Source organism: Barbus barbus (genome assembly GCF_936440315.1).
Source record: "Barbus barbus genome assembly, chromosome: 33".
NCBI lineage: Eukaryota > Metazoa > Chordata > Actinopteri > Cypriniformes > Cyprinidae > Barbus > Barbus barbus.
The window spans coordinates 1,294,130-1,366,218 of NC_136761.1; the positions used below are offsets into that span (position 1 = coordinate 1,294,130).

At 40.9% G+C, this 72,089-nt stretch overlaps 2 protein-coding genes and 1 pseudogene across 7 annotated transcripts; 2 read left to right on the top strand and 1 right to left on the bottom strand.

Moving 5' to 3' along the window:
* Positions 1-361: 361 nt before the first annotated feature.
* Positions 362-16,399, bottom strand: LOC306852900 (protein NLRC3-like; annotated as a pseudogene). Its single transcript has 6 exons — positions 16,279-16,399; positions 4,950-5,052; positions 4,149-4,259; positions 3,732-3,842; positions 1,837-3,630; positions 362-539 (listed from the first exon to the last, which is right to left on the bottom strand). The product of its transcript is annotated as a protein NLRC3-like (transcript).
* A 10,607-nt stretch (positions 16,400-27,006) lies between these two features.
* On the top strand, positions 27,007-44,940 carry LOC306853233 (meprin A subunit beta-like). Its single transcript, XM_079390490.1, has 14 exons — positions 27,007-27,161; positions 27,260-27,327; positions 28,130-28,160; positions 31,041-31,072; positions 31,161-31,233; positions 31,341-31,458; positions 33,974-34,152; positions 34,275-34,493; positions 41,582-41,737; positions 41,893-42,117; positions 42,199-42,642; positions 42,764-42,925; positions 43,101-43,209; positions 44,499-44,940. Exons 2-14 carry the CDS (start codon positions 27,265-27,267, stop codon positions 44,587-44,589), a joined length of 1,902 nt encoding a protein of 633 aa, XP_079246616.1. The 5' UTR covers positions 27,007-27,161; positions 27,260-27,264; the 3' UTR covers positions 44,590-44,940.
* Positions 44,941-55,179: 10,239 nt separating this feature from the next.
* On the top strand, positions 55,180-67,105 carry LOC306853567 (uncharacterized protein). Of its 5 annotated transcripts, none has more exons than XM_079391071.1 (7): positions 55,180-55,524; positions 56,484-57,286; positions 57,988-58,118; positions 58,386-58,531; positions 58,620-58,774; positions 66,160-66,245; positions 66,329-67,013. In XM_079391071.1, the coding sequence occupies exons 1-7, from the start codon at positions 55,399-55,401 to the stop codon at positions 66,409-66,411; spliced, it is 1,530 nt and encodes a 509-aa protein (XP_079247197.1). In that variant the 5' UTR covers positions 55,180-55,398; the 3' UTR covers positions 66,412-67,013. The 5 variants fall into 5 exon arrangements, with proteins under 5 accessions (XP_079247197.1, XP_079247196.1, XP_079247199.1 ...); XM_079391070.1 differs by having other exon boundaries at positions 55,183-55,524; positions 58,386-58,537; positions 66,329-67,105; XM_079391073.1 differs by having other exon boundaries at positions 55,207-55,524; positions 58,386-58,522.
* The last annotated feature ends 4,984 nt before the right edge of the window (positions 67,106-72,089 follow it).

Below are 72,089 nucleotides of genomic sequence, written 5' to 3' on the forward strand. Positions count from 1 at the left end.
GGTTTCCGTATTGTGGAAGTGTGAAGCTCTGTTTTGGGGATTACGTCTATTTATATCAGGCAACCCGGTTGTGTTCCTCTGCAGCAAGATTAAAACTAGTTGTAGCTGATATATTATAGTTACTCTATTCATTATTTTTTAGAAACATTGCACTTTTCCACTCCATTCTAAACAGTGTTCTTGTTCTTGTAATTTGTTCTCAAATTAAACGTGGTCCACTGTTGCGCATGTGCCGCAATATTGATATTGAAACAGCTGTATCGTCAAATCCCTGTGACGACATCGTCGTATCACAGCCCTAGAACTGCCCCTGATTTAGTACTACTGATGACAATAATGTGTGGCTATGAGAGAGATGATCTTACCACAGTTTCTCCAGTTTACAGTGATCCTCCAGTCCAGCAGACAGCAGCATGACTCCAGAATCTCCAAATAGTTTATTCTCAGACAGATCCAGTTCTCTCAGGTGTGAGGGGTTTAATTTCAGAGCTGAAGCCAAAGCAGCACAACCTTCTGCTTGGATTCCACAATCCCACAACCTGTAGAGAACATTTACACACTGTCACTTTCTCAGATCACATCAGATCAACAGGCACAAATCACAATTTAGTGTTTCCCATTCATTAAATAGACTGTGGCGGTCAGCCACAGTTTCATAATGAAGAGAAAATATATTTAAACGTGTCATTATAACATAAAAAGTCTTTAAAGTTGAGTTTTGTGGCATTGCTTTGGCATAAAATGTGTCAAACTAACTAAAACCGAAAGCTTAAGCAATATGGCTTAGGCCCTGTGTCCACCAGTGTTTTTAACCAGCTGAAAATGCCAGGTGCTCTGCTGAAAATGCCCAGCTGTGAGTGCTTCAGAATGCTTCTGCAGTACAGTGTTGTTGTTTTTTTCTTCAGTTGAGGCACTGTGGTTGCTATGATACGGAATATCCGCTGAAGTAGTGGCAAGCACATCACAAATTAAATGTTTCTCCAAGCATTATTTTTCAGAACAATATTATGGTAGTCCGGCAATTCCATCTAGTAAAGACATAAATCCTCGGAGACAAGCAATATTAAGTTCTCCATTGTTGTAGGAATGGGGAGTCGACTCCAGAAGAGTAGTTTCCTTGACTCTGAATAGAAGAATCTAGAGAATCTGAATCTAGACTCGGAGTCAGAGACTGGAATCGACTCTTGTTGTCGACTCCGAAATTGCTGATGTCTTCCCTGATTCTCAAATCCCTATTTAGTGCATGACAGTTGAGTGCAGTATATCAACAAAGAGTGAACAAAATTAAGCAAGGATCTGTTTGCAGTGCAGTCTGTGTGCAGAACGGAGCCTTTGCGGTGCAGCAGCAGCATGGGCTCATTGTGCTTTCACATAAGATGCACTTGTAGTGCGTTATGATCCGCGCCTGTTTAGCACCATTATTTTGATTTCAAATCTGAACATTGTTAGAGAACAATGACACACTGTCCCTCTCTCAGATCAGATCAGTTTAGCAGTGAATCCATTATTAAAAAGAAAGCACAAACTTAAAGCTCAATTTAATTTGTTTGATGAATCATTGGACTGAGATCTAAAATATTACTTTGTTGCACAATGTCAGTGATTTAAAAAATACAAATATTTAAATTCCTTTATTACATTTTTAATTATTGACAAACCTGAATAATTTATTCATATGCCACATCTCTGACTTTTAATCTTATGGAGTCACTGATTTGATGTAAATATTGACCACTAAACTCTGGGCAACAGCTGCAGCACTGAAGATTTATAAGCTTTTAACTTTGATTTTATTCATATTTTAACAATGAAGTGATTGTTCTCACTGATACTTACTGAACTGATCTGGATTCTTTAATCACAGGCAGCAGCTTCTGAAAAATTTCCAAGTTTGTTGTTTTCATTGTTTTCACCAACAAATGTATTAATATCAAACCCGTCCAGCCTCTTCTCTGATGTCAACAACACAAAAACTACAGCTGACCACTGAGATGAAGAGAGTTTGGTTTCCTTTATTCTTCCAGATTTCAGATACTGTTGTATTTCCTCCACTAGTGAACGATCACCCAGTTCATTCAGACAGATTGATGGATTTCTCTGGACAGTCAATGGTCCTGATCTTCTTCTTGATGTACTCAACTGTTTTCTTATTGCTGTCAGAGCTGATTGTTGTCTGTTTCATTATTCGTTGTAGGAGAATCTGATGAGACTCCACTGACAAACCCAGAAGGAACCGCAGGAAAAGATCCAGATGTCCATTTTTACTCCGTAGAGCCTCTTTCACAGCTCTCTGATGCAGCTCAGATAAAGAAACATGTTCTGATGAATTTAGTTGAAACGAGTCCTTCACTTTAGACCGCAAACTTTGTTTGGTGATTGGCTCCAGCACATTTCTATTGTTGGTTGTAAAGTAAAGGTGCACATATAGAGCTGCTAGATGTTCCTGAATGCTCAGATGAACAAAGCAGAAGACTTTCCCCTGATACAAGCCAAACTCCTCTCTGAAGATCTGAGTGCACAATCCTGAGTACACTGACGCTTCTCTCACATCAATGCCACACTCTCTCAGGTCTTCCTCATAGAAGATCAGGTTTTCTTTCACAAGCTGCTGGAAAGCCACTTTCCCCAGTTTGAGGATCATGTCTTCATCTGTCACCTTCTTCTCGTAGTCCTTCTCACGTTTGATGTCGGTCTGAAGGATCAGGAAGTGTGTGTACATTTGAGTGAGAGTCTTGGGAATCTCTCCACTCTCTGCTCGACTCAACATCTTCTCCAGAACAGCGGCTGAGATCCAGCAGAACACTGGGATGTGGCACATGATGTAGAGGCTCCTTGATGACTTCAGGTGTGAGATGATTGTATTGGCCAGACTCTGATCACTGATTCTCTTCCTGAAGTATTCCTCCTTCTGTGGCTCATTGAAGCCTCGTACCTCTGTCACTCGATGGACACACTCAGAGGGGACGAGATCAGCTGCTGCTGGTCTGGAGGTGATCCAGATGAGAGCAGAGGGAAGCAGATTCCCCACAATCAGGTTCATCAGCAGCACATCCACTGATTTATTTTTGTTTGCATCCCGTAGAGTCTCATTATTTTTAAATTTTAAGGGAAGACAACACTCGTCCAGACCATCAAAGATGAACAACATCTTATATTCATCACTGGATAATTCCATTTCTTTAGTTTCAGGGAAAAGGATATGAAGAAGATCTGAAAGACTGAGTGTCTTGTCCTTCATCAGATTGATTTCTCTGAAAGGAAGTGGAAATATGAGCTGGACGTCCTGATTCTCTTTCCCTTCAGCCCAGTCCAGGATAAACTTCTGCACAGAGACTGTTTTTCCAATGCCAGCGACTCCCTTTGTCAGCACAGTTCTGATGGCTTTGTCTTGTCCAGGTAAAGGTCTAAAGATGTCACTGCATTTGATGGCTGTGTCCTCTGTTGCTGCTCTCCTGGATTGTGTCTCAATCTGTCTCACCTCATGCTCATTACTGATCTCTCCACTCTCACTCTCTGTGATGTAGAGCTCTGTGTAGATCTCATTCAGGAGTGTTGGGTTTCCCTGCGTCGCTGTTCCCTCATACAGACTTCTTCATCAGATTTGATCTAATCCTGTCAAAGACTTCATGGCTGGAAAATTAAAATATTGTATTATTAAATAAGCTAATAAGCACAAAGTCTTTTCTGTATTCTGTATCTTAATCAAATAATCTTTTACAGAAATATTAGACCTAAGATCAGTCTTTGTATCTTCACTCTTATAATCTAATAATGGCTGATTCATAGATGCGTCACTCCTCATAGACACATAGCTAGACTCTGATCTCTTCTGGTGAACTGAACTATAACAGAGAGATTAAAGTGAATCATCTGAATTAACATATTTAACAAAGTCCATTTTCATGTGTTAAGCAATCGCTATAGCACCTGGTGATAATTTAATTAACACTAACTTATTACAAAAATGTTTAACTGAACTGAGTGCTTTCACAAACGTGATTCTTTGTGTAACTATATATGTAAAAAATTCAGATTAAAAAAAATGCCTATAAAAAACAAACAAAAAGAATTATCACACTGTAGAAAATACTATGAACACCATTCTGTTACTAAAATGCCATAATCATATTATTACAGAAATATTATACCTGAGATCAGTTTGTGTATCTCCACTCTTGAAATGCATTCGATCCATAGACTCGTCACTCCTCATAGACACACAGCTGGACTCTGGTTCTGATCTCTTCTGCTGAACTGAACTATAACATAACAGATTTAATCCTTTATGATGATAATCATAAATTAAGTTCTTTTCTTCTTCAAAAGCACTTCATGAGGAGGCCTTATGGTCTTTTTGTTTAAATAAAATTTTCATTTTAGCTTCAAAACATACAGATACAAAAAGCACGATGGAGACTATGAAGGTAATATGATGCCATAAAGATTTGCATGCGCAGGGTAAGAGTTGTGGAAGTGTACATAAGACTGTAAGCGTAAATTAAATGTACATGTGCAAGAGAAGCTTTGTAAAGATATAAATCGCAATTCAAGCGCAAGACAAAAAATATTTGCAGCATTTTACTGTTACTCGTAAGTGTAATTCATCTCTTGTGAAACTGCAGCTAATGCAAAATAAATATGATCTGCATTCTTCTGACTTCCATTTTTCCACGCTCATACTTGTGGCACGTTTTTTTTTTTTTTTTTTGCCAAAATACAGTCAAAAGCACTGCAAGCCTGTGAACTGTGATGTGCATGCGGAAACAACAGTTTAAGGAACTGCAAAATGGATTGACTGCGTGGAACCAATCTGTATGTGTAAAAAAAACAGAAACAAGACTGTGTTAAATGTCTAAATGACTTGTTGTGTATGTGGGGCAAAAAGTTCCCGAAATAATCCAATATGTACAGCTCCATCTTTCTTTTATCTGCGCTTACAGTTTTGGCACGATTCTCTCACTTGCTTAGCTTTGCAAGCGTGAGGGGAGGGTGGGTCCACCTTCTTTTTGTAGCCAATCAAATGAGGATCTTGCTGACTCTCCATACTCTTATCTGATTGGTTAAATAAACACATCATACGCCAAGACATTTATCTTCATTTAGTTTAGGAACTTTCTTGCTGCCGGAATGATACATTTTGTGTTCCTTTAGGCTAGACCCTTATGGGTTCTAGGCTAGATGGGTTATGGGTTCATACTGAATTGCGAGCTGGTGTTAACATTATTTGGTTTGGTTTGGCTTTACATTGAAATGACATAATCTGCTTACACCACTGATGTTAAACTTTATAATCAAAATGATGTTATGTGACAATGCTCAACACTATGGTATCAGTGTTATACTTTGTAAAACCTTTTTTTACTATGCCAATAAAGCTACTTAAATCTGAATTTGTCCATTTTCAGACCATGTCTCTGTTTATGGTATTTAACACTCAAATGTATATTTTGAAATTTCAGTATTGATTCTGATTAGAATCAGTGAAGAATGAGTGACAAAAAGCTTTCTTTGTGTCCAGATTTGACTAATGCAAAAACTTTGATAAATATGAATTTAATGTCTAAATATATATCCAAATTCAAGTAACTAATTATGTGGGAATCCAAATTACCAGCCACACAATCATGTTTATATGTTTATTATAAAGAGCTAAATAGCCATCTAGTGGTTACACGATGGTATTACAGATGATAAATGGTGAATACGTTGAATTAATAATGAATTAATAAATATTTTAGTAATATTTTATAAAGTCCCCTTAAATTACAACATGTAAAATATATATATATATATATTACTGTTGGTTCAAATATTATTGAACCAAATTTTTGTTAAGAAAATGGAACCATCAGTAGACAGGTGAAATTATGCATGTATTAGGCTCATGCAGACACTAGTCCTTCTTTAATTATCATCAGAATTACAATATAATATCACAATGAACTAATATATGAAATAGCCTGTTGAGGAGGAGAAGATACTCACAGCAGGGCTGTATGTTAACTTTTTTTGCACATAGAACTGGTGCTACAGAGGTAGTTAGTTTTGTAGCACAGGCCAAACAGTTGTAGCACAGGTTAAGGGTAGGTGATATGGCAAAAAATATCATAGCACCATTTTATTCAGGAATATCACAATTCATGACTTTATCATGATTCTTTGTAATGTTGGTTTTACTATTGTGAAAGTTGCCTGAGCAGTACAGCCAATCTAATTTGCTTATTGTTAAAAAAAGCCTTTCAAGGGAACAAAATATAAAATAAAAAAAGAATGGCAGACATTTAGGCCAAAGTGGGAGAAGGTAAAAATCTTTGTCATTATTTAATCTTTATTATAAAAAAATAAGAACAAAAGATAAACATTACAAATCCACATAATATCCAAATAAAACAATATTTTTCAGGTACAGTAATTAGCAGTGACATTAAATATTAAAATAAAAAAACTGAAACACTATATACACTATATACATCAATTATACATTTAAGCACCTGTATTAAAGTTAATCAGTCATCAGCAGTGAGTGATTTTATTGCTTTTTTTGTTTTGTTTTTTTATTAATATTAAAGGAATAGTTCAAAAATGAAAATTCTGTCATCTGTCTGTCAATTCTGTCATAGCGTTTTATTTTTATACCATCATTTACTCACTCTCAAGTTATAAAAGATAAAAGTAGCCAAATACATCTTTCAAACATGTAAAGACTCTACGTTTATTTGTGTGCACTCAGAATAACCATGAAACGTTACGCTTCTGTAAAATAATTAATGCAAATAGGATGTGCTTTCTGCTGTCTAGGTCTCTGTGAACTTGAGTGAGAAACTTCGAAACTATGAAAAATACATCTATAGAGAGTGAAATGTCTACTTTCAAACGAAAACAAATTCAAATATAAAACGTGTGTTAGCATGGATGATTTACATGAAGTTTAAAGTGTGTGCAATGCACACTTTGCATTGTTTAAACTGGCTTTCAGTTCAATATAATAACAAAAAACTACATTTCGGATTTTTATTCAACTAAGGTGGGCACGCTGTGATCTGTACTGTATTTTTACTGTAACTGTCAGATTCTGGCCAAAAAAAACAACAACAACACAACACAACACGGGAGTGGGAGGGAATTGGAGTTATTCTTCTGGGATTGGAACGGGATGGGATTTTCCCCCAGTTTTTTCATGGGATTTGAATGGGATGGGATTTTTTTTTTTTTTTTTGTGGGAGTGGGACGGGAGAGGTTTGAAAATCCACTCCCGTGCGACCCTCTAATGCAAATATCGAGCGAAAAACGCCAGGCGACAACTGTGAAAAGAAGAAGATGAAACGCAAACAGGGTGAAAACATCGTTTTAAGAGGCGTGCTCTGCCCTAAATTTGACATGCCCCAAAGCGGTGGCATTGTAGCCTTGTCAGATTTGACGCTGTAGTGGAAAAGCACCGTTAACCTTAGGTCTAGTAATATATTTGAAAGTGTGCACGTGCTTCATGTGTATGCGCTCAGAAGAATGTCAGAACAGCACGTGAATTAAATGTTTAACCGGCAAGGCTTTAAAGCACATGTAAATAATGCACTTTTGTGATTGCGCATAAGTGCTGTGTCCTGTAAGTGTAACTCTACTGCTGAGACAACATTTGAGGTGAATGTATGTCATGTTGTACAGAATATTGGGTAACACTTTACAATGCGGTGGCATTAATATGCATTAATTCATGCTTAACAAATGCACAGATAACCATGAGTTAATGTATAACTCATGAAGAACTAAATTATTTATTAACAATTATTGCATCAGCAACAAATTAAGTAAATGGTTTCATATGTGGTGTGCATATAGTATGGGATGTCCTCTATAAGAACTGACCATTCATTTCTTGTACTTATTAGAAATGGTGTCTTTATACCCCTCTAAAGTGTAATAATGTTCCATTTTTTGAAAACGCTGCAGTAAAATGGTTTCATATGACGTGTGCATATAGTATGGCATGTCCCGTATAAGAACTGACCATTAATTTCTTCTGCTTATCAGAAATTATTTTAGATAAAGTATTCATCTGAGGGCTGGTAAAAGGGCTGGTAAAATCACTCTGGACCCCTCACATCTAGCACACAACCTCTTTGAACTGTTACCATCTGGTCGACGCTACAGAGCTCTGAGCACCAGAACGACCAGACACAGGAACAGTTTCTTCCCTCAGGCTATCCATCTCATGAACACTTGACATTAAATGTAGAACACACAACACTATTATACATTATTTATTCGCCATGCATTCTTATTTTTTTATTTCAAATTTGCACATATCCGACCTGTACATACATAATTGTCTGTATTATATATTGTGTTTTTGCTATTTTGTACATTGCCTAATTGTATATTATTATTTTATTATCTGTGCCCTGTCCTGTTGCTGTCTTTCTGTTGCACTGTGGAGCTTCTGTCATTATAACAAATTCCTTGCATGTGTAAACATACCTGGCCAACAAAGCTCATTCTGATTCTGATTATACCTCTCTAAATCGAATAAAAAAGCTGCAGTAAAATGGTTTCATATGAGGTGTGCATATAGTATGGGACGTCCCATTTAAGAACTGACCATTAATTTCTTATACTTATTAGAAATAGGGTCTTTATAGTCCTAAAATTGTATAATGTACCATATCTCAAAAATGCAGCAGTAAAATTATTTCATATGAAATGTACAAATTGTATGGGATGTCCTATATAAGAACTGACCATTCATGTCTTGTACTTATTAGAAATGGGGTCTTTATACCCCTCTAAAATGAATAATGTCCCATATCTTGAAAACGCTGCAGTATAATGGTTTCACATGGGGTGTGCATATAGTATAGGACTTCCCATATAAGAACTGACCATTCATTTCTTGTACTTATTAGAAATTAGGTCTTTATAGCTCTCTAAAGTGTATTAATCTCCCATATCTCACAAATGATGCAGTAAAATGGTTTCATATGAGGTCTGCATATAGTATGGGATGTCCTCTATAAGAACTGACCATTCATTTCTTCTACTTATTAGAAATTGTGTCTTTATAGCCCTCTAAATCGAATAATATCCCATATCTTGAAAACACTGCAGTAAAATGGTTTCATATGAGGTGTGCATATAGTATGGGACGTCCTCTATAAGAACTGACCATTCATTTCTGGTACTTATTAGAAATGGTGTCTTTATAGCCCTCTAAATCGAATAATGTCCCATATCTTGAAAACGCTGCAGTAGAATGGTTTCATATGAGGTGTGCATATAGTATGCAACGTCCTCTATAAGAACTGACCATTCATTTCTTCTACTTATTAGAAATGGTGTCTTTATAGCCCTCTAAATCGAAATAATGTCCCTGTAAGGGACCGAGCAGTCCAAGGCAAGAAACGCAGGATTTCCAAAAAAAATAATTTATTAAATACAAAGTCACAAATTAAATCGCTTAGAAACTAAAGTAAAGTAAAGTAAAGTAAAAAAAGAAATAGAAATCAAGGAAATAAAGACAGGTCTGCGCCCATAAAAATGGTCAACTAAACAAAACCAAACTTAATGATCAAAAGGTAACCAAACAAACAGACAAAGAAAAACGTGACTTCTCAAGCGACACACGGAGGGAACTTTTATACACAAAGGACTAGTCCATTACACACACACGATATTACTAACATCACTAAACACCATCAAATAGTTAACTTAAACTAGATCATAAACAGCAACTTAACATACACAAATTATTATAGCAAACGAAAATGGGTAAATAAACAATGAGTCCTACACCCCCTCCCCCCCAGCTCGTTTACAGGATGGATTGATCCAGGGGAACAAAATGACGGCAACTGCCGCCAGCCGGTCCTTTATGAGCACAAACCACCACCAGAAGACAGCACAGCGCCCAGACAGCGCCCAACCTCCGCTCTCCACACATAGGTAACTTAAACTCAAATAAAATAAATGTTAACACAGTATACCGTCGATAACTAGAAAGTGTGCACGCAAACTAGTCACCTCTGATCGGAAATGAATACAAATTGAAAATTAAACCGTAAACATAAACCAAATCTGTGTCTGTTGTTATTATGAAATGTAAATTAGCTGATCTGTAACCAAAGTTAAATCACATACTAATAAGCAAATTTAATTAACAAGTACACAACCAAAAAAGGAACAAGTATTATACATATATACATGTGCATGGGTGCATGTCGAATACCAGTTTACTGTGTGGCCACTTCATCGGCCATCACCCCCCATCAGGCCCCCCCCCCTTCAGGAACCTCGCTGACACGACGGGAAAGGAAGTCGGCAGCAGCATTGGCCTTCCCTGGAACATACCGGACCACAAATCGAAAGGGCTGCATAGCTAAGTACCATTGAGTGATTCGGCTATTGGGGTCCTTCATCCTCTCCAACCACTGTAGGGCCTTATGGTCCATTTCCACAATAAACTCTCTCCCCAACAAATAATACTTTAGGGAATCTAGAGCACACTTCACAGCCAAGCATTCCTTTTCGATTGTGGAGTAGTGTACCTCCCTAGGGAAGAGCTTTCGGCTGATGCATGCCACAAGTCGTCGTTCACAGGGTGACCCCTGCAACAACACTCCTCCAATCCCTCGTTCAGAAGCATCTGTTTGCACAATAAACGGCCGATTAAAGTCAGGATTATGCAAAATCGGGTCGTAGAATCGCCATCGTTCTAAAGCCTCTAAATATGTTTGTGGTCAGAGAGTGTGGTTGTCCACTTGTAACCCACCCCTTCAGTCTCCGTCGCAAAAGTTAGCACCCAAATTTATTGACCCTTTTTCCATAGTCAAGGTCCTTAGTCCGATGGCGGTGCAGCTTAAACTACCTCACTATTTACAACGGGTTCACCCGGTTTTCCACGTCTCGTGTATTAAACTCGTTATTGCCCCCCCCCCTTTTCTTGTCAAGGGCCCTCCGTTGTATAGAGTCAAGAAATTGTTGATTGGTTTTCAGTACCTAGTCGATTGGGAGGGGTACGGCCCGGAGGAGAGAAGCTGGGTCCCAGCTCGGGACATTTTGGACCGCTCGCTCATCGAGGACTTCCTTCGCTCTTGCCAGTCTTCTCCCTCGGGAGCACCAGGGGCGCTCCTCATGGGAGGGGTACTGTCATGAGCCGGGTTTGATTCCAGTTTTCTTTTCCTTTCTATTTCTTGCTCTGCCTCCTAGACCCAGCTGTTCGCGTTCACACTCAGCGCTCGCGCTGATTGGGACGGCACCTGTTTCCTTTTGACGCTGATTTGTTCCTCTATTTCTCTCTGTGTGTTTCTAGATGACTTTGTCAGATTATTGTGCTACGCAGCCATTCTGCCTGCTCTCTTTCTATTGACTACCGTTACTTTGTTGTGTTCGATCAAGTATGGTCCTGTCCTGTTTGGTCAAGTCAAGTCCTGTCAAGTGTCTGACCTGTTCTCTGCCCAGTCTCCCAGTTGCCTGCGGCCAGTGGTTTGTTTCCAACCTCAGTGGAAGTTGCCACTCGCCGCTCCGACCGGGATCGCGCTTTCTCTCGTTCAAGTCAAGTCTGCTTCTATGTTCCAGTTTATGCTCCTGTATGATTTTCCAGTTCTGCATATGCCTGATGCAGACAGACTGCCTGAGTTCGTTTTGTGGACAATAAATTCTCTGTTTGACTTGCCTTTGCCTCTGTGCCCCTTTGTGACATGTGACAAGTTCAGCCTGTAATAGAGCCTGTAATAACAAGACAGCTCAGCTTGCGAATGTACTCCTTCATTCATTGTTTTGTCAAATAGCCTAAGGGGCCTTTCATTCAGAACGTGTTTTCTGATCCCACTGGTTCTAAACATGCAGCATTCAAGTAAAATTTCAACTTTAAAAAATATGTCATGAAGCCTTGTTTTTTTCCCACTCCACTACCTGTTTTTGAGGTTCTGTGTGAATGGCCTCTTTGACTGTATGACTCACACAACTACTCTGTAGTTTTAACTTTAGTTGGTCATCATGGTCTTCCAAACTTTTTATTATACTACTGTAATACACCTTTTATGATTTAAATAGGCCTATACATATATATATATACATATATATATATATATATATACGTTGTTTCATGTCAACACGTAAACATTGCTTCTGTCATCTGTACACACAGTATGTTCTGAATGTGACGGTGTGGAAATTTTCACACCGGTATATAATCTTGCGACAAAACCAGTATTACCGGTAACACCGGTATTCTTTTGCTTTTCACGTTTTACAAGAAAATAAAATGGTCTTAGACTAAAATGAATGCTTGAAAGATGAATTCATAATTATTCTTAATGAAAAGCACAAGAATAAAAGAGTACAATGTCAAACTAGTTTATATATTTATTAACAAAAACGAATAAGGCATACACCACATGTGTCAGGGAGTCACAGTCACCACTGTCATCACCGCAGTCACCACAGTGCAGCCCCATCACACACTAGATCACAATCACCTGAGTACTAATCACTCGCACCTGTCCCCGTGCCCCTTCAGTTTTATAATTGAACTTATTTGTTTGCTTTTCATATTATATTAATGCTATAGCGCATTGTGTCATGTTTATCAAAATAAAACCGATAAAAAGTGAATTTACAAACAAAAGATTGTTCTACATTGTTCATTGTTCCAGGGCCAGCATCAAGGGGGGCATCCGTTTCCATCCTCTCCCCTCCTTGAGGAACGTGTCCGAAAGTGAATGTGAAATCGGAAAAAATAACACGCATATGAAAGCCATTGCATGCTATCGTGAGCGTCAGCAACTGCACGCGATCACAGGTTGCATTAACCCAACCCCTCTCCCCCTGCTCAATGAGATTTGTGCCCCCCTGCGGAGTTGTGCCACTGCGGAGTCTCCAGGCGAGGACCAGCAGACTGAAGGACAGCTTCATACATCAGGCTGTCAGGAAGCTGAACTCCCTCCCGTCCTTGCCCCCCCTCCCCTCTTTTACCCCTTGCAACACTGAACTTTGATACTACAACCCCCACCCCCCAGCTCCCCACATCCCCAAGACCCTTCCACCCCCCACCCACTTAAAAACTGTGACCAGCACCTGTCACTTGTGCAGCATTGGACTGATCACTACCTCATCCAGCATTGACTGCAAACTACCTCTTCGGATAGTCTGATAAAAAGACTGTTTTCTTGTCACTTTAACAGACTGATAAGCTCTTCTTGCACTACACATATATCTGCACAGTTTTGTTTTGTTTTATTTAACTGGTTTGCACTCTATCTGTCATGTGCCTTATGCCACTTTATCTATCTCCTTCTTTATTTTTCTACAATGTCCTCATTTGTATATCTGTATAGTTGTATGTACATATGTTTAAACTGTATTTATCTGTATTTGAACATCTACTGTCAGTGTTTAATGTTAACTGTAAGCACCAAGGGTCTGAGAGTAACGTAATTTCAATTCTCTGTATGTATGCCGTACATGTGGAAGAATTGACAATAAAGCAGACTTGACTTGACCTCAGTGGTATTAAACTGTCCCTCTAAAAGAGATGAGTAAAAATTATTCACTATTTGTCATATACACCAGGAAAGACAAATTAAAATGTGAGAAGTATGCCAGTCATTCATTAATGTTAATTAAAGGAATTTCAATAAACAAATATATTTTTTAGCCACTTTTTAGCCCAAGTCCGCCCCTGCTCTGCTCGCCTAATTTGATCTCAAGCGAGTGTCTACTATGGCTACTCACAAATCAGGTAACCAACTGTACCTCATCACACACACACTATTGCTCCACTGACAACACTTTAGTTACTCCATTGCACACCTCAGACCACTTCCTCATCACTTCTAACCTCACATTATCTCCTGGCTGGATGAAGAACCATCACCTTCAACTCAACCTTGCGAAGACAGAACTGCTTGTAATCTCAGTCAACCCCCGCACTTCATTACAGCTTCTCTATACAGATGGGTTTGTCAACCATAACTCCTTGCAGGACAGCCGTGAATCTTGGAGTTGTGATCAATGATCAGTTAAGCTTTACAGACCATATAGCTACAACGGCCCTGTCCTGCAGATTTGCAACATTAGGAAGATTAGACCCTTCCTGTCAGAGCAAGCTGCACAACTCCTTGTTCAAGCTCTTGCTCTCTCCAGACTGGACTATTGTAATGCTCTCTTGGCAGGCCTTCCCGTATGAACTATCAAGCCTCTGCAACTGATCCAGAGTGCAGCAGCGAGAGTGGTCTTGCCTATTCTATTATATTCTATTTAAAAAATTAAAAAACACCTAGCTATGTGTACTGTGCTAGACTAACTTCGACTTGTCACAGCGCTTGTATGCTGTTGCTCTCTCATTGGTCTGATTGCTTCTATTGTTCTCTTGTAAGTTGCTTTGGATAAAAATGTCTGCTAAACGATTAAATGTAAATGTAAATTTAAGAGTAGACATCTCAAGCTTTCTATAGATCTATTTCTCTTGTCTCTGTGTAAAGTATTCACTGAGTTTCAGTTCATTTTAGTGATTTTACTGTTTCAAAAAGCAGTTCACGGAGACAGTGAAGACTGAGAACGCACCCTGTTTGTTTTCTTTATTTTGCAAAAGTACAAAGTTTTGTTGTTATTATGAGTGTATAGAAATAAAAGTAGACCCCTTACAGATTCAAATGTATTGCTCTTATCTGTACGATCAAAAATGACAGAGTAATTTAAGCTCTTTTTGGAGTTATCAGGAAAACCTGGCACAAAACGCGCCGCCGCAGGCTTCGACCCCAGAGCGTTAATCGTAGAGGAGCAACCATATCTAAAGTGCTATAAAAGAGAGAGTCCATAGTTTCTGTTTCATCATCATGTTTTTTCTGGGCTATTGGATATACTGAGGAATTTAGATAAGTCAGGAAGCTTACTTACAAAGCAGTCTTTTGTGGAAGTGACTGTTCTACCATATTTGTAACAAGGAGTTAAATTTACAGTTTTAGCTATATGGAGTATACACAAAACTAGATAATGATCTGAGATATCATTGCTCTGATACAGAATTTCAACACCATTAACATCAATTTCATGTGACAGTATTAATTAATCAGACCTTGGGGTCAAGCTGACCCCAATAGAAGTTTCCTTTATTTTTTAAAGTGTTCTCTTCATTTCAGCGGCATGAGACTCTGTGACTTTTCCTAAATAATCTATCTAAACATGCATAAAAAATCTGGGCTTGATTTGGTTGTTCTAAAGGTAAAAAATTACCATTAAGGTCCTTGGGATCAGATTGAACCCACATTGAAAATTAAGGGTCCTGACACTTGTTGTCTAACCCCACTAGAGTTCAGAAAGTCTATAAATGCTGATACCAATGCATCTTTCAACATGGATATTAAAAGTACCCCTGGAACTTTAAAGTAAATATTTTAATAATTAAGTATCACATTTGCATATTCATGGTTCTCTGATGTTGGTTAATGGTCACATGTAGGTAAACAAATTAAATATTTATTTATTTTTAGTAATCTTTTTATTTGATTGATGCTATTTTAAAATTGTTCATTTTAATTTTACTTTTTTTTTTTTTACCAATTAATTATTTGCTTTTCGTTAATATTGTCACGAGTCCGGGCTTGGCAGTTCTTCCCTGTCGCCACCAGAGGTCACCATCTCCCTTCCTCCCGGACTCATCTACATAATCACATACACCTGCCACATCACATACACCTGCTTAACCACACACACCTGTACACTTAACACTCCCAGCTGTTCTCCGTTTGCCACAGACTATAAAGTCTCCCCTTTCCCACCACTCTGCCTGATTCGTTAATTGTAATTTACAAATGTGTTGCAGTGAGTACATTTCTTGTGTTTTGTGACGATCCTCTCGAGGCGGCGGTGCACGCTCACAAGGCTTCCGAAGCGGCGGTGCCTCCTCTCGAGGCGGCGGTGCCCACTCACAAGGCTTCCGAGGCAGCGGTGCCCGCTCACAAGGCTTCCGAAGCAGCGGTGCCCGCTCACGATCCTCTCGAGGCGGCGGTGCACGCTCACAAGGCTTCCGAAGCGGCGGTGCCCGCTCACGATCCTCTCGAGGCGGCGGTGCCCGCTCACAGGGCTTCCGAGGCGGCGGTGCCCGCTCACAAGGCTTCCGAGGCGGCGGTGCCCGCTCACAAGGCTTCCGAGGCGGCGGTGCCCGCTCACAAGGCTTCCGAGGCGGCGGTGCCCGCTCACAAGGCTTCCGAAGCGGCGGTGCATGCCCACAAGGCTTCCGAGGCGGCGGTGTCCGCCCACAAGGCTTCCGAGGCAGCGGTGTCCGCTTACAAGCTTCCCCGGATGAATCCACCGTGTCCACCCTGGCCTCCTGTTCTGCCGGCGCCGTCCTGGCGCCCGTGTCTGCCTCCATCTCTGGGTCCTCTTCCGCTGCACGGGCCTGGCCCACCATCCCTCCTCCTGTTCCACCTCCCTCCGGACTATTGGGGGTGTTGGTGGAACGTCTGGAAGCCGTTCCTTAAGGGAGGGGTCATGTCACGAGTCCGGGCTCGGCAGTTCTTCCCTGTCGCCACCAGAGATCACCATCTCCCTTCCTCCCGGACTCATCTACGTAATCACATACACCTGCCACATCACATACACCTGCTTAACCACACACACCTGTACACTGAACACTCCCAGCTGTTCTCCGTTTGCCACAGACTATATAGTCTCCCCTTTCCCACCACTCTGCTTTGTTCGTTAATTGTAATTTACAAATGTGTTGCAGTGAGTACATTTCTTGTGTTTTGCTCTGGTCTGGGATACATGCACTGTATTGCCGTCTGGTATCCCAGATCTTTTCTGTTTAGTTTTTTGTCGTTTTGGCTTGTTGTTTTTTTAAATTAAAGAGCACTTCCCTGCACTTGGACCCTGACCTCATCTTTCCACGGTGCTTTTCACGGCGTCCCGTGACAAATATACTATTGTCTTTTAGTCTTTTATACGGTGGCCCAATAGTGCACAACACAACGCAATTAAAAAAGCATACATAAGCTCACAACACAACGCAATTAAAAAAGCATACATAAACTCACAACACAACGCAATTAAAAAAGCATACATAAACTCAAAACATAACGCAATTAAAAAAGCAAACATAAACTCACAACACAACGCAATTAAAAAAGCATACATAAACTTGTGCTTCACTGAAACCTGGCTGAGTGAAACCATCCCGGATAACGTGCTTCATTTGCCGGGATATCAGCTGTTCAGATCAGATCGCATCACGGAGCTAACGGGGAAAACGAGAGGTGGTGGACTATGTTTCTACATAAATGAAGGTTGGTGTTCAGATGTAACAACTCTGAAGAAGATGTGTTCTCCTAATTTGGAGGCCTTCTTCATAAACTGTAAACCGTTCTATTCGCCCCGAGAGTTTTCATCCTTCATTCTCGTGAATGTGTATGTGTCTCCGGATGCGTGCGTGAGCGCCGCGATGCAACAGCTGGCCAAACAAATATCTGAAACAGAGCAAAGGTACCCGGACTCTCTTTTAATCATTCTTGGAGATTTTAATAAAGCAAATCTTTCCCATGAACTGGCAAAATACAGACAGCACGTTACATGTCCCAACAGAGACCATAATATATTGGATCATTGTTACACAATAATTAAAGATGCATATCACTCTGTCCCACGGGCAGCTCTGGGGCTCTCTGATCACTGTTTGGTTCATCTCATACCGACCTATAGGCAAAAACTTAAATCTTCTAAACCTGTATTAAGAACTGTTAAAAGATGGACTAATGAAGAATAGCAAGATTTAAAAGCTTGTTTTGACCTCACTGATTGGAGTGTTTTTGAAGCTACTGCCACCGATCTGGACGAGCTCACAGAGACTGTAACATCATATATCAGTTTCTGTGAGGATATATGCATCCCCACCAGGACATTCTTATCATTCAATAATGATAAACCGTGGTTTACTGGGAAACTCAAACAGCTTTGTCAGGCCAAAGAGGATGCTTACAGAAGTGGGGATAAACTCTTGTATAACCAGGCCAGGAACAGACTAACAAAGGAGATCAGAGTGGCTAAAAAGAATTACTCTGAGAAGTTGAAAAAATCACTGGACTTAATGACTACAGACCTGTCACACTCACATCTGTGGTCATGAAGTCACTTCAGAGACTGGTCCTGGCCTACCTGAAGAACATCACTAGACCCTTGCTGGATCCTCTTCAGTTTGCCTACAGAGCAAACAGGTCTGTGGATGACGCTGTCAATATGGGACTGCATTACATCCTGCAACACCTCGATAAACCTGGGAATTATGCAAGGATCTTATTTGTGGACTTCAGCTCGGCCTTCAATACCATCATACCTGACCTTCTCTCAGACAAACTGAGACAGCTCTCTGTGCCCTCCTCCATCTGTCAGTGGATCACCAGCTTCCTGACAGACAGGCAGCAGCTAGTGAGGCTGGGCAAACTCACATCCAGGACTCTCACCAGCACTGGCGCCCCTCAGGGTTGCGTTCTCTCCCCACTGCTCTTTTCCCTATACACGAATGACTGCACTTCAAAGGACCCCTCTGTCAAGCTCCTGAAGTTTGCGGATGACACTACAGTCATAGGCCTCATCAAGGACGGTGACGAGTCTGCTTACAGACAGGAGGTTGAGCAGCTGGCTGTCTGGTGCAGTCTTAACAACCTGGAGCTTAACACGCTCAAAACTGTGGAGATGATTGTGGACTTCAGGAGGAACCCCCTGCTCTCCCCCCACTCACCATCATGAACAGCACTGTGACTGCAGTGGAGTCATTCAGATTCCTGGGAACCACCATCTCCCAGGACCTGAAGTGGGACAATCACATTGACTACAGGTCCTTCTCAAAAAATTAGCATATTGTGATAAAGTTCATTATTTTCTGTAATGTACTGATAAACATTAGACTTTCATATATTTTAGATTCATTACACACAACTGAAGTAGTTCAAGCCTTTTATTGTATGATTTTGGCATACAGCTCATGAAAACCCAAAATTCCTATCTCAAATTAGCATATCATGAAAAGGTTCTCTAAACGAGCTATTAACCTAATCATCTGAATCAACTAATTAACTCTAAACACCTGCAAAAGATTCCTGAGGCTTTTAAAAACTCCCAGCCTGGTTCATTACTCAAAACCGCAATCATGTGTAAGACTGCCGACCTGACTGCTGTCCAGAAGGCCATCATTGACACCCTCAAGCAAGAGGGTAAGACACAGAAAGAAATTTCTGAACGAATAGGCTGTTCCCAGAGTGCTGTATCAAGGCACCTCAGTGGGAAGTCTGTGGGAAGGAAAAAGTGTGGCAGAAAAGTATACTGTATGCACAAAAGTTTTATGACCCATTTTATTGCATGGCAAAAGCAGTGTAAATCATCCACTAACCACCTCTGTTTTGTGTGTTTCATGGAGGAAAGTAAAGCAGGATTGGAATGACATGAGGCTGAGAATATGAGTACATGACTTCTCCAGGTTTGGATAAACTACTCAAGCCAGCGGTTACGCTTCATAACTTACAGCAGAAGAGCTTAAAGAGCAATGATGAAATAGAAATTGATGAGTTTTAAGAGTAATGACCTGGCACTTGTTTACTCTGTTTTAATTAGCTTTGCTTACAACAGTCATGATATGTAATCATTTACATTTATAGTTCCTTGATCTTACTAAATGTATTTTCTACAGAATGAGCTAATGTCAGTCTCCAAGATAGTTTGTGATTGATTGATCGCTTGATTGACTATTGAGTAGCATATGAAGTAGTCTGTCTACTTTACAGTAGTCGTGTGATACTGTTCACACAGAGGAGAGTTAATTGAATTAACTGCATGTTTTTGGGTGAATCTAGCAAAACCTGTCAATGTTTCAGCCCAAATTAAAGAGCAAATTATATTGTGCGTAATATAATTATCCCCCCGTGGCAGAAAAAACAGCACAACGAGAAGAGGTGACCGGACCCTGAGGAAGATTGTGGAGAAGGACCGATTCCAGACCTTGGGGGACCTGCGGAAGCAGTGGACTGAGTCTGGAGTAGAAACATCCAGAGCCACCGTGTACAGGCGTGTGCAGGAAATGGGCTACAGGTGCCGCATTCCCCAGGTCAAGCCACTTTTGAACAGAGAAGCAGCACTGGACTGTTGCTCAGTGGTCCAAAGTACTTTTTTCGGATTAAAGCAAATTTTGCATGTCATTCGGAAATCAAGGTGCCAGAGTCTGGAGGAAGACTGGGGAGAGGGAAATGCCAAAATGCCTGAAGTCCAGTGTCAAGTACCCACAGTCAGTGATGGTCTGGGGTGCCATGTCAGCTGCTGGTGTTGGTCCACTGTGTTTTATCAAGGGCAGGGTCAATGCAGCTAGCTATCAGGAGATTTTGGAGCACTTCATGCTTCCATCTGCTGAAAAGCTTTATGGAGATGAAGATTTCATTTTTCAGCACGACCTGGCACCTGCTCACAGTGCCAAAACCACTGGTAAATGGTTTACTGACCATGGTATTACTGTGCTCAATTGGCCTGCCAACTCTCCTGACCTGAACCCCATAGAGAATCTGTGGGATATTGTGAAGAGAAAGTTGAGAGACGCAAGACCCAACACTCTGGATGAGCTTAAGGCCGCTATCGAAGCATCCTGGGCCTCCATAACACCTCAGCAGTGCCACAGGCTGATTGCCTCCATGCCACGCCGCATTGAAGCAGTCATTTCTGCAAAAGGATTCCCGACCAAGTATTGAGTGCATAACTGAACATAATTATTTGAAGGTTGACTTTTTTTGTATTAAAAACACTTTTCTTTTATTGGTCGGATGAAATATGCTAATTTTTTGAGATAGGAATTTTGGGTTTTCATGAGCTGTATGCCAAAATCATCAATATTAAAACAATAAAAGGCTTGAACTACTTCAGTTGTGTTGTAATGAATCTAAAATATATGAAAGTCTAATGTTTATCAGTACATTACAGAAAATAATGAACTTTATCACAATATGCTATTTTTTTGAGAAGGACCTGTATATTGCGAAAAAGGCCCAGCAGAGGCTGTATTTCCTCCGCCAGCTAAGGAAGTTCAACCTGCCTCAGGAGCTGCTGAAACAGTTCTACTCTGCCATCATTGAGTCTGTCCTATGTTCTTCTATAACTGTTTTGTTTGGTTCAGCTACCAAAACAGACATCAGAAGACTACAACGGACAATTGGGACTGCTCAGAGGATTATCGGTGCCCCTCTGCCCAGCCTCCAAGAACTTTACACCTCCAGAGTGAGGAAAAGGGCTAAGAAAGTCACTCTGGACCCCTCACACCCAGCTCACTCTCTCTTTGTACTGTTGCCCTCTGGCCGGCGCTACAGACCACTGAGCACCAGAACAGCCAGACACAAGAACAGTTTTTTTCCCCCAGGCCGTATCCCACCTTAACAACACATAACACACCCCGGTACTGTGCATCTGTAAATAACTCATCAAACCTTCATCTGTACATAGGACACATGCACATTCACAGTTCTGTCTATGGTCATGTCTCTTTTCTGTATGTTTTTATTCTTTATTACTATTGTTATTCTTAATTATTGCCTATTCTCTTCATTATTAGTGTTATCTGCACTATGTTTGTACTTCTGTACTGGAAGCTCCTAACACCAAGACAAATTCCTTGTGTGTGCAAACATACTTGGCAATAAAGCTCTTTCTGATTCTGATTCTGATTCTGATGTCAATTTTAAAAGTAACCTTCAGGTTCAATGTAGGCAAACTAACTGGCATTGTTATTACATTGTGTGGTGTGTATTTTCTGAAAACATGTCTCATCCAATCTAGATTTGAGATGTAGAACCATTTAATGGCCTTTTGGAGTGTGACCAGAGCAAGGACAGCTACAATGAGGAGTGAAGTTGGAGTAACAAGCAATGCAATGATAAATATTGATATTATATTGTGACAGAGAAAGAAAATGTTATATATATTTTTATTTTTTGATGCACACATTACATGTGTTACGATGCTGTGCGGAACAAAGAGCGCACGACGAGCATAGACAATAGTCCTTCTTTTAATCAGGATTCCAGGAGCAGATACAAACAGGGGAGTGCACACACATCAATAATATCAACAATAACCGACAATCAGACATACTAACACAGGAACTTATAAAGGGGCAGATAATTGGGAAGGACAGGTGTACACAATGACTAATTAAACTGAACTAGGACACAGGGGAAAACAGAAAACCCGACATGGAACAGTCACAAAAAACCCAACATGTAACATATCGCCCCCTCCCGGCAAGGCGTGGCCTCACGCCGTAACGTAACAACTGAGGAGGGCGGGTGGGGGATCTGGAGGAGGATGTGGAACTGGAGGGTGGCAGGGAATAAACATAGGAGAGTCCAAACAATAAGTCCATGGGGGAGTGGAGGGTGGGAGGAGCCAAGGGGGAGCCAGGAACAGGAGGAGCCAGATGACGACCCAGGCCACAGTCCAGATGGTGGCCCACGGGGGAGCCGACGGAGGGAGGAGCCATGGCGGAGGAGGGACCGCCGACTCCATGGGGCCGACCAACGGCGGCGGAGCAGGTGGAGGTGGAGCCCGAGGTGGAGACGGAGAGCCGAAGAGCCAGGGTGACGCCGAAGATCCGGAGGTCCAAGGCGGAGCAGATGTCTTCGGCGACCTCGGCGCAGGCGGAGATCCGGAAGGCCGCGGCGGAGCCGGAGCGACAGAGGACATAGGTGGAGCAGGAGGGAAGGAGGAGCCCAACGGAGCCGGAGGGACGAAGGGACGGGGCGCAGCCCAAGGAGAGTAGTCCTGAGGTGCAGGTAGGGGGACGACTGACCAATGCGGAGCCGGAAGGACGAGGGAGCCCGGTGGAGCTGGTGGACAGACGGGATCCGGTGGAGCCGAGGGAGCTTGAAGGCATGGTGGAGCCGCAGGGTCGCCGGACTGAGGCGGAGTCTGGGTCTCGGAGGCTGAGGGCGGAGACGAGGGATCCTCCAGACTCAACGCCAACAGAGCTGGAGATCGGCAGACCAGCGGCGAGCCCACGCCACAGATGGTGAGCTGAGGGTGAGCAGAGGGGCTGACGAACTCCAGTGATGAGGGTGTTGGAGTAGGAACCAGATCAATGAGAGGCGGTGGGAGAGGGAGGTCGGGTGGGATAATTTCCCAGAAGTTCAATACAGGAGCTGGCTTAAGGATGATCGTGTCAGAGTGGAAGTCAATGAGGTTACCCAGGTCCAGTTCATGCTCACCCTCAGCGGTGGCGCCGTGGGCGGGGCGCTCCATAGCCCCCGCGATCTCCACAACTTTCTCCACCGTCGGATGCACTGCCGGCTCTCGCACCTGGTCAGACGTTTGGGGCTCAGGCTCCGGGACGATCGGCAGCTCTGTCGCTCCTGATGGCGATGGCTCAACGACCGCGGCAGGCTCTGGCTCTCCGTCTGCGGTGGGCTCGGGCAGCTCCGCGCTGCGGGGTGGTAGTGGACTGGGCGCTGGGTCCCGAGTGGGGCTGGTGTCATTGTCTGCGAGGTCCACGGTGAGTTGCGATTTGCAAGACACCAGCACCCACTCGATAAAGGCGGCGAGGCTCTCTCGAGGACCGTCCCCGGACAACTGCCCACGTGTGGTGTTGTTCAGTCCAGCCTTGTAGAAAGAGCAGAGGCAGTAGTCCGGGAAGTGTGTTAAGTTGGCCAGGAACAAAAAATCCTCTGTGTGGTCCTCGAGAGAGCGGTCCCCCTGCTCCAGCAGGATGACGAGGGCAGCGGGATCCATAATAACAAATAAAAAACTTGACAAAAAACGGGAAACAAAACGGGGGAAAAACACGCCGCAATCTTACTGTTTCGGTCGGTTATTATGTTACGAGGCTGTGCGGAACAAAGAGCGCACGACGAGCATAGACAATAGTCCTTCTTTTAATCAGGATTCCAGGAGCAGATACAAACAGGGGAGTGCACACACATCAATAATATCAACAATAACCGACAATCAGACATACTAACACAGGAACTTATAAAGGGGCAGATAATTGGGAAGGACAGGTGTACACAATGACTAATTAAACTGAACTAGGACACAGGGGAAAACAGAAAACCCGACATGGAACAGTCACAAAAAACCCAACATGTAACAACATGCATGTATCATAATTATTAAAAATTTATTTTGACAGTGTCTGTCTCTGCAGCCCTTCGATGAGTTCCTCCTCTTCATGGTCCACCTTTCAGTCAGTCTTCTACAGAGAGATCTTGCCTTACACAAAACACTTGGGATGGATTAATTTGGTTTTATTTTTACAGACTAGAATGTAAAATATAAATTAAATATAATGTAAATGCAAATACTTTAATACGGTTTCTTGCTCACTAGAATAATCTAAATGTGTAAATATAAACACGTACATTTTTGAAACTTTTATACAGTGTAATAATTATGTAAAATACTAATAACTGTCGTATTGTATTTTTTATTTTACTTCTGCCACTTGGAGGACTGATAGATCAATAGTTATGTAAAATACTAATAACTGTGGTAGTGTAATGGTATGTTTTTTTAACACTTCTGCCACTTGAAGGACAGGCAGAAGAGGTCAGGCAGATCGCTGGTGACACCACTGTAAAGCGTTATCCTGAGATGAAAAACAGAGGTATAGTGTACATTGACCATTAAAAAAAAGAAAAATCTTCCAACACTGTCATTACATGTTGCATACATTATGAATGGAGCCATATTCAATATGATTGTGCTTGTCTTTTTTCTGCTAGGGCTAATCATATAGGTATGTTATATATTATGAATATAGCAAGATATGAAAAGATGATGTAACAATATTAGACAGTCTACTCCTACCTTAACCACTCTCTTGCAAACAGGACCACCGTCCCACTGACAGGACCTGGCTTGACTCTCTAGGCATACCAACGGGGCATGTTAATATTATTAAGTAATTAAGTTTATTAATTATGTCATTTATTAAAGAATGTGATAATTCTCTTACCATTTAACATTGTTCTAGGTTTGTGCCAGCTCTGCTCCATTCAGTGCAGCTCTGTACAGGAGGAACTGCACTGATTCTCAGTTCTGAATAGTGTGCTGTCTGAACAGTGCTGCAACAGTATGGATGGTAGTCCTTTAAAACAATCTGTGAAGATAATTACACTAGGTTAAATACTGAATTTATTTCAGGTACATATTGAATTACTTTCAGTTGCATTTTAAATTGTTACATTGTAAATTAAACTATATTTTAAAAATTATGAGAAATTAACAGTCTATATAATGTTACAAACATGCCAATACGCTGTAAAGAGTTCAGTAATATTTCAAAGGAGGTCTATATTAAATGTAAGCAATTCAAGCTTCAGGTTATAGATAATAAAAGCTGAAAATATAACAATAACTGCCAGAAACTGTCAGACTTAAGGTTTATTAAGATACATGGCAATCTAAAAATGGGAACAGTATTTAAAATACTTTATATCAAGTGAAGACATTCCTATCATAGCCACAGATGAAAACAAATGTGGATTACCGGGAGCTCTACTATTTCTAAACCTGCGGTGGACGGAGTTTAAAGCTAAACTCTAACTTAGCCCTGCTATTTTAGTGCTGATCAAATCGGTGCAGCAACATTATCCAGCCTTATTAGCTAGATTTGCTAGAAGACAATAGAACAATACTCACCCTAAAGTTGTCGATGTAACTTGAAACGTTTAATGCCCTTCTCTGTGTGATGAAATTCATTTACAGTAATCTGGGGAAATTTCTGTAAGCTGAAAAATCATCTTTATGGACTCCATACATCTTCTCCTCTTGTAATTTTGAAAGGTCTTCCAGCACAGCACCGGATTTAAGTAAGCCTCCTGAGGAAAAACACGAAAGTGACCGTGCATAGAGTCCATTGTGTGCAAGAGCAGAGCTAAACTGTCCAAATCGAAAATAATATTGATTTATTTTCTGCTTGATTTATAAATCGATACATTAAGATTACCAGGCTATCAAAACATTCAGTGAAAACACATTGTTCATTTAAAAATCGATTACACATATTAAGGTCAATCACTTACACTGAGAATTTCTTGTGGCGTCTCGAGGAAATATCGGGGTTTAACTGTCAACACTGCCCCCTAGTGGTCAGGAGAATTTCCGTTGTGTTGTAAGTTTATGTATGCTTTTTTAATTGCGTTGTGTTGTGAGTTTATGTTTGCTTTTTTTAATTGCGTTGTGTTGTGAGCTTATTGTGACGAGTCGGCTGCCTCCCCCCTTATCATCATCACCACCCCGTCCCGTATATGCCGCCCTTCACCAGGCTCCCGACGGGAGTGGGTGTGTGAGAGAGGAGGGGCGCTGAAACAGCCAGGCCTGGCAGCGTGTGATGAGGCGCACCTGATGTGAATAGAGCCTCATCACCGCCCCTGTTTAAATGCTGAGCGCGCCTCTCCTTGGGAGACCGGTCTCTTCCCCGTGCATGCACGCTGGTGTCCTCGCGGGTCCAGTAAGGGAGCGTCGAGAAGGGAGACTGCCGCACCCGTTACGGCTGACGGGCCAGGATGCCGGGCTGTTTAATCCCCCAGAAGCTCCGGGGGCCAAGGAGTAGGACGAAGCCGCTCGAGAGAAGCCGCCGCCACTCGCTCCCGGACCCGAGAGGGGAGCGTGTGCGGCCACCGGACTCCGCCCCTTCCCTGGACCCTTCCCTTCTGAACACTGCCCTCCTTCACGTACCCTGCAGCACGACGAGGACACCAGATCCCCTGTTTATTTTGGACACTTTTCCCTCTTGCACACTATTTTGATTATTATTGATTAATAAAAAATTGTGTCTGTCGTTTGCTCCTCCCGCCACATTATGTATGCTTTTTTAATTGCGTTGTGTTGTGCACTACTGGGCCACCGTAATTTTATACTGTAGCCCTGCACCACAACACTAAGCCATGCCTTTAAATCAAGCAGAAAGACTGGCTAGACCGCAAAATGAACATTAAGACAATCGTTACTCAAATGGAAACCAAAAGAAACAAACACATCATCTGTGACTTACATTTTGCAGTTTAGCCAGTCTTTCTACTCGGCTTAAAGGCGGGTTTTGCGCAGCACTGCAAGGCTATAATATAAAAGCTTGATGGACTCTTACCAGATACTAACTTAAAATAGGTTTTGCATTTTGAAATATTTAGTCTTAATATAGTGACTGGAAACTGGTATGTATCCATCTTTTAGTTTTGAGAGTTCATTTTAATGGTCTTGTAAAACTTGTAAACATTAATTAACCATCAAATGTGATCTTTATAATTTCAAGTGGCAATGCATTTATACACTTTTCTTCTGCTAAGTTTGGCTTTGGGTCTTTGTCTTGCATCACCTGTAGTAAGTAGTAGAGTTGACTGATTATGTTATAATACATTGTCATTGTTAAAGTGATATATAGCTGTGGATTTTTAGCATAAATCTTTGTTTGTTTATTTATGTCTAAATATAATTTTTATTTTTCATGTTTTCACCCCGATCATATATTTTTGGTGAGTACAGCACATTCATTTATTTACACTAAGTGAAATGTGCATATTTTCTTGGCGATTGATTCTATTTTCATTATGGAAAAATAAGAGTAATTTCTTTGCAATGAGTGTCAATAATAGTTCATAGTAAATAGTAGAACTCTTGATATCTGGCAACCATAAACATAAAAACTTAGAGGCATGTACAGCAGTCTGTAATATTTTGTCTTTTTTAGACAAAAAATTATATTTTGGTAAAGTTTTTATTTTTTAGATGAAATTAAGTCTCTTCTTTTATGGTCAAGGGTATTGCATGTTAATCTAGCCACAGCTATTGTTTATTGACCTTGTTGTCTCATCATTGTCCCATTTTAGTCAGGGGAAAAAAGCTTGTAAACAAACATTATTCATCATAGTTTTTGTTAACAAGTTTAAATAGACCGTATAGTTATTGGATAATGTTTACAGTGTGCCGAATGAAAGATCCTGTTTTGTAAACTGTTTTAACTGCTCATTGCTAGCTGATGATGTCATTGCTCTCTTGTCATTTACATTCAGACTGTTACACAATTTTTTTTTTTTTTTTTTTGTCTAGCACTCAGTAAACAGAATTCTGAATCCCCCACTCTCTTTTGTTTTCTTCATTATATTTTCCTCAAGGAATTAATGAGGAATGGAAGGATATTCCAGACATAAACAAAGGTAAAACTATTACAGTATATTATCTCAAGATCTTAAACACACACACATATACAGGTGCATCTCAATAAATTAGAATGTCGTGGAAAAGTTTTATTATTTATATTTATATAATTTATTTCAGTAATTCAACTCTGTAAACAGCCACAGCTTTCAGTAATGACCCTCTGTGACTTACCCTCTTTGTGGAGGGCATCAATGTTCATCTTCTGGATCATTGCCAAGTCAGCAGTCTTCTCCATTATTGGGGTTTCAAAGAACAAGAGATACCCAGAATTTATACTGTAGAGATGGTCATTAATTGAAACTCAAATGTAAATATTCTAATATTTTGAGATACTGATTTTTGACTTTCATGAGCTGTAAGCTCTAATCATCAAAATTAAAACAAAAAAACTTTTGAAATGTTTTACTTTACATTAGGCCTGTCAACATTAATGCATGTGATTAATCTAAAAATATTAACACGTTAATATTTTTTAACGCAAATTAATCGTTTGATAAGGTTTGACCCCAACTTTCTGCCGTCATCAGGAAATCATTGCCTGCGTCCCAATGTGTACTCTATCCATCCTAAATTCTATGTGATATTAGTCATTTTTAATACTATTTAGGGCAGATAGGGTGTATAATATACACATTGGGACGCAGGGATTGTGTGATTATGAGGCGCCGGGCTCGACAAAAGTGAAGCGAATGCGGAGAGAGAGAGCGAGTGTCTGAGAGGGAGAGAGAGAGAGAGAGATGTATACACATATGTGATAAGGGTACAGCGAACCAGTGTTGCCAGGGTTGCGGTTTCCCGCACAATTGGGCTATTTTGAAAATACAGTCACGGGAAAACTTACCGAGCCGTGGGTTGCGTTTTTTTGGGCTACTTTTATAATGTAGCGCGGCCCCCCAAAGTGTAGCCTATATACACATGTGATCGCAAAAGGAAGTTATTACAAACACTCGATGGTGGTTTAAAGTGAGTTCTGAGTAAAAGTGTACTATTAATCTCATAAACTGTCTTATGTAGCATGATGCTAACGTTAGCTCTAATGCACCTGCAGAACAGGTCCAATTCTTCAGCACTACTTTACATGCAATGAATCTAAAATATATTGAAGTTTCACTTTTTGAAATAACTTACAAAACAAACGACATTCTAATTTATTGAGATGCACCTGTGTATGTATATATATATATATATATATATATATATATATATATATATACAGGTCCTTTTCCAAAAATTAGCATATTGTGATAAAGTTCATTATTTTCTGTAATGTACTGATAAACATTAGACTTTCATATATTTTAGATTCATTACAACACAACTGAAGTAGTTCAAGCCTTTTATTGTTTTAATATTGATGATTTTGGCATACAGCTCATGAAAACCCAAAATTCCTATCTCAAAAAATTAGCATATTTCATCCGACCAATAAAAGAAAAGTGTTTTTAATACAAAAAAAGTCAACCTTCAAATAATTATGTTCAGTTATGCACTCAATACTTGGTCGGGAATCCTTTTGCAGAAATGACTGCTTCAATGCGGCGTGGCATGGAGGCAATCAGCCTGTGGCACTGCTGAGGTGTTATGGAGGCCCAGGATGCTTCGATAGCGGCCTTAAGCTCATCCAGAGTGTTGGGTCTTGCGTCTCTCAACTTTCTCTTCACAATATCCCACAGATTCTCTATGGGGTTCAGGTCAGGAGAGTTGGCAGGCCAATTGAGCACAGTAATACCATGGTCAGTAAACCATTTACCAGTGGTTTTGGCACTGTGAGCAGGTGCCAGGTCGTGCTGAAAAATGAAATCTTCATCTCCATAAATCTTTTCAGCAGATGGAAGCATGAAGTGCTCCAAAATCTCCTGATAGCTAGCTGCATTGACCCTGCCCTTGATAAAACACAGTGGACCAACACCAGCATCACTGACTGTGGGTACTTGACACTGGACTTCAGGCATTTTGGCATTTCCCTCTCCCCAGTCTTCCTCCAGACTCTGGCACCTTGATTTCCGAATGACATGCAAAATTTGCTTTCATCCGAAAAAAGTACTTTGGACCACTGAGCAACAGTCCAGTGCTGCTTCTCTGTAGCCCAGGTCAGGCGCTTCTGCCGCTGTTTCTGGTTCAAAAGTGGCTTGACCTGGGGAATGCGGCACCTGTAGCCCATTTCCTGCACACGCCTGTACACGGTGGCTCTGGATGTTTCTACTCCAGACTCAGTCCACTGCTTCCGCAGGTCCCCCAAGGTCTGGAATCGGTCCTTCTCCACAATCTTCCTCAGGGTCCGGTCACCTCTTCTCGTTGTGCTGCGTTTTCTGCCACACTTTTTCCTTCCCACAGACTTCCCACTGAGGTGCCTTGATACAGCACTCTGGGAACAGCCTATTCGTTCAGAAATGTCTTTCTGTGTCTTACCCTCTTGCTTGAGGGTGTCAATGATGCCCTTCTGGACAGCAGTCAGGTCGGCAGTCTTACCCATGATTGCGGTTTTGAGTAATGAACCAGGCTGGGAGTTTTTAAAAGCCTCAGGAATCTTTTGCAGGTGTTTAGAGTTAATTAGTTGATTCAGATGATTAGGTTAATAGCTCGTTTAGAGAACCTTTTCATGATATGCTAATTTTTTGAGATAGGAATTTTGGGTTTTCATGAGCTGTATGCCAAAATCATCAATATTAAAACAATAAAAGGCTTGAACTACTTCAGTTGTGTTGTAATGAATCTAAAATATATGAAAGTCTAATGTTTATCAGTACATTACAGAAAATAATGAACTTTATCACAATATGCTAATTTTTTGAAAAGGACCTGTATATATATATATATATATATATTTGTTTTATTAAAGCTTGTTTACTGTGAACTGAACTCTCTTGTGGTATTAGGTTTAAATCTCACAGAAGGAGACATCATGATGGTGAGTTCTGTTTGTTGTGCAATGTACTGTATAAATACAATTCTGCATAATTCAGTTGTTTTATAGATTTACATATTCTGCTTTAAAGCCTAATGAAAGGAGCGTCATTCTTGGCAATCTGTGGAATATGCCCGTCCCCTATGTGCTGACTGCGGATCTCAGTAAGAAAACAAGGATTTCTACCTTACAGCTCAATTAGCTCTTAAACACTTAATTTATATTCTATATTGTTTTGCAACCTTCATGTATTTCTGTATTTTGGTCATAGGTTTGAACTATAAAGGAGTTATTTTGAGAGCCTTTGAACAGTTCAGACTGAAATCATGTATAGACTTCAAGCCCAGAGCAGCAGAAGGTTTTTACATCTCTGTGGAGAGTCATACAGGGTACAGTATGGTTCTAGTTACCAATAAATACACTCCCAGTCAAACGTTTGGACACACTTCAATACTCCTTGTAAAGGCTTTCTCCAAGCACATTATTAAGATACTATAACAGACTGGGTGAGAAAATTGGGTTGCAGATCCAAATGAGAGCTTTATTAAAACAGATCTTTGTCAAGACAGGCAAGGCCAAACACCAGCAACCAAACATTATCCACGGCGAGGCAAATAAAGGGTAACCCAAAAACAGGCAATGGTAGTGATGTGACATTTGAACCGAGGCATCGGAGCTTGTGTCGAGAATAATGGGCATGCCAGATGAAGTCTTGATTCGAGGCTTGTGTTGTTAACGTAGAAATCACGTGACCAATGTAAACGAAGCTTCACTTTCTGTCCAATCACATGCACGATTCACTTTGAGTGTCGGAATGTTCAAACTCCCAGTTCTTACTTTACGAGTAAGTTTTCATTCAGACTTATTCAATTACATTTTTAAAAACCCAGTCATACAAGTAATACATACAAATTATTTGAAGAAAATTTAATATTTGCTATATGCAATTCATAATTGTGTACATTATTCTTCTATTACACAATATTGATATTGAGCTGGCATTAAATGCCACAGTTTAATGGGTAAATTCATATATTGGAGACAGAAATTCAGTAAACACAAACACATACTGTTAGGCTTTTATTTGTGCATGTAACATAAATCACTCTATGGAATGTGTGGTGGATGCCTCTTTCACAGGCATTTGCCTGCTTTATCTATTACTAACCACCAGATAACACGGTGTTCAACACTCTCGAAGCTTTGAATCTTTTCCCAAAACAGTCAGAGGAAAGTCTCAAAGCTTCACGATGCTTCATTTGCCCATCACTAGGCAATGGTCAGGGCAGGCAGCAAACAATTACAATAAACAATGGAACTGTCCAAGGTCCAAAACACAGGCAAGGCTAGGCGAAAACATTATATTTATACATATATATTTATACAGTGAGGGAAACAAATTATTTGATCCCCTGCTGGTTTTGTACGTTTGCCCACTGACAAAGAAATGATCAGTCTATAATTTTAATGGTAGGTTTATTTGAACAGTGAGGGACAGAATAACAACAACAACAAAAAATCCAGAAAAACGCATTTAAAAAAAGTGATAAATTTATTTACATTTTAATGAGTCAAATAAGTATTTGATCCCCTATCAAATACTGATTAGTACTGAATCTTGCTATTTGATCCCCTATCAGTCAGCAAGATTTCTGGCTCCCAGGTGTCTTTTATACAGGTAATTATAAAATCATACAGGTAATCCCATAGAAAATCTGTGGAGGGAGCTGAAGTTTCGAGTTGCCAAACGTCAGCCTTGAAACTTTTAATGACTTGGAGAGGATCTGCAAAGAGGAGTGGGACAAAATCCCTCCGAGATGTGTGCAAACCTGGTGACCAACTACAAGAAACGTCTGACCTCTGTGATTGCCAACAAGGGTTTTGCCACCAAGTACTAAGTCATGTTTTGCGAAGTGGTCAAATACTTATTTAACTCATTAAAATGCAAATCAATTTATAACTAATTATTGTTCTAACATAACATTCGCCTAGAAGTTACCATAACATTAGACTAGAAGTGTTTTCTCACACAGTATGCTCACGCTTTCATTGAAGCAATTATTTGGGTCTCTTATAGACAGGACGTGCACACACAGACTCTCTCTGTGTTTGCTATTTCCTGCCTCTCCAGCTATTAATGCACTTACATGACAAGACTAACCATCTAAAATACTTTATATCAGGGTTTGTCAATTAGTTTTCACCAAGGGCAAAATTCTACCAATAATACCAAGGGAAGGGCCATGACCACAATGATATGACCAAAATGTTTGCAAATTAGCTCTAAAGAGAAATATATTTATAAGTTGTTGTAACTGGTTATAATGAATTATGACTATTCAAATCAGATATTAGAATTAACTGTAAAATAAGAACTGTATATGTAAAAGAAGAAACACATTGAATGATTCCGGCTCACCACAGTTGTTTGATTGACTCGTGAAAAACAGAGCGAGAGAGAAAAGACACAGAGCGAGACAGAGGGAAAAGAAGCTGTAGGAAACACGAGACGTGAATTGCAAGCTAACAGGCCAACGGAATGCTAACGCGCAGCACCAGCAGTTTAGATTAAAAGATTAAAAGTGAAAGATGTCAAATTAGTTTGATAGATAATGGTATATGGTGAGAATTAAGTTATATTTTAGTGGTTTAAACATCAGAGAGTGATAGTAAGATAGAGATTCAACAGAAAAACTAAGCTACACGGAGCTACAAATATGAACCACTCAGCAGCACGGCAGACAGGAAGCAGAAACCAGAAGTTAAAAGGCACTGTGGCAAACAACCACCTAGCACCACTTGAGCAAAACACACCCAACTGCCAGTTTGCCTATAACCTGCAAACTATTTTAAATTTTAAGAAAACACAAGCCAAACATAAGGTTTTTTCTTCTTATTTTTCAGGTGTTGGTCATATGTTGGTCGCATAACTGCTGGAGGTCAGACTCTTTCCATTGGAAATGGCTGTGGAATAAAATCCATTGTTGAGCATGAGTTTCTTCATGCACTGGGATTTTGGCATGAGCAGTCAAGATATGACAGAGATGATTACCTGACCATCAACTTTGAAAACATCATTAAAGGTTGCTTCATCTTTTTTTATTATATTAAATATTGTAAAATAGTCATTTGATTCATTTGCTTTACTGATACTGATGCCATTCAAATAAACAACACTTACAGTGAATAAGCCATTTATTTTCAGGGCAGGAGAGCAATTTCCAAAAATACAATGAGAGCCTGTCCACCACCCAAGGCACCCCCTATGACTACTACTCTGTGATGCATTATGCTAAAACTGCCTTCAGCAATGGTAATGGATTCACAATCACTACCAAACGTCCTGAGTTCCAAGATGTGATTGGTCAACACCTGGAAATGAGTGAATATGATGTGACAGAGCTCAACAAACGCTATAAATGTAGTGAGTGTTTCCCACAGTGTTATTTAGTTTTAATGTGTTCTGTGACATTACTGTTAACTTGTGGTTGTTAAATATCTCATTAGCATTTATAATTGTTATTTTATTTATTTATTTATTGCTTATCCATGATTTTTGAAACTATGGCTACTTTTCTCTAAATTCTACACACACACACAAAAAAACACAAAACATGCACACAACATGCAAGGCATCATGTAGTCTCAGCCTCAGACGTCACGCCCATGGAACGTTGGCTAAACGTTTGATGCATATGGCACACTTTTCTAGAAACACTTCAGGAATGTCGAAGTCATAATCTGACTGGTTGAATTAAACTGGATTTCCGGGAGACGCGAGTCTCGCGTTTATTCTCGGTCTGCCAGGAAACAAAGATGCCATGGCACCAAACCCCCTCATGAAACAAGAAAGCTGTCATGTTTACAAATGTGACGACGAACGCTTATCAGGGAACTTTAAATATATGTGAAATATTTAAAGTTCGCAGCATAGAATCTTTCAAATACATCAGAGAGTTTCACACACCGGTTTGTTATTGGGGCGACATTTCCAAGCCAACATTTTTGTTCAAGCCAACTTAATAATAATAAGTTTAAATGGCATTTCAGTAAGTTCGCTTTCTCAAGCCAACTTAATAATAATAAGCATGCAAGATAACAATAGTGATGTCTTGCCTTTGGCAAGCACCACTAATAAGATTAAATAGTAGATCAGTAAGTTGGCTTTTTCAAGCCAACTTAAATGTTTTTCTCAAATACACAATTATTGGCACCCTAGAAATTCTTATGAGTAAAATATCTCTGAAGTATATTCCCATTCATATTCACAATTTTGAGCACTCCAGGGTGATTATGAAAATGAAATTATCCAGCCATGGCTTTCTGTTTCACAGAAATATAAATAGGAGGGAAAACAAAGCCCAAATTCCCTTAATCATACATCACAATGAGAAAAACCAAAGAATATATTTCTGATAAGAAAAAAAGATAATTGATCAAAAGATAACTGAGCTTCACAAATTAGTAAAGTGGCTTTAAGAAAAGAGCTAGAGCAGTGAAAATTCCCATTTCCACCATCAGGGCAATAATCTCCAATCAACATAAAATGTTACGAAACTGCTTGGAACAGGACGTGTGTCTATATCGTCCTAATGCACGGTGAGGAGGAGAGTTTGAGTGGCTAAAGACTCTCCAAGGACCACAGCTGGAGAATTGCAGAAAATAGTTGTGTCTCGGGGTCAGAAAACCTTTTAAAAAATTGTCAAACAGCACCTACATCACCACATGTTGTTTGGGAGGGTTCCAAGAAAAATTCTCCCAGCTCATCCAAAAATAAACTCCAGCATATTCAGTTATCAGACACGACTGGAACTTCAAAGGGAACTGGCTTCTATGGGCAGATGAAACTAAAAAAATTGATTTTTAACAGCAAACACTCAAGATGGGTTTGGTGAACACGGGGATAAAAAGTACCCCATGTGTACAATGAAATATACTGCTGTATTTTTTATGTTGTTGGCCTATATTTCTGCTGGGGGTCCTGGACATCTTTAGACACATGACATCGTGGATTCTATCAAATACCAACAGATAAAAAATCAAAAAATGACCGTTAATTGTGGGCAATGTGTATTACAGAGAAACATTTCATAATGATATTTCCCCCCAATTTAAATTCTTATTATCCAATGAAAGGTTAGATTTTTGTGATTTTTTTTTAAAGGATCAAAAGGATTAACAATGTAGATTAATTTTCACAGCCTTCTTTGATCATATTTACAAGGGTGCTGATATTTTTGGCCATGACTGTGTGTGTATATATATATATATATTGTGACGAGTCGGCTGCCTCCCCCCCTGTCCATCATCACCACCCCGTCCCATATTCGCCGCCCTTCACCAGGCTCCCGACAGGAGTGGGTGTGTGAGAGAGGAGGGGCGCTGAAACAGCCAGGGCTGGCGGCGTGTGATGAGGCGCACCTGACGTGAATGGAGCCTCATCACCGCCGCCGTTAAATGCCGAACGCGCCTCTCCTCGTGAGACCGGTCTCTTCCCGTGCATGCACGCTGGTGTCCTCGTGGGTCCAGGAAGGGAGCGTCGAGCAGGACTGCCGCACCCGTGAGACGGCTGACGGGCCAGGATGCCGGGCCGTCGAATCCCCCAGAAGCGCCGGGAACCGAAGAGATGGACGAAGCCGCGCAAGAGACGCCGCCGCCACTCGCTCCCGGCCCCGAGAGGGGAGCGCGTGCGGCCACCGGACTCCGCCCCTTCCCTGGACCCTTCCCTCCTGAACACTGCCCTCCTGCACAGCCCCGCAGCACGACGAGGACACCAGATCCCTGTTTATTTTGGACACTTTTTCCCCTTTGGACACTTTATTTTAATATTGTTTAATAAAAACCTCTCCGCGGCTTGACGCCACGCCCACTGTGTCTGTCGTTGGCTCCTCCCGCCACAATATATATAGAAAGAGAGAGAGCGAGAGAGAGAGAGAGAGAGAGAGAGAGATTTGTTATATTAAAAAGAACAAAAAGGCAAATTACTGTAATGGGAAGTCAGACTCGGTACACGGGTGAATTAGAATTAAACAAACAGGTTTATTATTCAGGCTGGAGATGACCATAGAACTGGTGAGTATAGCAAGCTTAGAGTCTTTAATTGAGATGGATACTGACAGTGTGGTTCTTGATTACCAGGTTGGATGAAGATGAGGACTGTGGTGTTTCCAGGAGCTGGTGTAATGGATCTCGATGCAGGTAAGTAGAGGGAACACACACAGGAACACACGAGGAGAACACAGGAGATCAAGGAGTCGTGGAACAACAGGTAAGTAATTCAGCACTATCTTGAGTCCTATTCCACATGGGAGACCAGACGATGTGACTGTGTGAAGTGTGTGTTCTTATAGTGCTGTGTGGGTAATGAATGAATGACCGTCAGGTGTGCATGATCACTATTCTGGTGATTGAGAGCATTGATTGGTGGAAGAGCCTGGTGTGTCTGTGACAGAACCCCCCTCTCCACGGCCCACTCCTGAGGGCCGAAGATACCTATGTCATGTGGGCGACCCCTACTGCGTGGAGCTGGATCATGAGGATCGGAGGCGTGGAATTCTGTCAATCGATTGGGGTCGAGGATATCATCCCTTGGAACACATGATCTTTCCTTGGGCCGTACCCTTCCCAGTCAACGAGGTACTCCAATCTACCACCATGACGTCGGGAACTCAGAATCTCCCTTACTGAACATGTTGTTCCATCTTCCAGCACCATCAGGAGAGGGGGTTTGTCTATGGTGCCAAGCTCTGTGGAAACAGGGAGAACAGGTGGGTGATATGGTTCGAGCAATGAAACATGGAATGTGGGATGAATTCTGTACTGTGATGGAAGTTTGAGTTTATACGTGACTGGATTGATTTGTCGAATGACAGGGAAGGGACCAATATACCTGGGACTCGGCTTCTTACAGGGGAGGTGCAACCGAATGTCTCGATTGGAGAGCCATACCTCTTGTCCTGGCTGGAAGGTGGGAGCAGGGGCTCTCCGAACATCAGCATGATGTTGATGGCATCCTACTGAGCGCTGTAGATGTTGGTGTGCTGAGTCCCAGACCCTCTCACTCTCCTGGAACTAATGGGTGACGGAGGGAACTTCTGATGGTTCTCCTGACCAGGGGAACAGAGGTGGCTGATAGCAGGTTGCTGGAGGGAGTTCTGTGCGTACTCAGCCCAGGTGAGGAATAGGTTCCAGGAGTTCTGGTGGCTATGGCAGAAGGTACGGAGGTAACCGCCTATCTCCTGGATCTTTAGTTCCGTTTGTGCATTGCTCTGTGGGTGGTATCCAGTAGATAGACTGACGATCACACCTAGTAGTGAACAGAAAACTCTCCATACACGCGAGATAAATTGTGGACCTCTATCAGACACAATATCTTCAGGAATGCCGAAGTTATGAAAGACATGGTTAATCAGTAACTCAGCTGTTTCCATTGCTGTTTGAAGTCCTTTCAGAGGAACCAGACGACAGGCCTTTGAAAATCCGTCCACTGCAACCAGGATGCAAGTGTTATTGTCAGATGCGGGGAGGTCTATGATGAAATCTACTCCCAGGTGTGACCATGGACGTTGGGGAAACAGGGAGAAGTAGGAGTTTGCCAGTAGGTAAGTGGCGAGGTGTTTTGGCCATAGCACATTCCCTGCATCCTCTCACGTACCTTCTGATATCATTCGCCATTCCGGGCCACCAGAAGCGATCTTTTAACAGTGAGAGGATTTGATTGGTCCCAGTATGACCAGTGCCCAGGGAGGTGTGGGCTGAATGAATGAGTGGTGTTCGTTGACTGCGTGGAACATAGGTGTGATTTGAAGGACACCCCAAGGGAGCAGGATTGGAGACACTGGCTGCTGCGATGTCGTCGTCTAGGGTCCATTGGATCGGGCTTACAATGAGCTCAGTGGGGATGATAGTCTCTGTATTCTCAGGTTGTTCATGAGGGGCATGAAGTCTAGACAAAGCATCTGCTTTGACATTCTTTGCCCCAGGACGATAAGAGATGGTAACATTAAACCTGGTAAAAAAAAAGCCCACCTGGCTTGTCTGGGGTTCAATCTCTTTGCCTCACGGAGATATTCAAGGTTTCGGTGATCCGTATAGACCAGAAATGGATGAGCTCCTTCAAGCCAGTGCCTCCATTCCTCCAGGGCGAGCTTGATGGCAAGTAGTCCTCTATTCCTGATGTCATAGTTTTGCGCCGCCTAGGTTAATTTCTGGGAGAAGAAGGCACATCTAGGGGAAGTCGTGGCCTAATGGTTAGAGAGTCGGACTTGTAATCCGAAGGTTGCGGGTTCGAGTCTCCGGCCGGCAGGAATTGTAGGTGAGGGGAGTGAATGTCCAGCGCTCTCTCCACCCTCAATACCACGACTGAGGTGCCCTTGAGCAAGGCACCGAACCCCCAATTGCTCCCCGGGTGCTGCTGCATAAAATGGCTGCCCACTGCTCCGGGTGTATGTTCACGGTGTGTGTGTGTTCACTGCTGTGTGTGTGCACGTTGGATGGGTTAAATGCAGAGCACGAATTCCGAGTATGGGTCAAAATACTTGGCTGAATGTCACTTCACATGGATGGAGTCGAGGTGGATTCCCCTGCTGCTGTGATAGAACGGCTCCTACTTCTGATGTGGAGGCGTCAACTTCTACAACGAATGGTCTTTTTGGATCGGGATGCACCAGGAGCGGAGCCATGATGAAAGCCTCTTGAAGTTTCTTCATGGCTGTGAAGATACAATTGATGTTCACGGAGCCGTTGGAGGACCTCTGAGACGTGCTGGCGATGTTCGGCCTCATTCCGGTAGTACACTAGGATATCGTCGATGTAAACCAGCAGAAAGCGGTGGAGGTACTCCCGCAAAACCTCATTCATGTAGCCCTGGAATACTGAGGGGGCATCGACTAAACCATACGGCATCACCAGATATTCATAGTGTCCTGTCGGTGTCACGAAGGCTGTCTTCCACTCGTCCCCCTCACGTATCTGGATGAGGATATAAGCACTCCGGAGGTCAAACCTGGTGAAGATCTTGGCTCCATTGGCTGATTAGTATTCCGGTGATTGAGAGCGTTGATTGGTGGAAGAGCCTGGCGTGTCCGTGACAATTACAAACCATAAGACAAATTTAATAAAGTACATACAGTAGGTTTATTTAACTTGTATACATTTATTTAACACCTTTTGTTGTTTTATTAACATTAATGACACAGACAGGTATTTAATTAGGCTGCTGTCCCTTTAAGACCGACTGCATGTATGTAATATACTGATGCAGACCCAGTTTTCACCCACCTGTTTACATTCACTTAAGCCATAACTGACTGTATTTACATGAGATACTCCACACGATGGACATTTTGACAACTTTGTATTTGAAAATTCAGGCGCAAGGAGAACTGGTCATGTGCTGTCTGATTGCGCGAGAGTGCACTTCTGGTGTGTTATCAGTGTTGCCAGATTGGATGGATGTTTTCCAGCCCAAAAAGCTCACCAAAACCCGCCCAATCCAACAAAATAAATGCCCAAATATTATAGTCAAAACTGTGTCATTCTTTGATACAAAGCCTACCATGATCTGACAATTAAAAAAAGTTAATAACAACTATTGTATATCTAACTGGAAGAATACACTGGAGACGGAGAGTCTGTATTGAGCAACAGCTTTATTTTTTCTGCTCTGCAAAGACTCGCGCCAGAACAATCCCAACATGCCTCAGTACTCTGAGCTACGGAGTCCCCATAGGTTCAAATACAAAAATTGCAAACATAAATATATCACAACAACAATAATGTGCTTACCTTCATGTCGCAAACGTAGAGGAATTTGTTTGTGAAGTACATATTGTAGAACATTATACAGAACTTTTCACAGTCAAAACTAATCAAGTCCAGCAGCTTTCAGTTAAATACGAATCTGGACTATTTAAAAGATAAAATGGAGGATTGTATAGGCCTAGATATTTAGTTCCAATTTTGATTAATTTATTAAACTGTGCTTTGATTTCATCTTCCTCCACAGGTGTAATTCACTTTTTGAGAGTTGTCACTCTCCAACTCTTTACCGTCTAACTTATATTTAGGTATTGTGATCACTTGAATATACAGTTATATATTCAAATATCATAATTCAGTTTTACATTCAAAATCTGATCCGTTATCTCACTAAAAACCCGCCACTCATGAATCAATGGTGCGACAGACGACGTCAACATCAGCATCAGCCGCCTCTGCAGTGTGCGTGTGTGTTTAATAACGTTGTGAAGACTGATTCGATGCAAAACATGCACACTTGGGTTTGTTTGTTAACAAATTAGACTAATTTAGATGTTTGAAATCCACCAAACTGACCCCAAACCAGCCCAAATTTTGTCCACCCACCCAAGCCGATTTTTAAGTCAATAACCCAATCTAATCACCGTAATCCTCTGACTTTACATTATCTCTTACGTATATGAAGAAGTTAGGATAAATGTAGTGCTCAGAGACATGATACATTGATTTTGATAATGTTTGTTTGTGTTACAGATTCTTTCATCTCTTTCCTTGATCACTGTAGTTTTGATGATGAATCTATGTGTCAGATGAGTGTCTGTTCTGCTGCTGATTATGGCTGGCAGAGAGTGAAGTCAGTGAGTGGCATCGGTGTGACTGACCACACATACTTGGGCAAAGAACAAAGTGGTGAGATCTGTTACAGTTAGTGAATGTAAAATTTCTGCTTTGATAAAGTTTCTTGTTTTGAAGATGTTTGCACTTTTTCATAGAATGAAGGATGAATTAGATTTTGATTTCACAAAGAATAAATGCTTAATTTCCATCTAATCTCATTACTGCAGGGATGTCTTTCTTCATGCACTTCAGCACTGAGGGCAGAACTGAGGGGGATGCAGCCAGACTGGAGAGCAAGATAATGACCCCTACAAGTGACTGCAAAGTCCAGTGCCTGCAGTTCTACTACTATCACAGTGGTAATGAGTCTGCCCAGCTCAACATCTGGATCCGAGAGTATCAGAATGAATCAGACAGCAGAGGAACTCTCAGTCTTATGGATCAGATCACAGGTTTGTCTCTTTATATTACAAAACAGTTTATTAAGATGTTTGATAAATTTTCAATGTTACTGACAGTTTGATTTCTTGCAGGACCCCCTGGTAATTACTGGAAGCTGCATCATGTGACACTGAATGCTAATAAAACCTTTCAAGTTGTATTTGAAGCTCGTAAAGGAGCTGGAAACTCCAGTGGAGGATTTTCACTGGATGATATCAATATTTCAGAGACTGAGTGTCCCCACACATGGCAGATAAGAGACTTTGAGAAGGTTTTGAACAACAGTGGGTCATACTCGATGTACAGTCCATTGTATTACTCCAGTGATGGTTATCGCTTTCAGGCTAGCTTAAGTGTGTATCAGAATGTATTTTATATATCTGTTCGTCCTGTATCTGGTGCATATGATGGCCAGTTGCAGTGGCCATGTCCATGGAGACAAATAACCTTGCAGATGCTTGACCAGAATCCGCACATACAGAAGCGAATGTCCCTTGAGCAAAGCTTCACGACTGACCCTGCTTTGGGTTCTTACAGTGAGCTCTAATGCAATCTTATAATTTTTCTGATTATTTTACTTAGTTCAAAATTACAGTTATTATCTGTAGCTTTTAAAAAAGGCTTAGGTCTTTTAAAAGCCATATTTTTTTCCAATAGGCTACTGGGACAATCCTAAAAATGGAGGAAATCAAGTCATTTTCGGCAATGAGTCTGTATTTGTGGGTGCTTGGATTAATGCATATTACATAATCGAAGATGATCTGCCTAGAAGGGAGTTTATCAAGGGTGGTGACATCATGTTTCTATTCAGCATGCAAGGTAGGTTTGTTAAGTAACCTCAGAAAACAAGATAAACTTAAAGAAAGTTATTTATTAAGAGCAAACTAGGCATAATTAGAATGATGACAAGGATTCAGTTGGACAGCTTTGATATGCTTGCATTGTGTCTCACTTTCTAAAAAACAATTTACTCAAATGTTGTTCCCCAATCCAGATATCTCAGGGCTACTTCAGAAGGACTCTCTACCCTGCCCTAAAGCAACAGTGAAGAGCTTCAACATTACTCTGAATGTGACTGCCCAGCAAGGACCATGTGTTCCACGGTACATGTCCTTTTTACCTCTGCTGTATCATCATTCAAAACACAGAAAACTAAAATATACATATTGGGGGTCTTTAAAAATAAACACAGCATTTAAGAAATAAGGTATGAGAGAACAAATTATGTAGTGTAAATATAGTTACAGCTACAGGACAATGTTTTACTTTTGACAATATTTGACAATTCACTTAACTTAATTTTTTAAATTATTAGTTACTTGATAATTTTAAGGCAACGGGTTTCCTCAATTTTTTTTAAGTTAAGTCAACTTATCACTTTTTACAGTGTAGAATTAGAATAGAGAGTGCTAGAGTTAGAAGGTCAAATAAAGATGGAAGAGATGTGTTTTTATCCAATTCTTGAAGATGGCTAAGGACTCAGCTTCTCGAATTGAGTTGGGCAGGTGATTCCACCAGTAGAGAACATTTAATTAAAAAAAGAAAAAAGGAATTCAACTGATAATTTACACTCAATACATTATTATTGTGTACTCAATACTGAGGTACAGATAATTGCCACTATTTGCAATAAGTAGGATAAATGGAAGAAAATACTGCTATTTTAATCCATTGCTCTTTGCTCTTAGTGTAAATAGCATCTATTGCTATGTACACTTAGTTCAAATAGCTTCTGCCTTGTTTTAAGCAAATTCATAAAGTGGCATCCCTCTGCTGGAACACATAGTTCAGACATAATAGAACATTGATATACAACAAAAATACCAGTCTGCTATGGCAGTAATATGATGAACAGGCGTTTCACGCCATATTAATAAGGTTGCGTCTCGACATACATTTCCCAATTAATTTTATTTATTTGGATGTATTTTTTATAATCAAGCAAAACCCAAAGTAATGAATAACTAAATCAGAAAACAGAAACACAGGTAAAACTAAACCAAAACAGAATCATGACAATTTGGTTTTCTGAATTGGTTTTACAACAATTGAGTATATCCCCAAATTAGAAATATGTCTCTGATAGATCCATAGAGTTGCATTAGTGAAGGATTTGTGTCTTTTGAGTTTTTCAAACAGTTACTCATGAGTCTTTTCAAATGATCCATTAACAGGTCTGCCTCAAAAGAGTCAGACTACAGTGGTTGCACATGTTTTTGATTCACTTAAAGAACTGGTTCTTGAGAGTAATTTGTTTATGAAAATGATTTACTACATGCACATTACAAAATGCACTTTATCAAAATATATGCATGCATTTATTGTTATTATTTTTTCTATTAAATCAATAATGTTTATCTTATATGTGCCATATGTGCTTCTTTTACTTTAGTGAATGTGTGGGCACATCTTGCAATTCCAGTGTGAAGACAGCTTCCTCTCTGATCACCTTGGTGGTTTGCATTATTTTGCTAATGAGTTAATCATGAGGAATCGCTATTATTAACCTTATGTCTGACTACACAAGAGTTCAGTGCCAAAGAACTGCATCTATCTTTAGCTTTCTAGTATATGATCATTAAATATGCATTGTTGATTAATTATGTGTATTGTTAATACATTGTCTATATACATTTATCAACAATAAATATTAAATCTTAGTGTTAATCATGATGTTTCTTTGTGGAGTAAATATTTGGTGTATGGTATATCTTTGCCATATTTTTTTCTAACTGATTAATCCTTGCACAGAAACTATTGGTTTTAAAATACATATCTAGTCTTTTTTCTTCACTGTATAAGTAACAAAACAATGCTGTTCAATAAATATTACTAAAATAAAAAAAGTGTGTTTTATTTTGAATGTAGCAACTTGAAACTATGAAAAGGAGCATAGGTGTGGCCTGTAAATGCAAGATTTTGGTGTCATCTATTGGCAGATGATAGGGCTGCCACTGGGAGCAAAAAAATAAATAAAAATCATATACATTTGTTATAGATGTCTAAAATAAGTGAGGAGAATTTTCTGATAAACTGCCTAATAACAAACAGCGTTTGAGAAGCTCAAAAATTAACTCATTACACTAACTGTGGTTTAAGTTTTCTGTCAAGCTGTGATCAGTTTATTCGATAGTTTACTCTTTCAATCAGTTAGTCTATCAATTTTACATTTACATTTAATCATTTTGAAAATGCTTTTATAAATGCTGACCAATACTGATTAATCAAGCGATAGTTTTTAAAATGCATACTGAACAAAAACTATAATAGTGCATTACTATTTAAAAAAAAATCTGACAAATAATTTGTAAATAATAAAAAATATTAAATTTGCTTATTTTATTTATCATTAAAATTAGATTTTAATTTTTTTATTTTTGACATACTGCCAAGTAAGGTGACCCATACTCGGAATTCGTGCTCTGCATTTATCCCATCCATCGTGCACACACACACACACACAGCAGTGAACACACACCCGGAGCAGTGGGCAGCCATTTATGCTGCGGCGCCCGGGGAGCAGTTGGGGGTTCGGTGCCTTGCTCAAGGGCACCTCAGTCGTGGTATTGAGGGTGGAGAGAGCGCTGGACATTCACTCCCCCCACCTACAATCCCTGCCGGCCGGAGACTCGAACCCACAACCTTTGGATTACGAGTCCGACTCTCTAACCATTAGGCCACGACTTCCCCCATTATAGTTTATTAAGCGCTTAATTTTAGATTTTGGCCAAGTGTATTAAACAACAAGAAAATCTAAGCGCCCATATAGCTACAATAAACGTTAGATAACCTGTCAAATTTGATGAAAATATAATGTGATGCACTTGCTGCCTCAGATAACAGTTACAGACATTCTAATGACAGACAAAACACTCTTGTCACGGTTCATAGAATCACTGTCTCATCCTTGCTTGTCTGTTGTGGTGTATGGCGTGAGTGGGTGTGTCCTAGCTCGTGATCACGGGCTGATCTGTCACAGCTGTGGATCATTACTGGGTCTATTTAAGATCTACTCATGCTCCTCTCATTGTCAGATCCTCAGAGTTTCTCTGTGTTCCTGTTTCTGCATCCCGCGCTGTCTTTTGATCTCTGCCCTGTCTTCGGAGGATTCCTCGGCTGGTTGTGACTGCCCATTGCGTCCCTGCGTCCGATTCTATCCTCGCTGTGCACGAGCTCCACCATTCTAGTGACTTTGTTTGTTCTCTCAATAAACTGTTGTTTATCCGCAATTGAATCCTTCTCTTGATTATTCATAAAAGAAGGATCTGACCATCAATGGATTCAGCGGAAGCCTTAACCTTTCAAGGATGCCTCGAAAGTAACAACGTGTGATTGGATCGTCAGGATGAGCAATTGCTCGCGACGGGACGAGCCGTGCAAGCGATAGTGACGCAGGTGTCCGAGCTCACCACTCTACTCCAACAAGGAGTAGGCTCCCGACACCGGAGACATACAACGGTGAGCCCAACCTGTGTCGAGCCTTTTTAGTGAAATTCTCAATGTTTTTCTCCCTGCAACCACAGACTTTCGCCACAGAGGTGTCCAAGGTGGCGTTAGTTCTCACCCTGCTGTCTGGGAAGGCTGCTTTATGGGGAACGGCGGTGTGGGAGAATCATCATTCCTGCTGTTCCTCGTTCCATACACTCTCTGAGGAGATGAAGAGAGTCTTCGATCGTGCGGTGGTTGGACGCAAAGCAGCACGCAGGCTGGCCGATCTCGGTCAGGGTAAAAGATCTGTCTCGGACTTCTCCATCGAGTTCCGAACCCTGGCGGCCGAGTGCAAGTGGAACGAGGAGGCGCAGTGGGACATGTTCCTGCATGGGTTGGCTGACCGGGTCCAGAAGGAAATATTCCTCATGGAATTACCCACCAGCTTGGATGGATTGATTGACTTAGCTCTCCGTGTAGATTCACGTTTACAACAACGTGACCAGCAAGCTCATCATCAGTTGTTACCAGCATTTCCTGATTATTCTCCTGTCAAGTCTGGACGTACGGTCAACCAACTGTCTGACAGTGAACCGATGCAGGTTGGTAGAGCTCGGCTTTCTCGGGAGAAGAATTGAGGTTACTGTCAGGTGGAGTATCATTAAACCAATCCTCAACCACCACGCTCCTCCCGATAAGACTGCAATGGGCGGTCGGAAGACATGACGGTTCGGCTTTGCTGGATTCAGAGGCTGAGGGAAATCTTATGGACCGAAAACTGGCGCACCGGCTTTATATTCCCACAACCTCACTCCGTCACAAGATCGTTGTCAAATTCAAATTCAAAATTCTAATTCAAATTTTATTTGTCACATACATATACATACATAGTACACATGTAGTGAAATGTATTGTACGACTGTCCAACAAATTGTCCAACAAAATTAAGAAAAACCTCAAGTTTACAAAAATACAAATAGAAAAAGTACAGTAAACATGTATACAGAAATAAACTAGCAATAAAATAAAATAAAAAATAGATATGAGAATAAAAATAGATATGAAGAATAAAAATAGAATATGATTCTAAATAGATTCTATAAAAAGTAAAGTGTATGTCAGTGATAAAGTGTCCGTGTTGCTGTGCAGTGCAGTAAAGTGTATAAGTGAGTAAAAGGAATACTAAAGACAAAAGACAAATGGTATGTAAATCCCACTCATTTATCCTTACGTAACCTTCTACAAATTAGTGCAGATTGTATTTGAAAGTGTGCAAAGTGGAAGTGTGGGGTGATGTGATTATAGTGGAGAGAGGTTAAGACTCCGAATGGCCTGCGGGAAGAAGCTCCTCCTCATTCTCTCTGTGAAAGTCGTAACGTATTGTCAAGTATGGTGACCCATACTCGAAATTGGTGCTCTGCGTTTAACCCATCCAAGTGCACACACACAGCAGTGAGTAGTGAACAAATGCGCACACACACACACACACACACACCGTGAACACACACCCGGAGCAGTGGGCAGCCATGCTGCGGCGCCCGGGGAGCAATTGGGGGTTCGGTGCCTTGCTCAAGGGCACCTCAGTCGTGGTGTTGAGGGTGGAGAGAGCGCTGTACATTCACTCCCCCCACCTACAATCCCTGCCGGCCGGGGACTCGAACCCGCAACCTTTCGATTACGAGTCCGACTCTCTAACCATTAGGCCACAACTTCCCCCGAAGTTCGCCTTCATGCAGCGGAAGCACCTCCCTGAACGCAGCAGAGAAAAGAGTCCATTGTTGGGATGGCTGAGGTCCTTCACGATCTTCCTGGCCCTGGTCAGGCACCGCTTGCTGTAGATCTCCTGCAGGTCAGGGAGCTCGGTGTGAATGGTACGTTCCGCTGAATGCACCACCCTCTGGAGGGCTCGTCTGTCCTGCATAGTGCAGTTCCCGAACCAGGAAGTGATGCTGCCCGTCAGGACGCTCTCGATGGTGCAGGTGTAAAAAGTCTTAAGCACCCGAGAGGGAAGTCTAAAGTCCCTTAAGCGTCTCAGATGGTACAGACGCTGCCTGGCCTTCTTCACCAGGGTGCTGGTATGACAGGACCAAGTCAAGTCCTGCGTGATGTGAACACCCAGGTATCTGAAGATGTCCACTCTCTCCACTGGAGTCCCGTTGATAGTGATCGGCTGGTATGACCGCTCCTGCTTCGTACTGAAGTCCACTATCAGCTCCTTAGTTTTGCTGATGTTCAGGTGTAGACTATTCACCTGGCACCAACTCTCCAGGTTCTTAATCTCCTGTATGTAGGCCGTCTCGTTGTTGTCTGAGATCAGGCCCAACACAACAGTGTCATCAGCAAACTTGATGATGGTGGTGGAGTTGGAAGTGGCCACACAGTCATAAGTGTACAGTGAGTACAGCAGGGGGCTCAGAACACAACCTTGAGGGGCTCCAGTACTTAGGGTGATGGAGGATGAGGTGTGTTTACCCATCCGTACGGCTTGCTGTCTGTCCTTCAGGAAGCTGGAGATCCATTGGCACAAGTATGTGCTGAGACCAAGGACCTCCAACTTGGAGGTGAGTGTGGAGGGAATTATGGTGTTAAACGCTGAACTGTAGTCCACAAACAGCATTTTTACATTATTCCCTTTTCTGCAGTCCAGGTGACTTGTTGTGGTGTGGAGGAGGTGTGAGATGGCATCCTCCGTGGAGCGGTTAGTGCACTAAATCGACAATCACTTCCCGACATCACTCGCTCCACCATACCTGTTACACTCATTACGTCAGGTAACCATACAGAGACGATTGAGTTCCTATTGACTGATTCACCTACTACACCAGTGGTACTGGGACACCCTTGGCTCGTCCGACACAACCCTACAGTAAATTGGGGCCAGAGTTCCATCTCTATGTGGAGCAAGAACTGTTACGCTTCTTGTCTTGTGTCAGGATGGCTCTTTGCGACCTTGTATTTATTACCGAGGCTTGAACAACATCACAGTAAAGAATACTTATCCTTTACCGCTGATGTCTTCTGCGTTCGAGAGGTTGCAGGGAGCATCCGTCTTCACCAAATTAGATTTACGTAACGCCTATCATTTGGTTCGCATAAGGGAGGGAGATGAGTGGAAAACATCGACATATGTTTACCTGGATGAAATATTGATTTTTTCTTCGTCTCTCCAGGAACATGTGCAGCACGTCAGGCGAGTGCTCCAGAGGCTGCTTGAGAATGGGCTTTTTGTCAAGGCGGAGAAGTGCGCGTTTCATGCACAGTCGGTTCCCTTTTTAGGGTACATTGTCTCGGTTGAGGGAATTTGCATGGACCCCGATAAGGTTAAGGCTGTGGTGGATTGGCCAACCCCTGATTCCCGTAAGGCCCTGCAGAGGTTTCTGGGGTTCGCCAATTTCTACCGATGTTTCATTCATAAATTCAGCCAACTAGCCGCTCCTCTGACGACCTTGACCTCCCCCAAGACGACGTTCAGGTGGTCCAGTGCAGCTGAGGCTGCGTTTGCCAAACTGAAACGCTGCTTTGTTTCGGCACCCATTCTTATAGCTCCTGATCCCACACCAGTGTCGTCCACGGGCCTCTCACCGTTCGAGTGTAGTCTAGGGTACCAGCCACCTATCTTTCCTAGTCTGGAATCCGAAGTCGCGGTTCCCTCTGCCCACGCCTTCGTCCAGAAGTGCCATCGCACCTGGATAAGAGCCTGAGAGACTCTTCTCCGGGTGGGAGCGTGCACTAAGACTCAGGCCGATCGCCACCGGTCAAAGCCTCCCGTATACGTCATTGGTCAAAAAGTGTGGCTTTCTTCTAAGAACATTCCACTCCGCTCCGTCTGTAATAAACTTGCTCCAGGAGGAGAGAAGTTGGGTTCCTGCCAGGGACATTCTGGATCACTCCCTTATTGATGATTACAATCTATGGGTAAGACTGGCCTCCTCCTAGTGGGAGGGGTACTGTCACGGTTCATAGAATCACTGTCTCATCCTTGCTTGTCTGTTGTGGTGTATGGCGTGAGTGGGTGTGTCCTAGCTCGTGATCACGGGCTGATCTGTCACAGCTGTGGATCATTACTGGGTCTATTTAAGATAATAAATATCCCTGGATCTTTGTTCCGCAGTGAGGGGCTACTGAAATATTGTCCGATCCTATCAAACCATACATCAATGGAAAGCTTATTTATTCAGCTTTCAGATGATGTAAAACGACTTGCTTCCTTTGGTGTATATTTCTATACTTTTATCTATCAATCTGAGCATGGGTTCATTTTGTCGCTAAACGTTTGCCTCACTAAGGTTAAATTAAGTCTTTCTTTGGCCTTCGCTCTGGAGGTGATCTGTTGATTCTGCTAAACTTTAATTAAAACTGAAACCAAACTATATAAAAACTAAATACAAATGTGATAAAAACTAAACTAAAACTAACAAAAATATTAATGAAACTAATAAAAACTAAACTGAATTTCATAGCAAATTTGAAAACGATGTTAAAATAAAATGAATTTAAAAATTCAAAACTATAATAACCTTGCAGAGCTCCATATGGTAAGAATTACTGTGAGATCGGGCTGATAGTTCTCACACCCATGCGCAGCTCAGCCTATTCAGTATTTGGTAAATTTATCAGTCAGAGAATGTTGATTCCAAAAAAAAAAATAAACAAAATTGGTTGTCACACCAATTTACAAATTAGGAGATTCTAATATGATTTCAAATTATCGTCCAATATCAATTTTACCAGTTATGTCTAAGTTTTTAGAGAAAGTTGTGACCGAACAATTAATACATTTAGAAATTAATAATCTCTTTTATCAGCATGAATTTGGTTTTAGACCACATCATTCTACAGAAATGACTATTTGTTATTTTTTAGAAAAGGCTCGATCTTCTTTGGATCAGGGGCATGTAATGGGTGCTGTATTTATTGATCTGAAAAAAGCTTTTGACAGATAACCACACAATCTTGATATCTAAATTAAGTACATTTAACTTTAGTAAACAATCAATTGAGTAGTTTAGCCCTACCTCTTATCAAAGCAAAGGGAACAGTGAGTTTAATAAGTTTAATAAGTAGGCCTAACTAACGTGGAGCTGACGGTGTTTTGGGTGCTGAAGAGCGGAGCAATGGACGGCGTTTAAAGTGGCAAAGAGCGCCGCAGGGTTGGTGATAAATTGGCCAGCAGTTTAAAAATATAGGCCTTTGGTTAGCCTATAGTACAGATTGTAGCCTTTTTTTTTTTTTTTAATAAACGGGCTTTAAAATATTATGAGATCTTGGTGGAGAAATTGTACTAATAACCTTACGAATATATTGTAAACACTTTAAAAGAGACAGACTTTTGTGAAAGATGGTTTTTTTCTGTTTTAGAAGGATTAACATTGTTAAATTTATACAATATTTATCGCCTCAAAAGTTTTTAATATTTTAGGTTAGGGGTGGATAAATTTATCAGTTATTTATTATTCATGCAACCATATTTTGCTAGTTTTCATTAACCATTCCTATGGTGCTCTTATGTATGTCCTTAGCATGATTTTGTTAAAATGTATCTATTAGGCTGTACTGAATGAAATAGCATAGACATTTTCATGGTTTGCATATTCCATTTCACAGGGTGCGAACTACGGGGGAGCTAGGGGCAGCTCGGCTCCCCTTAATAAGACATGGGCTCCCCTAAAAACGTGATTTGTGAAATTTTGGGGGGTCTCAAAAAATATTGACAATGTGTTATTTTGACGTGCAATTTCAGTTTTGTGTAATGTGATCAACTTGGATTATTATGTGTAAAATTGCAAAAATATAATTCATTCATGCATGATGGCGATTTTAACCTAATTCACTTCAATAAAGATAAATATATATGCTATTCTTGTCATGAGCATCCAGGTGTGGGGGCGCTGCGGTGCAAATTCATTCCACTCATGTTTAATACATTAACTAAAAGATTCGTAGGAAAAATATAAACGTTGGATTCAACATTGGCCGTAGATCTGTGCGCGCAGTCCTTGAAATCCATTCTGCAGTTATCATCATATAGCCACCATGGCAAAAAGAACACAAGGCAGTTTAATGGCACGACCGAATCACCTGCTGCAAGCCGTTAGCACACCTCCCGCCGGGATGACAACGCAAGAAGTAAGTCATTGTAGAGCCCTGCATTTCGGCCCGGGCCCGACGGGCCCCGACTTTTTTACGGCTCTGGGGCCGGGCTTTGGGCTAATTTTCACGTCATAGTTCAGACGCAGGCCGGGCATCGGGCCTGTTTTGAGTTTCTCCTTATTTTTATATTGTAGACATCTATCGATTAGTGATGAAAAAAATTGGCAGGCTGGTGGAAACAACAGGAGACCGGGACTGAGAGCGGTTCGATGGTGTTTAGTGTCCCGCAGCAGCTGAAGAGTTCTGTGTTCAAATGCACGCAATAGGCTAAAGCTTGCTGCAAAACCCCAGCAAACATAACCATGAATGTGTCTGAGGGAAATAGTAAGGAGATATTTTAATTATTTACTAATAAACTAATGTTTTCTGAGTCTGTGTCGCAAGGATGAAGCTGATCCTGACTCGCCGTCTCCTCATTAGACGCGTCTTTAGAGATAAATCCATCTTTATTGATTATGATTAAATTATAATAAAAGAGTTTTTGTTTTCGATTTTTTTTATTTGGTTAAGTGATAATTTAAAGCTTTCTATAGATATATTTATCATGTCTGTGAGGCATGTATTCTCTGCTGAAGCTCCTGTTCAAGACGAGACGGCAGAAAGCGCATCATGCTTGTTTTCTTTGTTTTATAAAAGAACTACCTTTTGTTGGTATTGTGAGTGCACACAAATACAAATAGACCCTTTACAGGTCCGAATGATGTATTACTCTTATCAAGAAAAAAAAATGACAGTGTACTGAGTGTAGGCTATTTTAATTTGTTTCCACTGAAAGCAATCCAAGTGTTTGCTGGTGTCTCCATGTCCTGCAGAGCAGCTTTAGCTTCCTCTCTCCGCACAAACTCAGATATAGGCTAGCGCACATTATTATTATAGCAGGTTTAACGTTTAAACATTGTTATATACTTGAACTGTTTTAGTATATCTATAGATGTTATTTTAGGCAAGTCGTGAAGGCTAAATTGATCAAACATAGGCTATGATCAGCTCATGCCGCTGGCCGCTTGGTCGTTACTTTAAAAAACTAAAACTTATAGGCTATTTAACAAACAAAAATGCTCCAAACGTTTTTCTAAATTAACTTAATAAAAAAACGAAACAAAATATAATAATTTTGCCATTACACACAAAACTGAACTATTTTAATAGCCGAAACAGTAGTATAAACTGTTTTAGGAGAAGAGGGGAAAAAAGACGGGCTCGGGTCAGACTCGGGCCAGTAATTCTGATGAGCTGTCGGACGTGGGCCGTGCTAGGTCTATTGCGCACGATCTCATAGACACCCCCCCACCCCCTGTAAAAAAAAAGAAAAAAGGTGGGCTCCCCCAAAGTCCACGGTATAGTTCCAACAGTGCCATTTCATTTTGTAACTTGTTGTTCAGCAGATCTGATTGATTCTGTGTTAAATGCAATTTTTTAGGCTTACTTCCATGCTTTATACTGTAGGAGTGCTGCACTGTCATTTATCAATTATCACCATTGTCAGTTATCTTTATTTGGTTTGTTTGTTCTCATTTCGATTTGGTGTTAAATCAAACTTGAGTCATTGGACATATCCCAAGCCCGAGTCGGTTATTCAGAATAACTGTTTTAATCTGATCATCTTCAGCAAGCCAGATCCTGTGGGACAGCAGCCACAATCCTTAGCTGGCTCACATGTCATCTCTATAACGGGAAAAATTTATTGATTTTATGACATAATATGTTAGGAAATATATCGTTTTAACGAGAACAGATGTCGTTTAAACGAGAAAATGATGTCGTTTTAATGACAGCATTATTCATTGAGTGGAAATAATAATATTGCAGCAGTGCGTCACCGTAGAAAAAAGGCCAGAATTTTGACATTTTTTATTCAACAGAAATGTACTTATATTGTACTCAAGGCATAACTGCAAGCAAGTCTATAGCTAAACGAGCAAAACAAGCGCCTTCATATGGCAAATCAAATTTAATCAACAATAAAAACCGACGCCACTGCTTCAACTGATTCATATAAGCTGTTGAATAATAACTTTTCCCTTTATTCCTGTTATTTGCAGAAAGGGTAGTTTCTCCAAAATTGAAAAGCCATTGTAATACACAACAAACGAAAAGGTGAAAAGAGCATCGGAGCTCAGACTTGAACTCCCTTCACTAAAGCAACATAGCGGTTACAATGAGCCAGACCACTGCTCTTCAGCTAACAGTACTTACAAGCGGATGCTCACCGTATTTGACAAACATCAACATACACAAAGGATAATACAATTGTACAATTTGTGTACATATGATAAAGAAGACGAAGATACACGTGTACCCAATGAAAAAGTAAAAATATCACATGATGAAAGTCCAAATGTTGGTCACACTAATATTACTGAACAGGATGAAGCAGATCGCCATTCAGTTCCACATTCTACTAGTCATGACTGCCTACTTCATTAAAGGGGCTGGACTGTGTAGAAAAGGAGGGGCTGATTTTAATATTAGAGAAAACGCCATTTTTAGGCTTTGTCAGACGGAGCGACGTAAACTATGACGCATTATGGATGGCCAAGCGACGAAATCAACGGCGTTTTGGATTGCATCAATAAACGCGTGATATCTCACGGTTCTGCCATGAGAACGCCGTAATTTACGGCGTCTGTACTACAAAACGCCGTAATGTACGGCGGTTTTTCGACTAGAACGCCGTAAAAAAAGGCGCTTTCTGGACACCAGGCGCCTGGTTAATGGCGAATTATGACCTATTCGGCGTTCCATACTACACCACTGACAGCACGAGGTGTCTTTTACTCCTGCAGCACATCTCGAACAAGCCTCTTCAGTCCAGAGAAACGAGGAAACTCACCGAGAAGGTAAATAGTTGAACAATTTAAAGTAGATGTTTGTATATTAATATGCTAGTTTGCTAGTTAACTCTTTATAGTAAATCATGTCCAGTCGTTGCAATATTTGACTGCTAATCGGCTCATAATGTCGTTTACACTGAGCAATGTGGATAGTTTATTTATTGATTTAGATGTTGATGATATGCATTTAAGTATTGGTTTATATCAGCGTCGGAACTTGTTTTTTAAACGCTTCTGTCCAGCACATTTTCAGCAAGTCTCATTGTACCAAAGCAAAGGTAATTAAAAATGACTGCTTCACAACCCTGCTGGAGACAAAAATAAATCAAATTGAAACCATCACAGAATTTGTAATGTTTTAGTGGTTTCACTGGAAACTGTAATGTTCCTGTGGGTCTCTGCTGGTAATTTGTCACCTTTATTGGTGGCTTGTTTAAACCATTCAATCTTAATGGAATATGTCCCAAAACACACTACAGGAAATATTTTTTAATGGTTAGGCTAATCGTTGATGGTTTGTAATGTTTGTAATGGTATTTGTAGAAGAAGCCACTAGAATTTCTGTGATTGTTTCTGGGTGTTTTTTTGTTTTTTTCCCAGCATTAAAAACCTTAAGAACTTTGAGATGAAGACATTCTCTTGTTTTTAACTTGCAAAACATGCAACACAGAGATTAAACAGATTTTGACTTCATGTTAGCATCACAATCAGCTGCACTTGCTTTTGAGAAAATGAGTTTGTGTTTTTGTTCCTACATTTAACATCTGGAGTGTCTCATTTATTCATAGCCCTGGCTCATTTCTGGCACTGGTCCATGGTATACAATATGTTTAATTGACGATTAAATAATTGCTTAAATGATAAAAGGAGCATTAAACATCCAACAAATCAAGTACTTTTATCTGAAATGAGTGTAAATACCTGCAGCAGCTCTGTCATGACACATGTTGAATGTTTTTGATCAGAACAGCCTGAAGTGTTTACAGAAGATCATCATGAATCAGAGAAAACCTGCGAGAGGCCGTCAAAATCAGCTCTTCAACCCAAATCACATTCATCCAAATCCAAAACACGTATTTCAGCTAAATGTTGGGAATGACCAAATTCATCATCAGAAGTTGTCAAGCTCTGAACTCATTCACTTTCTGAAAACAAGCAGAAATCTAGCGTCTGAACTCCTGTCATCAGCTGATGAGGTCAAATACAGGCCAAACATCGCCGAGTCTTCATTTGGTCTGATTCAGCAACAAAACATCAGTGCAGCAGCGTCTGTGGATCAGAGAGCCGTGGCTTTGACCGCTGCTGAGGAGAACAGGGAGAAGAAGAGCTTTTCTAAGGAGAACGTTTCTGAACCCATGTTTGCAGAGAAAGAAAGCAGCGCTGATGTTTCCTACCACTGGATGATTGCCACAAACACTGAATTGTGGGACATTGGGGATATTTTCTCAGATACTGATCAGTGCTTGCCAGAGCCGTTCCCAAATGAAATGACAGATTTTAATTTCCAAGATGACTGTAAAGTTCCTGATCTCTGGAGCCGAAGCGTGTGTCCCTCAGCAGAAGAATCGTGGCGTCTTAAGGACGGTCAAAGCCCCGACACACTGACTGACCACACTGAAGATGACCACGCTGAACATGTCCCAATCCCAGAGTTTCAGAGCCGCAGATTTGAGGAGATGCCAGTTGTTATCAGCCACATTATTAACCCCAACAAGTTCTTCATCCAACACAAGGACACAAATCTCTGTGAACTCTCTGAAATCATGCTGTAAGTAGTGAAAGGAGTAGTTCACCCAAAAACAAAATTTGCTCAAAATGTGCTCAACTTAAGGCCTTCCAAGATTAGGAGGAGTTTGTTTCTTCATCAGGTTTGTAGAAATGTGTCTCTGCATCAGTGTCTCAGCAGTGGATGCTCTGCAGTGAATGGGTGCCGTCAGAATGAGAGTCCAAACAGCTGATAAAAACACCACAATAATCCACAAGCAATCCACATCACTCCAGTCAAAGCTGAATGTTTGCTGCAACTGCAGAAACAAATCCATCAATATGTTTTATCTACAAACCAAAATACAGTCCATAATCCATAACAGTTCCTCCAGTGAAGAAGGCCATCCCCTGTGATCCTCTCACTTCAATCCAGACACATATTTGTTTAGAGCTGTTTTTGGACTGTTTTAGATTGTAAATGATGCTTGATCTGTGCATATTTCTCTGGTTGGACTCTCATTCTGACGGCACCCATTCACTGCAGAGGATCCATTACTGAGCAAGTGATGAAACGACACATTTCTCCAAATCTGATGAAGAAATAAACTCATCTACATCTTTGATGGCTTGATGACGTGTACATTTTCAGCAAATTTACATTTTTAGGTGAAGTAGTGTGACATATAATTATTCTTTATTACTGTGTCTGTGCAGTTCTAGTACCAATGTCTCTCTCTTTCTGTTGTCATTATGATTAATCAGGAGGAATAGCAGCAGATCGTTTGCAGAGATGAATCTCATCCCAGACATTGGAGTTTATGTCATGGTTTGGTTTCTCAAGCAAGAGATGTGGAGCCGCGGGCAGATCATCAGAATCTGTCAGATGAGTCGAGGCGAGATAAAGCTGCTTTAAATCAGCAGTTCACCCAGAAATCAGTCTTTCGTTATCATCATCCTTTCATCATGTCATTTAAGACTTTATTTCATGATTTCATCTGTCAAACACTTTCTTTCCTGATGCTTTTAACAAAGGTGTGAATAAGTTAATGCACAATAACTGAATGCTAATTTTTAGGTGAACTGTTAATTTCTGGTTTTAGCAGTAACTCTGTGTAACAGTTTTCATATCAGTGATGAAATATTGATGATGATTATTTTAGGGCCCAGCACCAGAGGTTGCTCAGACATTAAGGTGGAGGTCAGGAGGATTGACTATGGAGATGTTGTTTGCGTCTCTCTTTGGGATGTTAAGGAACTGTGTGGAGAAGCAGCATCCAAACCTGCTCAAGCGCTGCAGGTCTCTCTGGTGAATGTGGGTGACTCTAGTAATATTACTGAAGGGTTTATTTATTTATTTTAATGCATTAAGCTGTATTTGAACTTGTGTGTTATAGGTGAGGCCAGTGAATGAAGAAACCTGGTCTTTTGAAGCGATCAGCTGGTTCAAGAGTATAGTGCAGAACAAGACTCTTTATGCCAGGCTTTATCCAGAAGAAGGAGACATTCTGGTTGAACTCTTCATGGAAAAGGGAAAGATTGGTGCTATGAGGTAATAGACCCCATTCTCACTTAAATATTGTCCACAAGCATTACAGAAATATCTAAAATGTTCTGTTTGTTGGGTTTTTTTTTTGTTGGTAGCTGATGCATTCTGATCTCATCTTTTCACATTTACAAATTTTTAAGTAAATATTGAAGAGCACGTTGTGAATTAGACTATGTGCTGCCCTCATTTTATAATGGACAAATATAAATGCTACAGTGCATTATTTATAATTAATATTAGTTAATTTAGTTATTGTCAGGTCATAGCAGAGATGACGGGCACACGCTGCATGATTTTAGCCCCGATTTTTACTTGCTGACAAATTTTGTGGAAATTGCAGACAAATGGCTGAAATTGGAAGCAAACTGGTGCTGGTTCAGTCGTGTGTGTGACAGTCGTGTAGTGCGTGTTATCAAAAGCATACCAATGCCTGTGAGATGTTTGGCATGCTAAATATCTGCAGCAGTCGTGACTCAGTCCTGCAGTGTGAAATGCGTACAGACAACATTTATCACAAGCTTCTTAACAGGAAGAAGTCCAGTCTCGTGTGAGCTTGTGTAGTTATGAAATGTTTGTAGACCAGATGGAGCTGTCTGTGATTCTTCCTATTGAGAAGTTGTGTATTGTGTGGCCCGTCAGCGATCTGTGGTGTAGTTTACACACAACAGCAGAGGGATGATCCTCCAGACAGTCATGCAGTGTGAGAAGAGCAGAGATCTGAATCCTGCAGTGTGAATCTGTAATCAGAATGAGCTTTATTGGTCATGTATGTTTACACATACAAGGAGTTTGTTGTAGTGACAGAAGCTCCACAGTGCAACAGAAAGACAGCAACAGGACAGGACACAGGTAATAAAAGAATAACAACAATTAACCAATAGGCAATGTATAAAGCAGCAAAAACACAATATATAATATAGACAACTATGTATGTACAGGTCAAGTATGTGCAAATTAGAAATGAGAAAATAAAGATAAAATAAGTGAGTGTGGTGAATGGATAATGTATTAGTTGTGTGTTCCACATTTATTATTGAGTGTTCATGAGATGGATTGCCTGAGGGAAGAAACTGTTCCTGTGTCTGGTCGTTCTGGTGCTCAGAGCTCTGTAGCGTCGACCAGACAGTAACAGTTCAAAGAGGGAGTGTGCTGGATGTGAGGGGTCCAGAGTGATTTTACCAGCCCTTTTGCTCACTCTGGATGAGTACAGTTCTTGGAGAGTGGGGAGGGTTGTACCAATGATTCGCTCAGCAGTCCGGACTACTCTCTGTAGTCTTCTGAGGTCAGATTTGGTAGCTGAGCTGAACCAGACAGTTATTGAGGTGCAGAGGATGGATTCAATGATGGCGGAGTAGAACTGTTTCAGCAGCTCCTGTGGGAGGTTGAACTTCCTCAGCTGGCGAAGAAAGTACAACCTCTGCTGGGCCTTTCTGACAATGGAGTCTATGTGAATATCCCACTTCAGGTCCTGGGAGATGGTGGTGCCCAGGAATCTGAATGACTCCACTGCAGTCACAGTGCTGTTCATGATGGTGAGTGGGGGGAGAGCAGGGGGGTTTCTCCTAAAGTCCACTATCATCTCCACAGTTTTGAGCGTGTTAAGCTCCAGGTTGTTAAGACCGCACCAGACAGCCAGCTCCTTAACCTCCTGTCTATAAGCAGACTCGTCACCGTCCTGGATGAGGCCAATCAGCTTGACAGAGGGGTCTTTAGATGTGCAGTCGTTGGTGTAGAGGGAGAAGAGCAGTGGGGAGAGTACGCAGCCCTGAGAAGTAGGGATGTCCCGATCCGATATTGATATCGGAAATAGGTCCGATATCAGCCCAAAAAAACTCTATCGGATTATATCGGACTACGTTGAAAATCTCCGATATAAGCAGTCCGTTCCGCTCTAAACTCCGTTACAGCTATTCTATCCAGCAGCCTCCAGAGCCAGCGTGCAAAGCCCACGTGATCACAACACTGCTTGCTAGCGAAGTAGCAAAGAAAAAGAGCGATGTCGGCCGTGTGGCAGTATTGTTCATTAAAGTCCGAAAAAGACAGTGTGGCTCAGTGCAACACTTGTCATGCACAAGTTTCCCATGGTGGAACAGAACCGGGAAAGTTTAATACGTCCAACCTCATCGCGCATTTGAAGCAGCATCACAAAACTCTGCATGAGGACTTTCGCAAGACCACTGAGTTAAGGAAACAATCCTCTAGCAACCTCAAGCAACCAACGCTGCCTGAAACCCTCGCAAAGCGTGACAAATTCCCAAGAGATAGCAAAAAGGCATTAACCTTAACAGAAAAGATATGCCAGTTTATTGTGCTCGATGACCAGCCACTGTCGGTGGTGAGTAATATTGGGTTTAAACGCTTAATTGAACACCTCGAGCCTCGCTATGTTATGCCCAGCCGCCACTACATTGTCGACAAAACCATACCCCAGATGTATAAAGAAGTTAAAGAGTGTATTGCTATGCATCTGGATAAAGCAAGTGCTGTTAGCTTCACCACTGACATCTGGAGCTCAGAAAACTGTCCGCTATCTTTGAGTCTGACTGCGCACTGGATAGACGCTGACTTTACTTTGCAGAGAGCAGTTTTACATGCACGCGAGTTCAGAGGTTCACACACAGCTAACGCCATCACAAACGCCATGGAGGAGATGCTGCGTGACTGGAAAGTCGACAAAAAGAAGGTCCATGTCGTTCTAAGAGATAATGCTGCTAATATGAGAAAGGGATTGGATTAGCTTGGTGTGCCAAGCTTAGGATGTTTTGCGCACAGTCTCCAGCTTGTAGTCCGTGAAGGGCTTTTGTCACAGCGAGCTGTAAGTGATGCACTAGCCAACGGGAGAAAAATAGTGGGCCACTTTAAGCATTCCCCCAAGGCTTACTCGAGCCTTGAAGACCTGCAAATTGAGCTCAAGGTCACACCAAAGCGTCTCCAGCAGGATGTCCAAACACGATGGAACAGTACCAAGTACATGATTGACAGCCTTATTCATCAAAAACGGCCACTACAGGCCTACTCATCTGAAGAAAACAACTCGCTGCTAGCCATTCTAACCGCGAACCAGTGGGCTCTATTGGAGAAGACCTCAAAGGTTTTGGCCCCCTTTGAAGAACTAACAGGTACCGTCAGTGCCACCTCCGCCACCACAGCTGATGTCATCCCCTCAGTCCATGTACTGGTACGGTTTCTCAGTAAAGCAAGTGAAGATGAGCAGGGGGTCCAAACCATGAAAGCCACTCTTCTGGATGCAGTCCACAGACGTTTCAGGGATGTGGAATCTGAGCCCCTCTACGCCGTGGCAACGCTGCTGGATCCACGGTATAAGGACAAGTAAGATAAATTATTCTAAAATGTTACATATATTTTACACAATTTGATCTATGAGAAAAAAACTGATATCAAACACATTACATATATCATACATTCATACCTAAAATTATGTATACCCTTGATCAATCTCAACCAACAGAAACAAGGAAATTTGATTTAAAAAATTCATTTTAAAAAGATGCTGCAAGCGCAGATACCAAAAAAAAAATAATATTGTTTTACAATTAACATATATTGCTATTGTTTATGACCATTGGACTGATGAAGAAATTGTAATGAATAAAAATGACACCCATAGTGATATGAAATTATTAATCTGGTTACACAACCATGGTTTACATTATTATGACTTTTTGTAACTGTTTCTTTTTGCAAGCACAAATGTTTTTGGACTGGGTGTGTAAATCAGTAAAATGTGACATTTTATATTTACACCAGGTACTTCACAAATGTGGAAACCCTTCGACATGCAAAGGCTGCATTAAAGGCTGCAGTGTTGAAAGTAGAGGAAGAGCTGAAGACCACGCCGCCATCTGATGAAACTGTGTCTGAGCTAGTAAAAAAGACTCCACGGATGGAAGGCGCAAGCAGCACCCTTGGCAGCATCTTCGATGAGATACTGGATGAGAGCATCACAGCAACAACTCCTTCTGAGCACATCACCCAAGGGGCAATCTTTGAAATGAAGAGCTACCTCTGCGAGGCTCCTATTGAACGTAAGAACAATCCTTTACATTACTGGAGAGCCAACCAAGTTTGACTCCCCACCTTGGCCGCCACAGCAGCTAAGTTCCTTTGTGCTCCCTGCACAAGTGTTGAGAGCGAAAGGCTCTTTAGCACATCATCAATTATTGTTGAGGAGCATAGGAGCAGACTCACTGCTCAGCATGCAGAAATGCTTATCTTCTTAAAAAAAAATCTCCCCATCATGCTTGGACTGCAGAAAGTTGAGTTGGAGGAGTAGAAGGTGTAGTCATCCTTTTAGTTAGGTATTTGTTTTCTGCCCTGTATTAGAGTTATATTTATTTTGTTTGCACTATTTTTTGTGGATAGTAAATGCAACGATCTCATTCTTTACGGGCAGTGTGTGTGAAATTGAAACTTTGGACACTCAACCTTTAGCAGTTGGTCAATTAACAATATTTTTTTTTTTCTTATGTTCCTGCTCTCAGCTGTTCCTACCATTTGCTGACGGTAAAAAATAAATAACTGAAGTGACCTTTAATTAGTATTTTGCACTTTAAAAAATATATTTTTGTTTATTCAATTAAGATATTTTTCAGGGTCTTAATATTTATTCTTTATTTTTTATATATTCTTATGTAAAAGGTTCACATTTATGCAACCAATAGTTAATAAATTGATCGTTTTTTTCCATACTTACTGTTGCTGACTTTTGTTCTCAGTTTGATCTAGCCGTTCATACATTCCACACAACGAAATAGGTAGAAGTATTCATGATTTGTGCTGATTATTGTATCGGATTTGTATCGGTATCGGTTAGTACTGAAGGCTGCAATATCGGTATCGTATCGGAAGTCAAAACGTTGTATCGAGACATCCCTACTGAGGAGCTCCAGTGCTGATGGTTCGAGTGCTGGATGTGAATTTACCAAGCTTTACTAACTGCTGTCTGTCTGTCAGGAAGCTGTTGATCCACTGGCAGACGGAGGTGGGGACGGAGAGCTGGGTTAGTTTATTCTGAAGGGTTTCCGGGATAATGGTGTTAAAAGAGGAGCTGAAGTCCACAAACAGGATCCTCACATAAGTCCCTGGTCTGTCCAGATGCTGCAGGATGAAGTGCAGTCCCATGTCGACTGCATCATCCACAGACCTGTTTGCTCTGTAGGCAAACTGCAGGGGGTCCAGTGATGTCCTTCAGATAAGCCAAAACCAGTCTCTCAAGTGATTTCATGGCTACAGACGTTAGGGTCACAGGTCTGTAGTCATTAAGTCCAGTAATTTGGGGTTTCTTTGGGACGGGGATGATGGTGGAGCGTTTGAAGCATGAGGGGACTTCACACAGCTCCAGTGATCTGTTGAAGATCTGTGTGAAGATGGGGGCCAGCTGATCAGCACAGGTTTTTAGACAGGCTGGTGACACACCATCTGGGCCTGGTGCTTTCCTTCTTTTGTTTTTCCTGAAGACCTGGCACACATCATCTTCGCTGATCTGAATTGTAGGTGTGGGGGAGAGGAGGGTTGCTGGAGGTGTGAATGGTTGTGTGGAGAGGTGTTCAGGGCGGGTCCACACCCTGGTGTGATCTGGTGATCTTTCAAACAACAAAAGAACTCGTTTAAGTCATCTGCCAGGTGTTGATTCTCCAGAGTGCTGGGGGGTGGTGTTTTGTAGCTGGTGATGTCCTTCATTCCTATCCACACTGAAGCAGGATCACTGGAAGATAATTTGTTCCTGAGCTTGTCAGAATAATTCCTCATTGCCACTCTGATCTCCTTTTCCAGTGTGTATTTGGCCTGTTTGTAAAAGACTTTATCCCCTTTTCTGTGAGCATCTTCTTTGGCCTGACGGAGCTGTCTGAGTTTTGCAGTGAACCATGGTTTGTCATTGTTGTAGAATAGATGAGTCCTGGTAGGAATGCACATATCCTCACAGAAACTGATATAAGATGTTACAGTCTCTGTGAGCTCATCCAGATCGGTGTCAGCGGCTTCAAAAACAGTCCAATCAGTGAGAGAGAAACAGGCTTGTAGATCCCGCTCTGTTTCGTTAGTCCATCTTTTAACAGATCTTAATACAGGCTTTGCAGACTTAAGTTTCTGCCTGTAGGATGGAATAAGATGAACCAAACAGTGATCAGAGAGTCCTAAAGCTGCTCGTGGAACCGAGTGATATGCGTCCTTTATTGTTGTGTAACAGTGATCCAATATATTACTGTCTCTGGTGGGGCATGTGATGTGCTGTCTGTATTTTGGCAGTTCGCGGGAGAGATTTGCTTTATTAAAGTCCCCGAGAATGATTAAAACAGAGTCCGGGTGTTGTTGTTCACTCTCTGTGATCAGATCAGCGAGTTTCTGTAAAGCTGTGCTCACGTGCGCTTGCGGTGGAATGTAAACACTCACGAGAATGAGCGAGCAGAACTCCCGCGGCGAATAGAACGGCTTGCAGTTAATGAAGAGCGTTTCTAGATCTGAGCAGCACATCTTCTTTAACACAGTTACATCTGTACACCACCTCTCATTGACGTAAAAGCACGTCCCGCTGCCGTGCGATTTCCCCGTTGATTCTGCGTCGCAATCTGCTCTGATCAGCTGGTAATTAGGCAGATGTAGCACGCTCTGTCCGGTATGTCGCCATTCAGCCAGGTTTCCGTGAAACACAGGGCAGCAGAGTTAGAAAAGTCCTTGTTTGTCCGGGAGAGCAGAAGGAGTTCATCCATTTGTTGGGTAGAGAGCGGAGATTCGCCAGATGGATGCTAGGCAACGCCGTTCTAAATCCGCGCTGGCTCTCTTCCCCCGCCGGCGCCTCCTGTAGCGTTTGACCAGAGCTATGGCTCCGCCAACTACAATGTTCAGCAAAACGTCAGAAAAATCAAAATCCGGTAAAAGATTTTGTGGTGTGTTCTGCCGAATGTTCAGCAGGTCATCCCTGGTAAAACTGATCGTATTTGAAAAACAGGAAAAACAAACAAAAACAATACAAACACTGAAGAGCAACACACAATAGCTGCCATCAACGGCGCCATTTTTCTTAAAGTACAACATTACTACATCTGTAATGTTGTAATGATGAACTCTTCATAGAAAAGGGAAAGATTGGTGCTCTGAGGTAATGCTTGTTCGTGTGTATGACAGCCGTGTAGTGTGTATGTGTTATTAAAGACACACCAATGCCTGTGAGATGTTTGACATGCTAAATATCTGCAGCAGTCCTGACTCTGTAATGTTGTAATGATGCTCTGCTCACTGGTCTGTATCAAGCGAGGCTTTTCTCTTTAGATTTGACTGTGAGGTGTGTTTGCCTGATTTCACATTCAGTCTCAGCAGTTTATAATCAATAATAATTTCTAATATCTGTGCTTTGTGTTTGATTCTCTCAGGAGAGGAGACTCTCTGTCTGTGAGACTTGCTCAGAATAGATTTGCCGTTCATGAATGTAACAAACCCAGGGGCCTGAAGAGAAGAAGTGAGTGACCAGCATCATATGACAGGTAGATAACACAATGGAGAGTAATTGCTTATAGTAAGATGTATGATGTGGTTTCTCAGGTGACGTCCCAGAACAAACCAGACAGCAGTCGTTACAGTGGGAGAAGTATCTGATCTCCTGTTACAGTCACAACAGGAGATAATGTTCACAGCGATCAGCAAACATGCTTTTGTCTTTCATCATTACTGTACAACCTTATACATGCTTCACAATATATACTGTAACTATGCATATTTCATAGTCTCTGTTTGTTTTGTTTTTTGCATAGTTTGTGAACACTGTACATTTTTACTAGAGTTTGTATTACAGAAAATATTTGGTGATGTTCATCACTGTAGAATGTGTTCTTTTTCGTTTAGATAACGCATAATTAAAAATAACCAGGAATTGTAAAATAGAAGCATGTCTTATTTCTAAAAATATTAGAGTTCACTTTGCGTGTTCTGTTGTTCCTTTGGGAAAAATACTGAAATATGTACTGTTCTTTATTTGTTTGTTAACAATGGCTGGGCAAACTTTACTGTAATTTTACTCTGGAGCACATTAACACTTTTAAAGCGTTTGACTTGAACGTGTAAATATGCACTTGAAGTGCTGCCTAAGAGACACTGTTCATGAAGTGCTGAAAAGCCTGTTAATGGCTTCTCTGTTCAGTTCCTGGTTAGAAAACCTGCACATTTGATTTACAACATTTCTTGTCTTATGCAGATCTGCCAATAAATAAGTAACTTTTGTGTGTAATGTAAATATTTTTGTATGTTACTCATAGTAGTCTATACATGTTACACACTGTGTTGAGCTTTGTTGGGGAAGTTATTCATAAATCTAGTTATTAGATATGGTTGTTTTCATATTACTAAGTGAATCCTCACTGTTTTGCAAGGTTGTCAATGTGCAGAACGCTCCCACTTGAAACAGCCCATTACAAGATTTCAACTGGATGTCACTCATTGACCACACTTTTGCTCTCCTTTTCCCTTTTTTTTTTGAGAGTTTGATGCAGTGTTCATTCGGTTAATCAAAAAGATGAAAAATCTTTAAACAAATACAAACACCGCTTTAAGAGCAAGCAAAAGTAGATAAATGAAATACAAGCAGGATTTAGCACACACAGGATTTAAATGCTTGGTTTTAAATTACCATAAAGCAGACCATGTAAATAGACAGCAGATATTCACCATAAATACACCGATTTTTAAATTTTGATTTTAAATATTTGACTTTTACATCTCTTATTCTGAACATATGTAAACAATCACCATTAAACAAACCAACAATGTTCAAATATATTCTTAGAACGATATGTGCAGTAAACAAAACATTTTAATTTAAATCAAATCAAAAGAAAAGTATGAATGTTACAGAACGGCAGACAAGCAATTAGCAGGTTCATGTATGTTTATTGAACAACAGAAAGGAAGAGAGGTAAGCTGTGGTGGTGAATCTGGGGCTGGCAATCGGGATTGGCTGTGGTTCTCTTGATCTCTACTTGTAAGTTTTCACGGAGGATCCAGGGACGATCGGCGGCCACACACCCACACCGCAGACCTTGGGACAGGAACACGGAGATCTTGGAGCAGATTCGGAACAGTATCCTGGGAACAGGTAGTACACACAGAGATAGGTAAGTAGTTTAACAGCAATGGTGCAAATGCTTGTGAGAGCCTGGGAAGTCCTCTTCTCACAAACGAGACCGGACATCAAGTGGTGTGTGGCTTTATAGGAGGAGGTAACGAGGGGCATGATGAGGAGCAGGTGTGCTTAATGAGTGGCAGGTGGAAACAGGTGTGTGTGTGACGTGACGGAAGAAAAGCAGGCCGATCTGTAACAATGAAAGCTCACCGACTAATTGTAGTGGACTTAATTCTGCACAAACGAGCTTGCTTCAGTCCAAGTAATGGCAAGTTTGCCACTTCTGAGTGCTGCTTCCTGCTGCTGCTCTACACTGAGTCTTGTTGCATTCACGTGTCATCGGAATTATCGTAAATATGAGTTTCCTAGTCGTAAATTGGCCATATAGGGCCTCTCTAAGGCCGTTCATGTCCAATTTCCGACTTGGAAGCTCGTATTTACGATAATTCCGATGACACGTGAATGCAGCATCTTTGCTCTGCTAATTAGTATCTCGGCTTCACCTGGTGCACCTGGCTGGGAGGGATGCCCCAGCAGTCAGTTTGTGCAACGGTTACTTTGCAACATCCCTGCAAACATTCAAAAAAGTGACAACAGCAATTAAACAACAATATAATGGAAATGTATGTTTCATTTTTCAACGGTCTGAATTGCAGTTCTCCTCATGGCAGTCTTTCAGAAGCAAAAAGTTCACATTCTTTGCAGAAACAGATGCACATATTAATGTCATTTGGTTGTTTTAAATGCATTCCTCAGAGAAGGATGTCAGTACATGTTATTGGAGCATCAGAACTACACAAAACACTGACGCTGAGTGAACTGCTGCCATGTTTCTTCTGCTGATGTTAAGATGTTTTTTATTCAGTAGGCCTAAAATAGCATGTTACCATATTACAAAGAACTTTAATTTGAAGAAGAATTTAATTTACAGTAAATGTGCTCAAATGTCTTTGCAGGAATGTGGACTGCGCGCTTCATATTTTCCACACAGAGAGAGTGAATGCACAGATGATGAGAGTTCAAAGGGACATATTCACATTATTACTGTACTCAGCCTACTCTACAGTTCCTGATTCATGCACAGCCCTTTCTCTCCCTCATATCCAGCAGACTGCTGACGTGTGGAGTGGAGAAATGACGCCTGAGATTGCATTGCTGGAAAAAGCAGTTGTGTTTAGAGATGAGGAACATTATGAAAGCTGAATTTAAAGAGTAAAAATTAACACTTGAGGAGCCATAAACTATCTCAAGGGCCAAAATGTGAAAACCCTGGTTTAAAATTGTATCTGCCTTTTCAAACTGCAGCATACGTAAGAGGCGTCTGTTGAGCTGTAACGTGTATAGTCTTAATGTATATAATGTAAATTTTGCCTGATTTCCCAGTCATCGTTAGTTTCCTTTGTTGTCAATTAACACATCTGTTCTGTTTTCTGTTGATTATACTCATGTATTTAAGCCCTCAGCTCGTGGTTTGTGTTGTTTCGGGTTATGTGGTTTGCTATTTCTCCTAAATGTTTTGAATTCTGATTAAAGAATGTTTGTACAAAGTAGTCCTTCGAGTCATGCTAAATTTTCACAACATCTCGAGTTGTTGAACATAATGTCCAGTTTAAGATCGACCACTTTCTCTCTTGAGGTTATACCAACTACGCTACTAAAGGAAGTGTTGGATGCAGTTGCACCAAATATTCATTCTGTTATAAACAATTCCTTACAGACAAGTTCAGTTCCATCATGTTTTAAACATGCCATAGTTCATCTGCTGCTTAAAACAAATCTGGATCCATCCGATTTGAACAATTACAGACATATTTCCAAATTGCAATTCTTATCAAAAGTATTGGAGAAAGCAGTTTTTAATCAGTTATCACCTTACCTAATTGAGAATAATATACTGGATCTTTTTCAGTCTGGTTTTAGATCTTACCATAGCACTTAATCGGGCTTGTTAAGAGTGGTAAACATCTTGTTACTATTTGTGGATTATGGAAATTGTGCGGTTTTGGTACTGATTTAAGTGCAGCAGTCGATCACTGCATTCTTTTAAACAGGTTAAAAACTGAGGTTGGTATCTGTGATTCAGCCTTTGATTGGTTTGAGTCCTACTTTACTGCAAGGAGTTTCTCTCATTCATCACCTGCCTCTGTTACTGGTGGGGTGCCACAGGGCTCCATCTTGGGCCCGATTTTGTTTGCTTTATAAAATCAAGCAAATATTGTTTGCTCCCTCTTCTTTACATTTTTGAGTTTCACAAGTCCCATATCACATTTATGCAGATGATACCTAGTTGTACATGCCAATAAAACCTGGGTCAAAGTCATCTGACTTGCTTGCTTGTGTAAACGACATCAAAAGCTATATGGGTGATCATTTTCTCCAGTTCAATGAAAGCAAAAGTTATTCTGTTTGGCTCTCCCAATTTGGTCAACGGCCTGTCCTCTAGTAAAGGGCCCTTGCAAGCAAATATCTGTACTCATGTGAAGAACCTGGGTGTTGTTTTTATTCAGAGATAAAATTTGACAAGCAAATAAACTCTGTTGTCAGAGCTAGTTTTTTCCAGCTTAGAGGTTTGTGTAAAATTAAATCCTTTCTATCTTTTAGTGATCTAGAGACAGTTATTCATGCCTTCATTTCAACAAGGCTTGATTATTGTAATACTTTATATGCTGGTGTCAACCAGTTTTCCCTTTGACGCTTCTTAATGGGGAAGAAAAAGAGGGAGCATATCACCCCTATTTTATCACATTTACATTGGCTACAAGTTAAATTTAGAATTGAGTACAAGGTTTTAACTTTTGTATTTAATGCCTTGCATGGTCTGGTTCCAGTCAACATCTCAGATCTTATTTGTCCATACTCCCCCTCTGATCATCCTCTGATAATCTACTAACCGTCCCTTTGTCTCGTTTGAGATCTAAAGGTGATAGAGCCTTTTCTGTATTAGCCCCTAAGATGTGGAATTCATTACCTCAATCTGTTAGGTTATCATCTTCTATATCTGCATTTAAATCATCACTGAAAAGAAATCTGTTTTCTCAGGCCTGTTTTTCATTTTGGGATATGTTGATAACTGATCACTTGAATGACACTGCTGCCAAACATGATGGCAATTAATAAATATAAAACGTCAAAAGTAAAAACTTTTTTAAACCAGGTAAACTAAATTTAGTGAAAAAACTGAATGGGAACACAGTACGTCAATATGTTTTGTAAATGTTAAAATAAATTGTATTAGAAAATACTTTTTAATTCATTTAAAAACAAACCTAACTAGAAAATGAAAATAACTTCCTCTGTAGCTTCTGATCGCACTGCAAAAGCGTGATGCTCTTCCTTTGTATTTCTGTCTTGTTTTTCAGTACAAATGTATCTTAAAATTAAGATGCACTTGAGAAGCGAAATTGACTTAAATCTTGTTTTCTGTGAAACAGACTCAGAAAAATTTATATTTATTCAAATGGAAAACACTTTTTATACACCATTGATGGATATTTGAAAATAATTTTGTTTCATTTTTCAAGTAAATGTATCTTGATTTAAGGATGTTTATATATTTGTATTGGAAAGCATGACTATATGAATTAAAGACTATGTGCTCTGATTTAAGACCTTTTTAAGGCCTTAATTTGTATAAGGTTGAATTAAGACCTTTGTAAGACCTGCAGAAACCCAGTTTAGGGGGTGGTCCTTCAAGCTTACCTTTTTCTGAAAATCATGCATTTTTATACAATACGTACAAATTCATACGAAATCGTCACTTTGTGAAATGGTTGTTTTCCTGTGAGATCTGGTTGACTGAACTCACCTGCCAATGTTAGAGCCATTCAACCAAATGCAGAAGTGCTCAAAGAACTGTTGTACCGGTGTGCCATCTTCAGATCTCAAACACACCATTCACAGAGTCTGAAGGATTTCACCAAAGTTTGAACTTGGGAGATATTACACAAAAACCTGACAGTGTTATTTCATGACAACTCGACCTCCTTTGATAAATTGTGCTGTGTTTGATAAAGTGAGCTTGGATCAGAAACGCCCCTCATTTCCTCTCCCTGCCAGGCACAATGAATAATGTTGCTGCTCATTGTGTCCACACAGATTCTTTCTTCTGCCCCGGGTGGGTGGAAATCAAGGCATTTGATCTGAATTCTGAAGAGTCTTGTTAGCCTCTATAAAGAGCCGCATTGTGTA

Excerpts from the sequence above, each read along its gene's own strand:
- LOC306853233 (XM_079390490.1), top strand. The coding sequence starts at position 27,265 with ATGCATTTATACACTTTTCTTCTGCTAAGTTTGGCTTTGGGTCTTTGT. Across the intron at positions 31,459-33,973 it reads TCTGTGGAGAGTCATACAGG|GTGTTGGTCATATGTTGGTC; the intron begins GTACAGTATGGT and ends CTTATTTTTCAG. Across the intron at positions 43,210-44,498 it reads CAAGGACCATGTGTTCCACG|TGAATGTGTGGGCACATCTT; the intron begins GTACATGTCCTT and ends CTTTTACTTTAG.
- LOC306853567 (XM_079391070.1), top strand. The coding sequence starts at position 55,399 with ATGGCGAATTATGACCTATTCGGCGTTCCATACTACACCACTGACAGC. Across the intron at positions 55,525-56,483 it reads CGAGGAAACTCACCGAGAAG|AACAGCCTGAAGTGTTTACA; the intron begins GTAAATAGTTGA and ends GTTTTTGATCAG. Across the intron at positions 58,119-58,385 it reads AATCTGTCAGATGAGTCGAG|GGCCCAGCACCAGAGGTTGC; the intron begins GCGAGATAAAGC and ends TGATTATTTTAG.